Raw genomic sequence first — 72,089 nt, 5'->3', positions numbered from 1 at the left:
TGAAAATATTCAAGACACCGGTTATAAAAGATGACACAACCAAAACTTGTTTAAGAAAGTCAAATTACCTCTCAGTCTCTCTAACAAACTTTAACTTATTTTAGTTGATTTTTAAATAACAAACCAGAAAAACAATTATTAACGTGTTCAAATATCGACTCTCTTCTCGGTCTCCTCGACACACTATCCTAATGGAGACGAATACTACGCAACCAAGGATAGAGGAACAATTTAACTTAACCCAAATTAAACCAACTAATTGCACATAAACACTCAAACTTGACAAGACAAAAACCCGCTCTCGCGCGGTCTTAATTCTAACAAGTAAAAGCAATGAGACAATATTACTTCTTATCACCTCTCGGTCTCAAAGAAGGTGTATTTTAACTGATTTTAGATGATATATTACCCACTTATCCCTACGGTTGTACTTCCCGCAAATAAACCCAAAACACCAAGTAAAGAGCTTAACAAGCAATCAATTAATCAAAACCGATTCAATTAACTAATGCAAGAGGATTATAAGCAATAACAAATAAAACACAGCCATCACACACAATCTAATTCATGGTTTAGTTAAACTTTACATCAATAATTTAAGTCTTGAACATTAACAATCCATTAAAAAAGTTAAAACCATTCAACAATCATCTATCCTAGGTAGAACAAACAAGTTTAGCCTAACATAGATTTTGGACAGCCACAAACAATCAAAGTAAACATCATAAACATCAATATAAACATGATAAAACTCATTCAAGATCCAAACTCAATAAATAACAAGTCAATCTATCAATCAATTGCAAAACAATGTAAAACAAAAGACCATATCAATCAAAGTTAGGGTTCTTGAACAATAATTAAAGTTTAAAGTTGTTTTACTAAGTAATATGGCTGATATTTGTGAATGTCTGAAGCCCCTAGCTGCTGCCCAAAGGTTCCTTTTTCCTTCTCCAGCCGCCAAAGACCAGCAGCCGCCTTGCTTTCTTCCTTTTTTTCTTCTTTTTCCTCCGGCGGCTGAGTTCCGATCGGAATGCTGTCAAAGGGTTAGGGTTTTGTGTTCTTGGCTGTATTTCGGGATTAGGGGCTAATGAATGGCTGATTAATGATTATTTTAACTTAATATAATATTATATTAGGCTCCTAACTTGTGGGCTTGGACCGGGCCTTGATTAAACTTTGAAACTTTGACACTTAAACCCTCCAAGTTCTCTTTTTCTTGCCTTTTTTTCCACATCTTTCCATAACCTACACAAAACATTTCAACTTTGTAAAACTTTGCACTTAACCCCCTAAACTTACATAAATTTGATATTAAATCATTAAAACATCAAAAAATTGAAAGGAAATATAAGTGTGTTATTCAACACATCAAACATCCCCACACATAAATCTTTTTCGTCCCTGAAAAAGTCTAATGCAGTTGGATCAGAATCGGAAAATCAAAGTTAAATCAAACATATAAGTTATATTTTAAAGCTCAGAAAAACGCAAAAACCGCGATCATCGATATTGTTGTCCACCTAAACCCATGCCTTAATCTTTATCGAGACAAATAAGATCCGACAATAATATTACTTAGTGGTTTACACAATTAAGACCCGCTTATTTTCTGCTTTTACCAGACCAGACCACCCCAACTTGACTTAAACCTCAAAGTTAGCATAATTAAAACTTTGTTGCTCAATATTTATGAATAGTCAAGACGATCAAGGGTATTGTTTATCCACCTAAGCTTAAGCATCAAAGTCTACCAAGCAGCCATTAGATATGATTAAGGTTCAATTATTTATAGCCAGTGCTCCCCACAACATGACATACCCCCGTTATCAAGCATTACCCCAAATCCATAACCATAGGTGAGTGTGCGAAATTTTATCTGTAGGGCTTACATGTAGCGTGTCCCTTGTGGTCCGTTTCTTAATGGTAATGAGACGCGAGCAAGGGGACCCCACATGACTAACAGCGTGGATGATCAAGTCTGTAGTATATTTGTACTTTCGTACTGTTTGTGATCATGTTTATAGACTTAAAAGGGTTTGCTCTTTGGCTTTATTTTAAATATTCACAACCCCACTTAGGAATTGTGAATACCCAGCTAAATAGATTGCATACAGACCCATGGTCTCCGGACCCGAAGCATACCATCAATCCAGGATTTAAGGTTATAAAACCATACGCCGATGAGGTGTAAAACACTAAGCTAGCATTTTAAGATTTATATCACAGGCTACACGGCATACTCTAACGTTAAACCTACCCAAGCATCATATGATAACGTATTCAGATTTTTAAAACTCATGATATTTCCACTTTTTCATACCAAAATTTGAGGCTTGAGTATGGCCCGACCTTTCATTGTTTATTTTCCACGGACAAAACGGTTTACCCACAAAAGATTTCCATTTAACCATTTTATCAAATTTGCCCTTTCATTTTCAAGGCTGAGCCTACCGACACATCCCAAGTTAAGTGCGTTTTTTTTATTTATCTCATATTATTAGTAGTTTGAAAAACCGATTTCCGAATAAAATCATCATCTCCCACTTTAATGCAACAGATGCTAAAAACAAAGGACATTTTTTTTAAACAACGTACGAAAACGAAAAACAAGTGAAAACTTTTTATTATATTTTTTTTAAATTTATTTTTTTTTCTACAACTAAGTAAAATAAATTCCCATCCCCACACTTAGAACGAAATCGTCCTTGATGAGAACAAGGAAAAGAAATAAAATAAAAATAAAACGTAAAGCATAAAATTAAAAACTTTAAAGAACAGAAATTAAAATAGAGAACGGGTTACTCCCCTGGTTTAGATGCAAATTCTTTATCAGCTGTGTATGACTCAAACGAACGACTGTATAGCATTTCATTCGCGGCCGCAACCTCGGGTGAACCAGTTCCAAAACGCCATCAGAGCTACCATGCGCATAATAATACCTGCAAAAACTCAAACTCGCTCACATGTAGCGGCGTACAAAACAGAAAACAAAAACATAAGAAATAAACATATTTTTGTGTTTTTGATTTTTTTTTTATTTTTTTGATTTTTATTAAATATTTATTTTTTTATTATTTTTTTCTATTTTTAAATAACAAAAATTAAAAAAAAAAAACAAAACTCTAAATCTCGGGCTGCCTCCAGAGAGCGCTTAGTTTAACGGGTCCTCAGCCTGACCCCAAATCTCAATTTCAATCAGGTGGCTTCTCTTTTAGCCGTTTCCCACTCGACCAGTTTCGTTTTATTTGTCTACTAGTAGTTGGGAAAAACTTACCAGAAAAATTTAAAGAGATTTTGAAAAACTGAAGCGGGTCGGACCACCATGACTTATACTTACCCGGACCAAACTTTATACGAGTCGTGTAATGAAGGAGGGTGTCATCTTTGCTGTGTGTCAACTTTTTATTTTGTTTCGTATGCCGTATCCTCAATTTCAAGTTCGTTTGATCCAAGTATACATGTTCCCTCTTCTGTGATGTCTCCCTGAAAATTAATTTTCCTATTCCTTCAATGTCACCTCCCGGGTCAAATTGCGTATCATCTACTTCCATAGAGGTATCCTCCACAAGCTCTTCATGACAACCCTCTATATCAAAGATAACCACATTCGCCTTCTTGACCTCCGTCAAAGTAGATGCAATGATAGCCGACAGCTTCCTCTCTTCATCTAAAAACGCATACTCAAGGTGGGCAGGCGAATCCTTAATCTCTAAGGAAGAAGGAGGAATCTCGACCGAAGGTCGGTCCATCGGATCTTCTCGTACGATCTTAGCAGACACGCCAGATTCAGGGGTATGCGACTTGGTGTCGTCATCAAATGACTGATTAGTTACGGCAACCATCTCAATCTATGGAATCTCCCTATCGAGAATCTGGGTGTCGGAGGCAGATCCTCCGCAGATTTCGCTAAGAAACTCCCCAACATGCTCCATAATGGTATCAATGAAGTATAAGGAGTCATCAGCAGCCTTAGGGTGTTTCAGTGACTGTCGAACGTCAAGGGTGACGTTCTCATCCCCAACTCTTAAGATTAATTTACCCTCGCAAACATCGATCAATGCCTGTGCAGTGGCAAGGAATGGTCGGCCCAAGATGAGTGGGACACTATCGTCATCGTTCATGTCCAGGATGACAAAGTCCACCGGGAAGATGAACTTGTCGACACGAACAAGCATGTTCTCGACCACCCCTCGGGGGTATTTCACAGAACGATCTGCAAGCTGGATACTCATACAGGTAGGCCTCGGTTCGCCTAGACCCAACTTGCGATACACGGAATACGGCATGAGATTAATACTGGCACCGAGATCTGCCAGCGCATGGACGACCGTATTATCACTCAAGATGCAGGGAATTGTGAAACTCCCAGGATCGGACATCTTTTTTGGTAACTTTCTCTGCAAGACTGCAGAGCAACCAGCACTCAGAGGAATGGAAGAGACTTCGGCTAACTTCTCTTTGTTCGAAAGAATATCCTTAAGGAACTTTGCATATTTGGGCATTTGCGTGAGTGCCTCAAGGAATGGGACATTTAGATGAAGTTGCTTCAGAAGATCAAGAAATTTGGAGTTCTGCTCCTCGTCTCTATCCTTACGGACTCTCCCGGGATACGGGAGTCTAGGTTTGTAGACTCTCGGTGGCGTGCTGGGTAGTGGCTGGTTCTCGGCCTGTGCTGTACTTCCTGGGCTGTGCCTCTGATGCACCCTGGCCGGTGGAGACTCCAACTGAATCTCCTCGTCTACCTGCTCCTCTACATCTACTGCAGGTTCGTTAACGACTCCTCTCGCTGCGTGCCCATGCACCGCTCCTTGTCGTCACAGCCTTAGCGAACGCCTTCGGATTTTGTTCAGTGTTACTTGGAAGTGTACCTGGTGACCTTTCATTTAGACGACTTGCTATCTCTCCCATCTGACGCTCAAGATTTTGAATTGACGCTCCTTGATTTCTCATGAATGACTCGTGCTCCCGGAATTTCTCTTGAGTTTCTTTGTGACGGGAGTCCCCCCGAGTCATATACTGCGACAACATCTGTGTCTGCTGTGCCATCATCTCCTCTAACGTGGGCTTCTTCTCCCCACTACTCGTTCCCTCACCGGAATCCTGGAATAGGCTCTGACGTTGCTGGAAGCCGGACTGATTTCCGTTCCTCCAGTTGGATTTTTGGTTACCTCTCCACCCCGAATTATAAGAATTTAAAGAATGTTGATTTCGGTTTGGATTACTGACGAAGTCGACTGCCTCCTCCTGGAAACCTACGGGGCATTGAACGGTATCGTGTCCCCCTCTACAGATCTCGCATAACTTACTTTTCACCTGCAAGTCATTCATGATCTTTGCTAACGCTTCAACTTGTGCCGCAAGTGCGGTGCTCGTTTCGACCGAATGCATGCCGCGTGATAGGGAATCGACGGTTTTGGTGCTCTTAACTGGTGGTCGCTGGTATCCACTCATGGCTAAACCGTTAAACAAGGCAATACACTCATCCGTATCTTTCTACGTTAGTAGGTTACCTCCTGCAGCTGTGTCGAGCATACTCTGAGTTGCGTACGTCACTCCGTTGTAGAACTTCTCGACAACCGCCCAGTCTTGTAGGCCGTGGTTTGGACATAACGCGAGTAGATTTTTGAACCTTTCCCACGCCTCGTAGAAGCTCTCGGTGTCCTCCATCTGGAAAGAATGAATTTGGTTACGCATACGAGCGGCCTTAGCCGGAGGATCGTATTTCTCAAGAAATTGGGTCTGCATGGCAGCCCAAGTAGCAATGGACCCTTGTGGGAGGGACTCAAGCCACAGACTCGCATGATCAACGAGTGAGAACGGAAAGATTCGGAGTTTTATGGCGTCTTCGGATACGCCGGCAAGATGAAACGTGTCACAGATACGTGCAATACGAGTGAGATGAGAATGCGGGTTCTCGTGGAGCAACCCGTGAAACTGAGCAGAATGAGCAATCGTGTTCAAAACGTTAGATGGAATCTGCCAAGTCGTTTGAACTCCTATAGCTGGTGGAGCAATGCTGGATCTCGCGCCAGCATCGACCGGACGGGCCCGGTCTACAACTGTCCTCCTCGGTAGTGGATTCGCGTCGCCCATAATCCTATCCCTAATGACGGGTTCAGAAAAAGTAGGAGAAAAGAACGTATTACCGACGGATGTAAATGAACTGGAAGACGGTTTTGTACGACAAGTGGTAAATAAAAGAAATTATAATTAGCTAAACTATTTTAAACTAACAAACAAAACAAATAAGAAAGACAAGTAGTAAACAAGGCAAGGCTTAACTCGAGTCGTTCTTAATACGTCTCTAACCGTGTCCCCGGCAATTGCGCCAAAAACTTGATGTGTGAAAATGTATAATATGAATAAAGAACGAATCACAATTAAGATTTAAATTTATAAAAACGAAAATTCTATAGAAACCACACAAAACCGGCAAGTGTACCGATCATAAATAGTATAGCATCAAGGAAGTCTGGATGTCGAACTCAAAGACACGTGAAAACGTTTATAATTAAGAAAACTCTAACCAAGACTTACCAAAATAATATTTATTTAAATTTTAAGATTTTATTTAACTACTTAAATTAATTTAACTAAACGAAAACGTTTGACAAAACACTTTTAGAAAACTTTGATTTAAATTCAATATGTAAAAACATCTACCTAGGAATGAATCATGTTGACAAAAATAACAAGACAATGGATTGAAAATATTCAAGACACCGGTTATAAAAGATGACATAACCAAAACTTGTTTAAGAAAGTCAAATTACCTCTCAGTCTCTCTATCAAACTTTAACTTATTTTAGTTGATTTTTAAATAACAAACTGGAAAAACAATTATTAACGTGTTCAAATATCGACTCTCCTCTCGGTCTCCTCGACACACTATCCTAATGGAGACGAATACTACGCAACCAAGGATAGAGGAACAATTTAACTTAACCCAAATTAAACCAACTAATTGCACATAAACACTCAAACTTGACAAGACAAAAACCCGCTCTCGCGCGGTCTTAATTCTAACAAGTAAAAGCAATGAGACAATATTACTTCTTATCACCTCTCGGTCTCAAAGAAGGTGTATTTTAACTTATTTTAGATAATATATTACCCACTTATCCCTACGGTTGTACTTCCCGCAAATAAACCCAAAACACCAAGTAAAGAGCTTAACAAGCAATCAATTAATCAAAACCGATTCAATTAACTAATGCAAGAGGATTATAAGCAATAACAAATAAAACACAGCCATCACACACAATCTAATTCATGGTTTAGTTAATCTTTACATCAATAATTTAAGTCTTGAACATTAACAATCCATTAAACAAGTTAAAACCATTCAACAATCATCTATCCTAGGTAGAAAAAACAAGTTTAGCCTAACATAGATTTTGGACAGCCACAAACAATCAAAGTAAACATCATAAACATCAATATAAACATGATAAAACTCATTCAAAATCCAAACTCAATCAATAACAAGTCAATCTATCAATCAATTGCAAAACAATGTAAAACAAAAGACCAAAACAATCAAAGTTAGGGTTCTTGAACAATAATTAAAGTTTAAAGATGTTTTACTAAGTAATATGGCTGATATTTGTGAATGTTTGAAGCCCCTAGCTGCTGCCCAAAGGTTCCTTCTTCCTTCTCCAGCCGCCAAAGACCAGTAGCCGCCTTGCTTTCTTCCTTTTTTTCTTCTTTTTCCGCCGGCGACTGAGTTCCGATCGGAATGTTGTCAAAGGGTTAGGGTTTTGTGTTCTTGGCTGTATTTCGGGATTAGGGGCTAATGAATGGCTGATTAATGATTATTTTAACTTAATGTAATATTATATTAGGCTCCTAACTTGTGGGCTTGGACCGAGCCTTGATTAAACTTTGAAACTTTGACACTTAAACCCTCCAAGTTCTCTTTTTCTTGCCTTTTTTTCCACATCTTTCCATAACCTACACAAACATTTCAACTTTGTAAAAATTTGCACTTAACCCCCTAAACTTACATAAATTTGATGTTAAATCATTAAAACATCATAAAATTGAAAGGAAATATAAATGTGTTATTCAACACATCATTAATCAAACACTACAGGTCGAAGTCAACTCGGGGTGACTTGGGGAAAGCCAAATACGCTTTGAGAATAGATAGGAGGCATCACAATCTCTCATGTGATGTCCATCTAAATTTTGAGCTTAATTGAACTTAATCCGTATCACAGAAGCGATGAAAACCATACTAAGTTTTATACCTGCCTAAAACCTGTCTCTTTATGTCATAATACCGCTGAACATGGATCCGTGTGATAGTAACTTAATTAGTATGATTCCTGTTCGGATCTTTTTTAAAACATGCAGGTTCTCGTCAACACTGAAATTTGATCCCGTTTTATTCTATCTTTCAAGTTTTGTTCTTTGTTTGGTACTGTGTTTAGACTTTTACACTTTTGGTTACTTGGTTCTTTGATCGTTATGTTTAAATATTTTTTGGAGAATTTTATACAGCGAAGTTGACCTTTGGTCAACTTTATGTGTTTCTATTTATAAGTCATAATACGCGAACTTAACTTAACGGCGAAGTTATCAAAAGAGGCGATGTTGACCATAAGTTGACTGAGCGAAGTTGTTTTTGGGCAAAGTTAACTCAAACTTTTCTTCTGGGGTTCTCTCTAAGAGTATATAAAGTAAATGGGTGGTCAAATTTTGGTCAAAACATTGTTCATACCCTTTTCCTCTAACCCTCGGCGAACTTATCCACTTGAATCAAACTTCATTATAATCTGCCTTCGTCTTGGTTAACAGGTTCACAATATCATAGTGTCTCATAATTCTTACTTTATGTGTGGCAAACTGATCCACAATGATCGGTTTGAACTTGTTTTGTATCAAACCCTCTTGTCACTATGTCGGTTCGATTTAACGGCAATTTATCATTATAATAAGTGATTCGGCACTCTAATCGCATTCCTCTTATCTTATTGATACTATCTGATCGGCCACCTTTTGCAATTACTGGATTAACTTGAAGCGATGTTTATATGGCGAAGTTAGGGTTTGGGGCGAAGTTGGCCTAACTTCGCAAGTGCCTTAACATCGCTAAAGCCATAACTTCGCCTATACCATACAGGGCGAAGTTATAGCTGTTAATGAAAGTTGCTTAAATGTTCTGATCTGTCACTATTTATATTATCCTCAAGCGAAGTTGGACTTCATGCGAACTTCATACAAAGTTACAACATAACTTCGCTCCTGGTAAACGGTGAAGTTATGACCTGTTGACGCGAAAATCTGACTTGACTCATTTGTTTTGCAGATATGGCTTATGTGGCATGAGCTGGTGGAGCTGCTGGTGATGAAGGGGGAGATAATAACAGACAGTTTTTTCCGGGACACAACATGTATATCACTTTGGACCCGGATGCTCGTGGAATAGACGACTATCGTGAGATCATTTCATTTCTTGTTCGCTCATGTATTTTCCATGCCATCACTACAACTCTTCCCATTTAACTACCAAATATTGAAGACTTTTGGAGAACCGTTGAATATGACTGTAGGGTTGATCATCCGGTTATGCGTGCTACAGTTAACAATCAAGTGGTACAGTTCTCGGCCGATCAAATAAGTGTAGCTTTACAGTTTGGGATTGAAACTACTGACGATCCTACTGAATTTTCGGCCAATTTCCGTAATGGTGCATTTGTTCGTATGGGGTACTCGGGTCCTTTAGAAGATTCTCAGAGAGGAAAGGGGTTTCTGTTAGATCAGTGGAGGTTTCTGATGCATGTGATGATAGTGTGCATGTCTGGTCGCAAAGCTGGTACAGATGGAATGGGGGCGACAATGCGATCGGCTATGACTGCTTTAACCTACAACAAGCCTTATAGTTTTAGCCAGATGATTTTTATGAGATTGATCGCCAGAGACGTGCTGTTGCACGGGAAAGATTTTTGATGTATCCGAGATTTCTAGATGATTCTGAATCATGTAGCTCCTAATCTGCCACAACGTCGTCCTATTTCGTATGTGGAAAGTGTGTCTAAGAGAATCTTTGCGCAATGTAAGTCATCAAGTGCTCGTAGCAAACCTGACCTTCGTCCGAGGCACAATGCCTTGTTTGGTTTTTTAGTGAACCCGGCATATGTTGCTCCTCCGAAAGATGAGTTTGTGGATTCTCCACCACAACAGATGGTGTCAGAAGTGGTTTAACCACCTCCTATGGTTCAACCACCTCCTGTGGTTCAACCACCACCCGTGGTACAGCAAGCACCGCCTGCTAATCCTGTTGCAGCTCCAGAAGAACAAGTTGATCTTGAAGATGCCTTTGGAGGGTAAGGGTTCTTTGACATGGAACAGATTCATCCAGCTGCTGAAGTTCAAGTCTCAGCAGCTGAGACGTCTGGTGTTCATGTTTCCATGGTCGCTACGTTTGTGGCGGACTCAGAGAGAACTGACTCTGATTCCTCCACTGACGATATAGTCGAAGCGCAGCAAATTCTTGAAATACAAGAAAGGATTCATGGCAAGCGAAAGAAAGATTCAGATGATAGTGAATCTGATTATGAGGAGGGTTTATATCGGATGGTACGAAGATCAAAGAAGGCAAGGGTTGGTGAAAGTTCAAGAGTTGGTGAAAGTTCGAGAGTTGTTCGTTTTTCTCCACCATCCTTGTCCGGTATGACTATGTTACCTGCTACTTCAACTGTCACACTGCCGATAACCTCAAGTGTTCCTTTGGTAACCACGTCATCATCTTTTGGTGTTCCTCCAACAACGTTTCAGTTTACAGCTCTAGAGATTGTTTCATTACCGCCTCCAACACTTACTGCTTCAGAGGTGATTGCTAGGTTTGTTGAATCCACTGTGGTAGCAACTGATGGGTTACCTGTCACAATACCACCCACGGTTACTTTTCACCCTACCTCAGACATTCCAGCCACTTTGGGAATTCCACCGCCGTATGCTCAAGATATTTCCCATATGCGGTTTGATTTTGATGCCACTTTGTCTGACTCCGAGAGAATTGCGTCTCTTGAAGGGGTAGTTGCTGAACAATCACGTATCAAGCTCATCCAGACACAAGCTATTCAGCGACTGGTGGCAGAAAATCAGATACAATCCTCACTCCTCGTTGAACACGGTAAACTTTTTGATGCTCTTAAACAGTTCTTAGCATCTTAGGGGGAGACGAGCTGCAAGGGTGATGAATTGAGAACTAAGAAGAGGCAAGACAAAGACGATGATCCTAATGCATCGAAAGAGGCAGGTGGTGAGTTGCCAAGAACTGAACAAACTCTTGGGACTTCCACATCTCAGGGGGGAGTCTGTTGGTCCGTCAGGCGATACAGGTGGTGAGAATGCGGTGGTTGTAGATGATGAGGAAGTGTTGGGAAATGATGATGATGAGTTAATTGATGATGTGTTAATGGTTTATGAGATTGAAAAGATTGGGGAACAGATAGAGATTGATAGTGAGTTAGAAGAAGGGGAGATTGTTGATGATGGTGTAGAGCATGATATTCCAAATGTTGATAAGGTGAACTTGAGTCAAGATGCAAATGTGCCAGATGAGTCTGAGTGGGAAGAACAGCCGAGATGGAAAGAAGGTTGTGCTCAGTGGTTCTTCAAGACAAAGAATCCCGCGGTACCAACAATGTTCAAGAAGAGTTACAATATCAAGGGCTATGCTGAGTCAAAGAAAGGTATCATTTGTTGGTTGTATGACGAAAAGTTGAAGTTGTTTGTGATAAAGCGTTATGATGGGATTCAGTACTTTAAGAAGGCTTTGAGATTGCTTAACACTTTGCCTAAGTGTGAGGTGAAAGATTTGACTCGCTTGAGATTGATTAATAGGAGTGATGACAATATGGCTAGAATAATTGGAAAGATAGTATGGAAGGAAGCTATCAAGGAGAAAAAGTTTGAACTTCTAAAGCCTCAGAAAGGAAAGTTGGTTGAAGATAAGGAACGGGGAATGCGGGCTGACGGAAAACCCTGGATGGTGATGAAGTATAAGCCGATTCGTTATTTGAAAGAGGTGTCGATAAAGATGATGTCCAAGGATGTGTTAAAAGATCTCAAGTGGTGGTATGTTGACTGCCAGACTGCTGATGCTGTTGTGGAAGATGAGGACGAACAGGAGATTCTGAGAGTGTATGATCCCATGCACTTGGTTAATTTTTCTCAAGCTGATTTGTAGGTACTCCATGATAAGAAGTTTTTTTACATTCCTGCGTGGAAAGAGGAAGCTAAGAAGTACCAGAGGGTGGTCTCTGTCTGCGTAAGACAAGGTGTTCATGCTTGAAGACGAGTGGTACGAGATTTTTGGATTACCAGACACGAGAAAGAAGATAGAGATATGAAGCTACTGCCAAGGGGGAGTCTGTTGGTGCATGATGTCAGTAGTTCAGTATCTTGTGTTTGTTTATGTCTGTAATCGTTTAGTTTGTTTGTTTTGTGTTAAATAGTGTTTGTTATATGTTCGCCATGTGTTGGGCGAACTTGAAGGACAGCGACGTTATGACAACTTCGCCTAGTGTGTTAGGCGAAGTTGTCGAGTATTATAAACCCATAACTTCGGCTGTGTTGAAAAACGTTTTAACGATTGTTTGTGTGATTCTTTGTATCACGTGTTGGTCTTTGCAATATATCAAGTATTATCTTATGTTCTTGTGTGTTTGCTTAGATTCAACGTACTAACTTTATTGACACTCGTATCGTATACGTGGGGATCCTGCACCCTCGTGTTACGAGATACTCCTGTGTAGATCCGGCTGGGAACCTACACAATACCAAGGCCTTCAACTGCTACATCGGTGGTTCCTCCTACACCGACTATGCTGCCTCCACAACCTATAGACTTTTCATTTTTGAGGCTTAACCGACCTCAAGGTCATGTTTAGCCTTTCCCAACCTCATTTCTCGCCATGACGCATGATCAACAGATGAGTATGGTTCCGAGTCTACTTCATTTATATGAAAATCAAATGTCTGATGACCGTATGACTCAAGAACGAATGATGGATAATCAACGAAGGCTGATGGAATATATATCTTATTGTCAGAAGGAAACAAAGGATCTTCGTGAGATTTTTAAGTCTCAGGGGGTGAAGATCAAAGAGCGGGAGGATCTCATCTTGTAGTTAACATGCAAGGATGATGCACTTAAAAAGATCAAGAATGATGAAGAAGATCCGGATGAGTCTGGTGCAGGTGGTGAGCCTAAACAAACTCACCGTTCATCCTCAGGTGCAGGTTCAAGTGTTGTTGATGACTCTGGCAAGCAGATTAATGTGTATCATGACCATACAGCTGCCAAACCAATTGAGATGATTGAAGCTAATACTTTCATCTTTGTGGATGGATCGGGGTTGGTTGGTTAGAAGCGTTGTGAATCGGGATGAGATTGAAGAGGGGCAATTTGTGGAAAGGTCTCTAACACGAGAGCAGATTTCATTACTGCTTGGATTAAATGATGATGAATTGACCATGTTAGAAGCAGAGCCTGATGTTGAGGTCGATAACGATGAAGAGATCTTAAATGATCCGACCATTCAGATGAATACGGAATTTATTTATGAAGATGAGGAGGTTGAGGTTGAAGATGTTATAGCTGAGGAATACCCTGATCTGTTTCAACACACCAATGTTGATCAGGGTGCTCCTATGTTAACCGAGGAAACATTTAAAGCAGCTGAGGATAAATTGGATAAGTTATCAAAGGGTAAAAGTGTGGTTGATACGAGATTCAATTCGATTGAAAACCCGACCGATGCTGATATTGAAATGTGGTTTGGCTATCGAAGTAAGAAAGCTCTTAAAATTATTGAGGCTTATCGGTATGTGGATCAGGAACAGAAGGATGAAGTTGTTGCTCGTGCCAAAGCCAATCAGGTAACGTCATTCAAGAACATGTCAAAGGTTCAAGGTGATATTATCTCTTGGTCATTTGATTCTGACTTGAAAGTATGTATCGTTAAATGGGAGAAAGGAATCCAATATTATGAGAGGATCACTAATGTTCTCTCATTAACGCGATGGGATGTTCGGACCCTCGCGTGTCGACCATTTATTAACCGTGGGGGTGATCGGATAGCAGATTGGTTCCATCAACATCTGTTATTCGAGGTCAACCATGGATTTAAGTTTCTTAAGCCACAGGTCCCTACTCGTAAGTGTATTAATGAGATTGATCCAAGGACGGGCTGGAGAAAACTGGTTCTTAAAGTAAAGCCGCCAAAGACCATGAAGCGTGTGCCAGTGAAGACGTTGAATCAACATATGTCTTTATCATTCAACCGCTGGTACTACGACAATCGAACTGGCGAGGCCGTCATTGTCCTGGAAAAGGGTTAAAGGTGTGCCATTGAAGACGTTGAATCAACATATGTCTTTATCATTCAACCGCTGGTACTACGACAATCGAACTGGCGAGGCCTTCATTGTCCTGGAAAAGGGTTAAAGAGTCATCGATCCGATGTGGCTCGTGAACTTGACAGAGACTGACAACGACGTTCTTTTGAAGAACAAGATTTTGTTTGAGCTCAGTGAAGACTATGACCGTGCAATGCAGTTTCAACGCGTTGTTCGGGTATGTCATGAGCATGGAATTCACAGTTGCAGAGATTGGCAAACAAAGCTCTTCAAATAAGTTAAAGACAAAGAGCTCAAGACGAGGAGGTGTCTGTTAGTACATGGTTTTGCGTATCGATTCTTTGCATTTATCGTTTATGTATTTATCGTTTTAATTAATGTATTAATTATTGAAGACATTAATGTAGTTCGTTAAAGTATTGACTAGTTCGTTAAGGATGTTTAACGAACTAGGTTTAAGTTATGTTCTCTCCTGATTCGTTAAGGATGTTTAACGAATCAGGGGATGTTTCGTTAAGTTTATTTCATTTATTGTAATGTAACGAAGTGGAGGCTAGTTCGTTACTGAATGTGTAACGAACTAGACCATCTTCTATAATAGTGGTGTTATTCCACTGTTAAATTAAGTTTTGAGTCTAGATTATCGAACCTCTACCCAATTCGTTTCTCTCAAGCTTCAATCTAATATTATACATACACATACATACAATTAATAAAACATATAACATATAATCAAGTGTAATCATGAACTAGATCCGTAATCGTATTAATTATATATATCAGATCTGAGATATGAGGTTAGTATAAGGTAATCTCACGATAGGTCGAGACTATTGATCAAGCATAAGTCATTCATAAAAAATCACAAAAAATCACAGGTCATTCATAAAAACATAAAAGAGAAATCATTTAAACTTGCCAGACAAACATAGGTTCAAACTGTAAATAAAACACCCCTTAACAATACTACATAAGACAACTGTGACGAGCCACTTATTCTCCTGCAGCCTTCTCAGTGACTAATAAGCCATCCTTTTACGCGTCTCCCCTTCTTCCCTCCACTGCCACGGCTTTTCCACAATCTCTACCTATGTGACTTGACTTACCACAATTGTAATATTTCTGGTCGTCGGTGCATTCACGAGAGATGTGTTCCTTCTTCCCGCATCGGTGGCACTGGTTTGGATCAGCCTTGCATTATCCCAAGTGCATTTTCCCACACACTTTGCATGTTTCCGTGCTTGCAACCTTTTGTGTCTTCTTCCCCGCATACTCCACGACATCTGCTGACCGTTTGGTTCCCTTTCCTCCTTCCTTATCTTCCACTTCCACATCATCCGCCGCCAGATCATCATAAACCATATCTACTAACTCAACTGTAGACTCAAAGGTAGCAGGTTTGTTAGCCCTGACCAACGTGCGGACCTTCTGGGGAAGTCGGCTGATGTAGCACTTGATCCGTTTCGCCTCAGTGTTCACCATGTCAGGCACCAGTCTAGACATGCAGCTGAATTCAGTGGTGTACTTTCGGTATGTCATCTTACCTACCTTCAGATTCAGAAACTTCATCTCGGCCCTCTCAACCTCGGCATCAGCACAGAACCTTTTCATCACTAACTCCTTCAGGTCATTCCATCTCATTGCCTTAATCTCTTCTCGAGTCTTCCTTTGTTCCACAGTTTCCCTCCAGTACATAGCCTCATCTTCAAATGACTGAGTGGCATAACCCACTGCTTGGTCGGGATGACACTCGCTAATTCGGATAATCTTATCCATTGTGGTTATCCATTGGAGAGTAGCGACTGCGTATCCCAAACCATTTAGCATCGGTGGATCGCAACCTTTGAATGACTTGTAGTTGCACCCACCTCGGCCCCTCCTCCTATCGTCAACCTTCACTGACTTAACCACACTCGAGGCCTCCATCTCCCCTCCATCATCTTTCCTACCATTTCCTCCTGCCCTTTCAGCAATTCTTTCACGCGCTCCAGCAGACCCCTCCGGAGTCATGTTCTTCACCGCAGCTGCTACAGCTTGAACAATAGCTTCTTGTATTACACGATCTAGTTAAACCCCTTCGTTGTTGCTCAGGTTTCTTCCAGCTGCGCTTCCTTCATCACCGGTGTTCGAAGCTGCTTCAACTGAAGGTTTTCGGACACGACGAGGCCTGCCACGACGTCCTATGCGGCCTCCTGCTCCAGCAACTGCCCTAGATCCAGCCATCGCAATCTAAAAAGGAAAACACAAACGTTATCACACAAGGAATTATTTAGCACATGGTTTGTAAGGTAAGTAGTTAATGACATTGATCAAGTGTAATTAACTATTTGCATTACTCCTCAGGTTCTACATACTTCCCTTTATGATTTCACTTGTGCTAGTTTCTACTTTTAAACAGTTAATCAATCAAACAATCAATTAATCCTATCCCTAACATACACATATCCTTCCTTTAACAATTAAGCTAACATTATCATTCATTAACTAAATACTTTACCATTACTGAGCTTGCTTGAGTGACACATGGCTATCTTGAACTAGTATCTTCTTTCTTTTCATACTTAAATCTCATTCTCTGTTCGAGTCTAAGCATGTAGGATGCTTAAATCTCTCGAACTTTGCTCTAATACCAACTTGTAAGGCCCCGATCTTGGTGCCCTACTTTAGCGTCGGATTTACTCATAAACACAGTTCTTACAATCATAGTTAAATAAAACTTTCGCGGAATAAATAAAACTTCGATCATTCTTTACAAAACATTACAACTTGTATTTAGATCACAGCATAAAACATCGTGTTATAACATCATTTCTTCTATCATTAGATGCCAGCCATTCAATCCATGCCATGTGCCGTCCTCGTGCTAGATCTTTAGACCTGTTTACATGCGTGCAAACTAAAAGTCAGCTACGCTGAGTGAGTTCTAGTTAATCAAGCAACTTACCATACAACCATTACATGAAATCACATACGTGTCCGAAGACACATAGTCCACTGTCTGACCCGTTCACCTTACCGCTTAACCACTTAGTTGTCCCCTACGTCTTAGCCACTTGTTTTACGGAAGCACATAGAGGCTTTCCCTCCCATGAACTCACGTTATGCCACTTATTAACGAAGGCACGTATAGGCTTACCCTACCACGCACTCACGTCATGCCACTTTAATAACGAAGGCACGTATAGGCTTACCCTACCACGTACTATCGTCATTCCACTAACACCCTTACTAGATCCTTGCCACTTCTATCACACTCTACCTCTGCTTGTCTACAGCACACTTTCTATCATTACATCATTTACATAATTACCAAGTTACATAATAATATTTACACACACTACTAGCCACTTATTAATCAATCCCATTGGCGGTACGTGCAATATCCGAAGATCGTTCACGCACCGACAAACATTCATAACATAATACTTACTATCACATCAATCATTATAGCATACACTTACCACTTAAGGTAAGTGTATTCACACTTCACATCGAGTATGCACACAGCCCCGAAAACATGACAAGGAAATGGGACTATAACTCACCTGGATCCTGTTGCGTTCGCCGTTAACGGTTAATCCCTTCTTTAACTGAGCTTGACTAACTGTTAAATATATATTTGTTAATTAACCGTGTAATTTATTAAGTTGGTATTTATTTAACCTAAGCAGTTTCTTCTAGGTTGGGCTTGTTTGTTTAGTTTATGGTGATGGGCAGGTTTTTGTTTTAATTTTAGAATTTTAGATATGGGCTTAGCACGTAGGCCATGTCAACCCACTGTCCAATATGGCATATGGGCCCAACTGGGTTCGGGACCACTGAAACAGAAATTGGCCAGCCGAGAACTCCTGGCAGAGAACTCTCACGTTTGATAGAGAACTCGGGTTTGAACGAGAACCCTTGCGTTTGACCGAGAACTTCATGACAGAGATCTCCAATACCGAGAACTCATGCATGATGCTTTCAGCTCATATTTTTCTATCCTTATCGATCCTTTTCTCAGCTCTGGTGACTACTAAGGGTCCATATCCCTGATTTTAACCACCCTCTCCTACAATTCTTAACTGTTTTACACCCGTCATTATTTCATCGTCTAGATCTAACCCGTTTTGGGTATAATGTTTAAGCCTTTATAGATTTACAATGTTATAGGCTAGATCTAGGTTTTATTTATGAACCCTATATAGCCATGAGTTCTTTAACTCCATTTTAAACATCAAGTTTGTAACTTTATGGTTCCTTTAGACCCGATCCACTCTAGGGTTAAGTTTCATGGCCATCCGTTCATAAAAACGTAACCTTTGAGAGCAAAGAACATACCTTTATGTGTTTGCAAGACCACGGCTAGCTTGATATGCAATATTAATATTTTATCTTGTTTGGTTATCCAAGATTTATAAGAATCTAAGCTCGGTTTTCGTTCCTTTATCTTCTTCTTACTCACGGCCGACTATGAGGGTTTCTGTGTGTTTTGATGGTGTAGGCTATGGTGTATAATTGATGGAAATGGAAAGGATTAGGTTTTAACGGGTATTTATACTCCTTTAAGCCCATGGACTTAAAGCCCATCTTTCCTTTTTGGTCCATTATTAATCCCCTCTAATTAGCCTACTTATCTTTCCATCTTTATTATTTTATTAATTATCTACTAACTCAAGTAAACCCTTCTGTCATAACAAATAAATATATTAAATATTGTTATTCGAAATTTTGGGATGTTACAAGTCTACTCCCCTTAAAAGAGGTTTCGTCCCCGAAACCTACTTAGTTACCCTGACAGGTTTACCTCCTGCTCTAGCCTCTTCATAACGCGTCTTAACTTTCTCACTTACCGCTTTACCTCATGTCATGACAATCATCGAGTTGATCATGGGTATCAGCTTTATTTGGTATCTCCCCATGAAATTCTCGACAATAGGTTTCAAAACACAAGAAATGCCACTTTATTTTAATCATTACCGTCTACTTTTGGCCCGATAGGGCGGGACTATTGATCAAGCATAATTTATTCATACATAATCACAAGAAATCACAGGTCATTCATAAAAACATAAAAGAGAAATCATTCGGACTTGCCAAAAAAACATAGGTTCAAACTGTAACATAAAACACCCCTTAACAATACTACATAAAACAACTGAGACGAGCCACTTATTCTCCTGCAGCCTTCTCAGTGTCTGATAAGCCATCCTTTTACGCGTCTCCCCTTCTTCCCTCCACTGCCACGGGTTCTCCACAATCTCTAGCTATGTGACCTGACTTACCACACTTGTAACATTTCTGATCCTCGGTGAATTCACGAGAGATGTGTCCCTTCTTCCCGCATCGGTGGCACTGGTTTGGACCATCCTTGCATTCTCCCAAGTGCATTTTCCCGCATACTTTGAATGTTTCCTTTCCTGCAACGTTTTGTGTCTTCTTCCCCGCATACTCCACGACATCTGCAGACCGTTTGGTTCCCTTTCCTCCTTCCTTATCTTCAACTTCCACATCATCCACCGCCAGATCATCATAAACCATCTCTACTAACTCAACTGCAGACTTAAAGGTAGCCGTCTTGTTAGCCCTGACCAACGTGCGGCCTTCTGGGGAAGTCCCCTAATGTATCACTTGATCCATTTTGCCTCAGTATTCACCATGTCAGGCACCAGCCTAGACATGCGGTTGAATTAATTGGTGTACTCGCGGTGTGTAATCTTTCCCGCCTTCAGATTCAGAAACTTCATCTCGGCCCTCTCAACCTTGGCATCAGCACAGAACCTTTTCATCACTAACTCATTCAGGACATTCCATCTCATTGCCTTTGTCTCTTCTCGAGTCTTCCTTTGTTCCACAGTTTCCCTCCAGTACATAGCCTCATCTTCAAATGACTGAGTGGCATAACCCATTGGTTGGTCGGGACGACACTCGCTAATTCGGATAATCTTGTTCATTGTGGTTATCCATTGAAGAGTAGCGATTCCGTCTCCCAAACAAGTTAGCTTTGGCGGATCGCAACCTTTGAATGACTTGTAGTTGCACCCACCTCGGCCCCTCCTCCTATCATCAACCTTCACTGACTGAACCACACTCGAGGCCTCCCTCTCCCCTCCATCATCTTTCCTACCATTTCCTCCCGCCCTTTCAGCAGTTCTTTCACGGGCTCCAACAGACCCCTCCGGAGTCATGTTCTTAACAATAGCTGCTGCAACTTGAACAATAGCTTCTTGAACTACACAATTAAGTTGATCCCCTTCGTTGTTGCTCGGGTTTCTTCCAACTGCGCTTCCTTCATCACCGGTGTTCGAAGTTTCTTCTACTGAAGGTTGTCGGACACGACGAGGCCTGCCACGACGTCCAGTGCAGCCTCCTGCTCCAGAAACTGCCCTAGATCCAGCCATCGGATTCTAAAAAGGAAAACACAAACGTCTTCACTCGAGGAATTATTAAGCACATTGTTCGTAAGGTAAGTAGTTAATGACATTGAACAAGTGTAATTAACTATTTGCATTACTCCTCAGTTTCTACATACTTCCATTTATGATTTCACTTGTGCTAGTTTCTACTTTTAAACAGTTAATCAATCAAACAATCAATTAATCCTATCCCTAACATACACATATCCTTCCTTTAACAATTAAGCTAACATTATCATTCATTAACTATATACTTTACCATTACTGAGCTTGCTTGAGTGACATATGGCTATCTTGAACTGGCATCTTATTTCTTTTCTTACTTAAATCTCATTCTGTGTTCGAGTCTAAGCATGTAGGATGCTTAAATCTCTTGAACTTTGCTCTAATACCAACTTGTAAGGCCCCGATCCCGGTGCCCTATTTTAGCGTCGGATTTACTCATAAACACAGTTATAACAACCATAGTTAATTAAAACTTTCTCGGAATAAATAAAACTTTGATCATTCTTTACAAAACATTACAACTTGTATTTAGATCATAACATAAAACATCGTATTATAACATCATTTCCTTTATCATTTGATGCTAGCCATTCAATCCATGACATGTGTCGTCCCCGTGCTAGCACTTTAGACCTATTTACATGCGTTCATACTGAAAGTCAGCTACGCTGAGTGAGTTCTAGTTAATCAAGCAACTTACCATACAACCATTACATGAAATCACATACGTGTCCAAAGACACATAGTCCACTGTCTGACCTGTTCACCTTACCACTTAACCACTTAACTGTCCCCTACGTCTTAGCCACTTGTTTTACGGAAGCACATAGAGGCTTGCCCTCCAACGCACTCACTTATGCCACTTAATAACGAAGGCACGTATAGGCTTACCCTACCACGCACTCACGTCATTCCACATTAATAACGAAGGCACCTATAGGCTTACCCTACCACATACTATCGTCATGCCACTAACACCCTTACTAGATCCTTGCCACTTCTATCACACTCTACCTCTGCTTGTCTACAACACACTTTCTATCATTACATCATTTACATAATAACCAAGTAACATAATAATATTTACACACACTACTAGACACTTATTAATCAATCCCATGGCGGTACGTGCAAAATATCCGAAGATCATTCACGCACCGACAAACATTCATTGATAACATAATACTTACTATCACATCAATCATTATAGCATACACTTACCACTTAAAGTAAGTGTATTCACACTTCACATCGAGTATGAACACAGTCCCGAAAACATGACAAGGAAATGGGGCTAGAAACTCACCTGGGTCCTGTTGCTTTCGTCGTTAACGGTTAATCCCTTCTTTAACTGAGCTTTTCTAACTGTTAAATATATATTTGTTAATTAATCGTGTAATTTATTAAGTCGGTATTTTAGTTAACCAACGCAGTTTCTTCTAGGTTAAGGTTGTTTGTTTAGTTCATGGTGATGGGCTGGTTTTGATTTAATTTTAGAATTTTAGATATTGGCTTAGCACCTAGGCCATGTCAACCCACTGTCCAATATGGCATCTGGACCCAACTGGGTTCGGGCCCACTCAAACAGAAACTGGCGAGCCGAGAACTCCTGGAAAAGAACTCTCACGTTTGACCGAGAACTCGGGTTTGAACGAGAACCCTGGCGTATGACCGAGAACTTGACCGAGAACCTCATGACAGAGATCTCCAATACCGAGAACTCGTGCATAATGCTTTCAGCTCATATTTTTCTATCCTTATCGATCCTTTCTCAGCTCTGGTTACTACTAAGGGTCCATATCCTTGATTTTAACCACCCTTCCTACCATTCTTAACTGTTTTACACCTGTCATTATTTCATAGTCTAGATCTAACCCGTTTTGGGTATAAAGTTTAGGCCTTTATAGATTTACAACGTTATAGGCTAGATCTAGGGTTTATTTATGAACCCTATATAGCCATGAGTTCGTTAAGTCCATTTTAAACATCAAGTTTGTAACTTTATGGTTCCTTTAGACCCCATCCACTCTAGGGTTAAGTTTCATAGCCATCTGTTCATAAAAACGTAACCTTTGAGAGCAAAGAACATACCTTTATGTGTTTGCTAGACCACGGATAGTTTGATATGCAATATTAATCTTTTATCTTGTTTGGTTATCCAAGATTTATAAGAATATAAGCTCGGTTTTCAATCTTTGATCTTCTTCTTACTCACGGCCGACTAGGAGGGTTTCTGTGTGTTTTGATGGTGTAGGCTATGGTGTATAATGGATGGAAATGGAAAGGATTAGGGTTTAAGGGGTGTTTATACTCCCTTAAGCCCATGGAAGTAAAGCCCGTCTTTCCTTTCTGGTCCATTATTAATCCCCTCTAATTAGCCTACTAATATTTCCCTCTTTATTATTTTATTAATTATCTACTAACTCAAGTAAACCCTTCTGTCATAACAGATAAATATATTAAATATTGTTATTCGAAATTTTGGGATGTTACAGTATTGCTATATGTAATTAATGTACAGTTAGCCAAGCATAGTTATAGAGAGGAATAACAATTAACGGAGAATGTAACAGAATCCAGGTGAGTTTCTAGCCCCATTCCTTGTTATGTTTTCGGGGCTGTGTGCATACTCGATGTGATTAGTTAATACACTTATCTTAATTAGTAAGTGTATGCCATATATGTTTATTTGAAAGATATGAATGACTGTTTGTTGGTACGTGAACAATCTTCGGATATTGCATGTACTGCCAGGTTATAATCATGGATGTGAATTGATATATATAATGTATTGATGATTTATGTACGATATGAACGAATATAAAGGGATGGCAAGATACAAAAGAAAGGGACCGAGCCCTAATAATACTCAAGTCAGAAAGGCACCGAGCCCTAATAATACTCGAGGCAGAAAGGGACCGAGCCCTAATAATACTTGAGACAGAAAAGGACCGAGCCCTAATAATACTCGAGGGAGATAGGGGTCGAGCCCTATTAATACTCGAGTCAGTAGGGCGTAGTGATCTTTAAAATGTATGAGAATGTAAAGTATGAATATATGTAAAGAATGTAAAGAAAGAATAAAAGAAAGAATGAAATAAAGAAAGAATGTATATACTCATGTATGTACGAAAGAAAGATAAGCAGGTTAAGTATATACTATGTATCTACGGATACGTATGTATAAGTATGTGAAAGTATTGTATGTTACATGATTAACTAGAACTCACTCAGCGTAGCTAACTTTTAGTATGCACGCAGGTGAGTAGGATGAGAAAGCTAGCTTGATGAGGACACATGATGGAAGAATAAGAAGCTGGCATCCGAAGACCTGTGACGTTTTTATTTAAACGATGTTTATGTTTGAAAAACAAAGATGTTAATCGAGACAAGTTTTTGCAATAATTTGAAATGTTTATTGAAGTTTTAATATTCCGCGAAAGTTTTATTTAAGTCTAATATTTAGAACTGTGTTTATGATTAAATCCAACGACCAACGTAGGGCACCGGGATTGAGGCCGCCTTACATCTTGGTAGGGTAGGTTTTTCGGTAGGTTTGGTGTTTTGGTGATAGGAGTAAGGTTTGTATTAGTTGTGGTTTGTTTGTGATTTTCGGAAATATATTACCTTTCTTATTATGCAGCGTTTCATCTTATCTCGAATATAATTCTCAGGAGAAGTTCTAATCCGCAAGAAGTACCTGACACACTCAGAGTATCCAATATATGAGTATTTTACTGAATATCTGCATGAAGGCTTAATTCTCACAAACGGAAGGATTGGGTGAAAACACCATATTTTGCATAAAGTTAGTTTTCAATATTACAAACCATATTTCTAGTTTTATCACATTTTGAAATAGATTAATCTTTCTCAAATGTTTCTTGTTATTTCTTAGTTTCTCGTTTGTCAAAAATATTCAAAAAGCATGTCGTTTTTATTGCTGCAAAAATAGGATATTCAAAATTTTGCTCAAAAAATTCACTTTTTAGACTTGGTTTTGCCAAGTGTAAACCCCCTCCCCACACTTAAATCTCACATTGTCTTCAATATGAAAAGACTTAAAGATAAATGGAAATGAGGCAAAAAGGGAATTTAACTTCCCTACGAGCCAAGACGTGCCACTGAAAGCTGTTTGGAAGTTCTAGTACTAAAATAAATCCTACCTATATAAGCTCTACAAACACAACCACAAACATATTGCACAAAATACAAAGACATAAAAATAAGTATGGGTATATATTTGCCCATACCGCCCTATAAACAGAGCACCATACATTAAAGTTAAATTGTCTTTAACATCCATACAAAGAAAATGGAAATAAAGATTGTTTAACACAACAGACCATCAAAAACAAGCATCATAGTACAACTACACACAATCTTAAACCTAAATATACTACAAAGATCCTACTAGTAGGCTTGCTTGGGAAGGAATGAGGATTCCTAAGATAATTCTAAGTTGTCCGTGTCCTAAGTTAAAGTTGAGCAGTTTACGAACCTCACCATGCGGGGTTCGTCAGAGATTATCTCAATCGTTCCCATCATAGAGCAGAAGTCAAGGTCTAGAGGTAATGGAGTTGGTCCTCGTGTACCTTGACTTTGTACTCCGTACGTCCTACACAATCTAACATCAATCCACCACAAAACTAGGGGACACTAACCTTAGATTGAGCATTCTTTGAAAGCATGGAGCAGAACTAGTAGGTTATATAACAATGTCTACCTGTTTGTATGCAATAAAGAGCCCATAGATCACATAGATTGACTAGTGCTCCATTGGTTCCCGTAGTCTTAAAAGGCGATGCATGTATCTTACCAGTAGATCAACCAATTCAGTTCTTTTAGATATGCCAAGATTATAATTTTCTCTAATATTTTCGTTAATAGTTCCCATGCATCTCTCCGCATCTGCCCTATAAAAGTGTGTAGTCTTCCTACTTCATCAGAGAAGGTGTAAGTTGATATGTACCATCTGATCTTTTTTCGTCTTCTGTATATATTCCAATATTGACCCCACATTCTGTGAGGTCGGAGTTTCACCAAACTCCCCCTAATTGAAATCTTAAAGTGTTTGCTTTATAGAAGTTGGTTAGGGTGTGGATTCATTTTAAGGTGGAATGAAACCAAGAATTCCATTGTTATCTATATTACTGTAACATTCGTTAATTTTCAAACCCGACCCGTTTTAAATTTTCTGTTTTGTTTTTATTTACATATATATATTGTAATTTTATTAATTAATCTCAATTTTCGTTTCATATATTTTATGTGATCATTTCTATGCAATCATACTTTTCACCACCCTTGTAGTATTGCATGCTCATTTAAAACATGCATAATCAAGATTATTTATTCATGAACCTTTTCCATGCAAATCAATAGAATAGATCTTGGATTATTATTATTACCATCTTTTTCATATGTTGTCTTCTTAACTAATACAAATAAACCAATGAATGTTTTAATTATATAAAATTTATTAAAAGAGTTAAACACTTTGAAAACCTTTTTAAACCATTTTAATTTTTGTTTTTATTTATATTAAATATGATTAATTTTCATAAATTCTATAAGACATTACAACTCTATGATTTCACTATAAAAGGAAGACTAATCCTCCATTATATTCACATCTCAGTAAATTATTTTCTTAAGCTTGAGAACACTAACAAGTAAGTTATATGATTCCATGCGTTTTATAACTTTTGTTTTCATTTTACCTTAAATGTGCTTCATAAGTTGTTCTTCATGATCATGGTACTTTTATCATAAAAATCTTATATTTGGGTTTTAAGCATTATAATGATCATGAATATCCAAGATAAACATTTTTATTTTCTAAATATTATATAAAACCTAGTTATTTTGCAAGAACAAATGTCAATATTATCTAAATGTTATGATCCGTTGATCATCATAAACTTATAACTTTTTTATTTTAAATATGATGATATATACAAAATGGATCTATTTAAAGATTTCTTATAATAGAAACTAATATACTTGTTTTCTCTAAATAATTAATTGAGTAAATTAATTATTGTTTATTTTTATTTTATTTCAACATATACTAATATATATAATTTCTTTAAACTAAATCATGCAAAACATATAAGTAAGTTAAAAAAACATTTGATTATAAATTGTTGTTAATCTTGTTATTTAAGCCTATATTAATAAGTTAAATTATTCATTTACAAATCATTTTTCAATTAATAAACATCAAATGGTTTATATAAACTTTGATTCATTTTTGTTAAACTCATTTTAATCAAAAATCTCTAAGTCCCGATTTGTCGTAGCTTCCTTTCCATTTAGACTCGTTGTTAAAATCTAGCATATGTATTTACTTGTTTAGGATAATGTAAGGCCCTGTTCTAGCATATATATTAATAAGTTATAATTATTCATTTACAAATCATTTTTCAATTAATAAACATCAAATGGTTTATATAAACTTTGATTCATTTTTGTTAAACTCATTTTAATCAAAAATCTGTCGTAGCTTCCTTTCCATTTAGACTCGTTGTTAAAATCTAGCATATGTATTTACTTGTTTAGGATAATGTAAGGCCCTGTTCCCGGTGTCTCACTTTGAACGTTGGATTTACTCATAAATACAGTTCTAAATATCATAGTTAATTAAAACTTGCGTGGAATTAAAACTTCAACCATATATATTACAAAACATTCAAATCTTGTCTTAAATAAACATCTTTGTCTGTTAAGGTAAAACATAAGTCTTAAAGCATCATAACATTTTTCCTCGAGATGCCAGTGTCTTCAATTCCATGCCATGTGTCCACGTCAAGCGAACTGCCTCATTCTACTCACCTGCGTGCATACTAAAAGTCAGCTACGCTGAGTGAGTTCTAGTTAATCATACAATACGTTTACTACCTTACTTATATGTATCCGAAGACACGTATTACTCATTCCTACATATACACATACATACTTTCATTCATACTTTATACTTTCATTTTACGTACTTACTTAACTTTATACTTCTTTCTTTCATATCCATACCTTACGTTTTAAAGAGTTGCCTTACTTTCCTCGAGTATTATTAGGGCCCGGTTCCCTCTTGCCTCGAATATTATTAGGGTTCGGTTCCCTCTTGCCTCGAATATTATTAGGTTTCGGTTCCCTCTTGCCTCGAGTATTATTAGGGCCGGGTCCCTCTTGCCTCGAATATTATTAGCATCTGGTTCCCTTTTCTACTTTACAACCATACCTTACATTTCCTTGTCTTTATAATTGTAAGCATCATTCATACATTCAATATTTACATTTGCATACATACTACTCATTATTCCACTTGACAGTACATGCAATATCCGAAGATCGTTCACGTACCGACAGGCATTCATTCATATCATAATTATATTTATCACCACAATCATTATAGCATACACTTACCATTTAAGGTAAGTGTATTAACATTCATATTAAGTATGCACACAGCCCCAAAAACATAACAAGGAATGGGGCTAGAAACTGACATGTGTCATGTTACGTTCACCATTAACGGTTATACCTTTCTTTAACTGGGCTCGGCTAACTGTACATCAATTATAAGTATCAATATTTGCCCTAATCATATTATTTTGGTTTTAGCAGAAACGGTTAAGTCTGATATATTCTTACCGAGTGTCCCCTTTCCATTAGAATACCTTTGTATTGGAATACCCTTGTATTCGAATACTTTTGTATTCGAATACCTTTGTAGTATTCGAATACTTTTGTATGAAAAGGACATTGTATGTGAATGACAATGTATTCAAACGACATTGCATGCGAAGGACATTGTATGCGAATGACAATGTATCCGAAGAGCATTGTATGCGAAGGACATTGTATCCGAGTGAAAATGTATTCGAAGGGCATTGTATGCGAACAGTGGGTGTATTCGAATACAATTGTATACGAATAGAACTTGTAATTCTTCTTTTCTGTCTTTCTTCCTTTCTCTCTTTCCTTTCTTTCATTCGAATGCACTCCATTCGAACACTTGTTTCATTCGAATACACCCACTGTTGGGGTAGTAATACCCGTTTTGTCATTATCACTCCATACATTGACACTCAACCTCATATTTTAGTGTTAAATAGCCTCCTAAATGTTTTCCTTTCCTTTTTAGACCAAGATCAAGCTTTCTTAGCAATAAAGTTTATACCTTTGTTGATTTCAAACCCGTTTTAGCTAGATCTAGGGTTTTTAAGTGAACCGTGTATACTCACGAGTTCATTTAGTCCACTTTATTCATCAAGTTTACATTTTTCTCATATAATAAGGTCCAATTTACTATCCTACTAAGTTTCATGCAAAACCGACTTCGTTTACCCGTTATTTTCACAAACCGAACACTACTCGTTTTACCCGAAACGAACTAAATAACCCGTTTACTATCAAGTTAATTACTTTATCAATAATCATGGTCCGTTCTTTCATCATACCAATTTTCATGTAAGTCCGTACAGTAAACAGTTTTAACAAAAACATACCTTTGATGTTTATGATCAAAATCACTCGAATAGACCAAAACCATATCAAACGAACTCGGAATTGAGTGATTTAAGCGGCCACAGAACCATCTCGCCCCGCTCTACAAACCCATATGCTCCCCTTTGCTGGAAACTACCGCTACAATCACCACAACAGCTGAACAGTCGTCGGAAATTTTCAATTTTGATATGCTACGATTTTGCTGATAAAAACCAGACTTCCCGAGCTCTGATCTAAGATCTAATCGGTGGGAATCTTTATTTATATTCCATGAATACTCAGTTACATTTTTAGACCGATCCGATGGTTAGATCTCCAGTAATCGTCGTGTCTTTGTGTGCTATTTTCTCAAAAATGGGAATTAAAGAAGTGCGTGTTTTTGACGATGTAGGCTATGGTGTAAAGATGAATGAAAATGGAAAGGATTAGGGTTTAAGGGGTATTTATACTCCTTAAGCCCATGGACCTTAGGCCCATATTTCATTTTTGTTCCATAATTAATTTCATCTAATTAGCCTATTTATCCTTTCATCTCTATTATTTTATTGTTTCTCTGCTAACTCAAGTAAACTTTTCCACCATTAATAAATAATATATTAAATATTATTCTTAGAAATTTCGGGATGTTACAAGTCTACCCACCTTATAATAGATTTCGTCCTCGAAACCTGCTTAGTCCTTGTAAAAACAATACTTCCTGTATTCACATCCTTTCTTTAGCATCCTGACTTACCGGTTTATCCTTTGTCTTACCTTCTACGAGTGATGTCAATTAGTTATAGCTTTCCTTAGGTAGCTTGTCCATGAAATCCTCGATGATACGCTTGCTTATCCAGACTTTTCAAGTGCATATCACTTCCATAAGCATGCTCTTCTTTCTTGTCATTTAAATAGAAACATTGCACTTATTATCATTACACTTTCACTGAATGGCCATTCCGTCCAATTAAAACCTTTTAGCAAATATACTGCTTTGCAATGCGTTCAAAACATATTAATTCCAAAAAGTAAACCTTTCCGGTTTCTCCTTAAGGATTACACTTAAAATTCCTTTGTCTATTCCTTGAGATAGAACACTTCTGGCAATTTTTCTTTGAGCACATCCATTGCATAACTTATCGGGGAACTCCTTAAGTTAACACAACACTTAAGTCTTCTTTCATTCTCAGCTTTGGATCAACACATCATGAAGTCTATGATAATACATCTTCCTTTTCTTGACTTTGCAAGTCTCACCTTGTCCTATGAATCCATTGTTGTTTGTTGTTGTATATCAGGCTACCTGATATATCATAACTATTTATCTTAATCGGCTTCCTTTTCGGGCATGCCTTGACCTTCATATGGATATAATACCATTCTATCTTTACCATTCTAGAGGACTTCCTGTTAGTGATCACATGATTATCAATTACACACTAATCATTCATGTTAAGACTTAATTCGAGTAACATAAGTCTAAGCCATCTCTACACCTTCCCTGCATGTCTTTCCAGCTTTTGTCCTTGGTTCCTTGTATCCTCCTATTGCGTTACTGTAGATTTCATCTTCGCAATACTTGCGGTTGTTCTTTTCCATGTAGGCGAAATATCATGTCTTTCCACAGCTGTCACATACCATGAACTCATCTTCGTTTGACTTCTATATAATGGTTTAACTTTCATTAGTATCTACCTTCATTATAATCACCTTCTTTCCTTTCAAAACCTTGATGTAAACTGAGCATCTAGACTTATGAGCATCATCTAGGAATTCGTCTCGAAGATCTCCATGACGTGGAATCCTCAGGTGACCAAATTCTGATTTTCACATCATAAGTATTATCTTCCAAATCTTGGTGTAATCAGAAAATTCATGCATCTTGCTCTTATCCTTTATAACTTCTATTGTGCCTCACAGATCTCGCTCATGAAATCCGAAGTGCTAACTAATTTATATGACTTAATCGTCGTGATAACCTCTCCACCTTTACGACTTAGTGCGTCAGCGACCACATTAGCCTTACCAGGGAAATACTTGATTTCACAGTCATAATCCTTTATCAGCATTAGCCATTATCTTGCCTCATATTCCATTCAATCTGTTTGAAGAGATATCCAAACTATTATGACATGTATAATGGTACACCTTGAAAACTTAACATGCAGTTTCTCTTTCTTCAGCATCTTCAACACTTCTTTCAAGTGTTGGGCATTGTCGGATTTATCCCTTGAACAAATCAAAACTATTGTCAATAAGACCATGATAGATTTGTCTAGCATCGGACTGCATACCCTATTCATCATAACCATATATGTTGCTGGAGCATTCCTCAATCCAACGATATCATGAGAAACTCTTTGTGTTCATCTCGTGTTGGAAACGTTGTCTTAGGGATGCATGCATCTTTTAGTTTCAATTGATGATAGCTTGTTCTGAGGTCTATTTGCGATGACCAACTAGCACCTTGCATTTGATCCAACAAATCATCAATTTGTAGCAATGAATATCTATTCTTCACCGTAAGCTTGTTCAACTCGCAGTAATCTATACACATTCTCATACTTCCATCCTTCTCCTTCACAAGCATCATCGGTACAACCTTAGGGAAATACCCAGCATTAAAACACCTTTGTCGAGGAGTTCTTGCAGTTGGGACATTAACCATTTCATCTCAGACGACACTAGATAGTAATGTGCTTTCGTGATGGGTTGTGTTCCTGGTATTAACTATATCTTGAATTCTTTATCTCGTCCCAGTGGTAGCCCCGGAGGGTCATCTAGGAACACTTCTGGATAGTCACACACTATAGGAACATCTTTCACTTCTTTCGTCTCGGCCGTAGCTTTGAAAACTTACGCCAGGTAGGCACCACACCCTCGCCTTCACAAACCCTTTGGCTTTTATCATCGAAATGACAATAAGCCCTGAACTGCCTTAAATATCATAAACCGTCACTGTACTGTCATCCAAAGACTTCAACCTTATCAACTTACTCTTACATGCTATATGAGCCTCGACTCAAACAACAATTCCATTCTCTAACGACATCGAACTCTCTTAAGTTCAAACAATAAGAGTAACAAGGAACTCACGTCTCTCTAGTTCTACCTTACAATTTTTAATCATTCCCATACTTTAAAGAAAGTATCCTAAGTGGTCTCTTCCATATAGTCTCAGGTACACAACTACCTTCTTCTTAGTGTCTCCTTTCATATTCGCTACACTATGTAGTCCAGTCCTTTCGTTCCTTTTCAATCAGGATGCCTCGACATTCACCCGTCCTTCTCGATCATCTTTGCTTATATCATCATTCTATTTGTTACTCACGATCCCAGCAAGTTCCCATATGGAGTTAACTATTGTAGGCATACTACATGTATTGACTCATTCTAGTTGGCTTATCTCCGCATCTCTCATGTTGCTTCCACTTGGATTTTCCAGTTTGGGTTGCCTTTGATGCTTCGGTGACAATTTAGCAACCACCCTTAATGTATTTGACTACAGGCTCCAAGCGTGATCCTTCTTCATTAATTTCTACAGTCGGATTCATCTTGCTTTCGTATATCGTTCTTTCACACCTTCTTCAAAAAGGGTGTCTGGTTGGCACGTTTCTTACCACAGTGTCCAGTATGACCTCCTCGTTCGCCCTTTTTGTAGCAGTCATTTATCTTATCTCTAAGGAAACACAAATGTTATCACTCTAGGAATTATTTAGCACATGATTCGTAAGGTAAGTAGTTACTGACATTGGCCAAGTGTAATTAACTCTTTACATTACTCCTCAGGTCCTACATACTTCCATTCAATATTTCACTTGTGCTAGTTTCTACTTCTCACACAATCATGTAAACATACATATAACCTACATTCTTATCCCTAGAAATTAAGCTAGCATACACACATTCTTTCCCTAGCAATTAAGCTAGTATAAATACATTCTTTCTTTAGCAATATAGCTAGCATCATAAATTCTTTCACTTTCATTTAACATGCATAAACATATATTTTCAAAATCTTTACATGAACTTAATCACGCAACTTACCTTCACCGAGCTTGCACGAGTGACACAAGGCTTTCTTGAACTGACATCTTCTTTCTTTTTATCTTAAGTCCCAACTTAAGCTCTAATACCAACTTGTAAGGCCCCGTTCCCGGTGCATCACTTTGGACGTTGGATTTACTCATAAACACAGTTCTAAATATCAGAGTTAATTAAAACTTGCGCGGAATTAAAACTTCAACCATATATATTACAAAACATTCAAATCTTGTCTTAAATAAACATCTTTGTCTGTTAAGGTAAAACATAAGTCTTTAAAACATCATAACATTTTTCCTCGAGATGCCAGTGTCTTCAATTCCATTCCATGTGTCCACGTCAAGCTAACTGCCTCATTCTACTCACATGCGTGCATACTAAAAGTCAGCTACGCTGAGTGAGTTCTAGTTAATCATACAGTATGTTTACTACCTTACTTATTTGTATCCGAAGACACCTATTACTTCATTCTTACATATACACATGCATACTCTCGTTCATACTTTATACTTTCATTTTATATACTTACTTACCATTATAATTTCTTTCGTTCATATTCATACCTTAAGTTTTAAAGCGCATTACGTCCTACTTTCCGCGAGTATTATTAGGGCCCGGTTCCCTCTTGCCTCGAATATTATTAGGGTTCGGTTCCCTCTTTCCTCGAATATTATTAGGGTTCGGTTCCCTCTTGCCTCGAGTATTATTAGGTCCCGATTCCCTCTTACCTCGAGTATTATTAGGGCCCGATTCCCTCTTGCCTCGAATATTATTAGGGTCTGGTTCCCTTTTCTACCATACAACCATACCTTACCTTTCCTTGTCTTTATAATTGTAAGCATCATTCATATATTCAATATTTACATTAGCATACATACATTATTCATAAATACTTTACTTTACATACTCATCCCATACTTACTACTCATTATTTCATTTGACAGTACGTGCAATATCCGAAGATTCTTCACGTACCGACAGGCATTCATTCATATCATAATTATAGTTATCACCACAATCATTATAGCATACAATTACCATTTAAGGTAAGTGTATTAACATTCACATTGAGTATGCACACAGCCCCGAAAACATAACAAGGAATGGGGCTAGAAACTCACTTGTGTCCTGTTACGTTCACCGTTAACGTTTATACCTTTCTTTAACAGGGCTCGGCTAACTGTAAATCAATAATAAGTATCAATATTTGCCCTAATGATATTATTTAAGCTTCAGTAGAAAGGGTTAAGTCTGGTCTATACTAATCGAGTGTTCCCTTTCCATTCGAATACCTTTGTATTCGAATGCCCTAGTATTCGAATACTTTTGTATTCGAATACCTTTGTATTCGAATACTTTTGTATGCAAAGGACGTTGTATGTGAATGACAATGTATTCGAATGGCATTGTATGCGATGGACATTGTATGCGAATGACAATGTATTCGAAGAGAATTGTATGCGAAGGATATTGTATGTGAATGAAAATGTATTCGAAGGGCATTGTATGCAAAGGACATTGTAATTGAATATAATTGTATTTGAATAGAACTTGTAATTCTTCTTTTCTGTCTTTCTTCCTTTCTTTCTTTCCTTACTTTCATTCGAATGCACACCATTCGAACACTTATTTCATTCGAATACACCTACTGTTGGGGTAGTAATACCCCTTTTGTCATTATCACTTCATACATTGACACTCATCCTCATAATTTAGTGTTATATAGCCTCCTAAACATTTTCCTTTCCATTCTAGACCAAGATCTAGCTTTCTTAGCTTTCCTTTATTGATTTCAAACCCGTTTTTAGCTAGATCTAGGGTTTCTAAGTGAACCGTATATAATGACGAGCTCATTTAGTCCACTTTATTCATCAAGTTTACATTTTTATCACATAATAAGGTCCAATTTACTATCCTACTAAGTTTCATGCAAAACCTACTTCGTTTACCCGTTCTTTTCACAAACCGAACACTACTCGTTTTACCCGAAATGATCCAAATAATCCGTTTACTATCAAGTTAATTACTTTATCAATAATCATGGACCATTCTATCATCCTACCAATTTTCATGTAAATCCGTACAAGAAAAGTAAATATTTTTAACAAAAACGTACCTTTAATGTTTATGATCAAAATCACTCGAATATACTAAAACCATATCAAACGAACTCGGAATTGAGTGATTCAAGCAGCCACAGAACCGTCAGCTCTCCTTCACCGGAAACCGCCGCTACAGCCACTAGAACAGCTGAACAGTCTCCGGAAATCTTCATTTTTGAGCTGCTACGGTTTGCTGATGAAAACCGGACTTCCCTACCTCTGATCGAAGATTTAATCGGTTTTAATATTAATTTATATGCCATTAACACTCAGTTAAAATTTGAGACTGATCCGATGGTTAGATCTCCGGTAATCGTCGTGTCTTTGTGTGCTATTTTCTCAAAAACGGGAATTGGAGAAGTGTGTGTTGTTGATGGTGTAGGCTATGGTGTAAAGATGGATAAAAATGGAAAGGATTAGGGTTTAAGGGGTATGTATACTTCCTTAAGCCCGTGGACCTTAGGCTCATCTTTTCTTTTTGGTCCATAATTAATTCTATCTAATTAGTCTACTTATTCTTCCATCTTTATTATTTTATTATTTCTCTACTAACTCAAGTAAACTTTTCCATCATAAATAAATAATATATTAAATATTATTCTTAGAAATTTCGGGATGTTACAGATAATCCATCGTGATTGTGCGTCTCATTTGTTGGACTCGTTCAAACTATCATTTCTCATTTTCAAGGTGAGTTTCTCACACCCCCCTTTTTACTCTTTTATTACTTTTGGTGGTAGCGTATGTATCTTATAAACTCAACTATTTACGATTTCATTTACAAACTACACTTTATTACATGGACTTGTGGGTTCACTTGATTACTTGCTCGAACTTACTTGCACGTGGTAGCCTCAATAAGTATGATCATACGCCCCCACCCCCCCACCCCCCATGCACTCAGGACCATTTTGTTATGAGTGAAAATGGGCATCATTATCCGAGTACTTTTGTTGTTACAAACTTAAAATGACCTTACTTGCGTGATTATTAAACTTGTTTCATGGAATTATATGGTTCTTACGTATTTATATTAAACTTGTATGAACTCACCAACTATTCGTTTAGTTGACTTTATTTTATATATATGTTACATGTATAATTCATTTGAGGATGAGACTTAGAGAAGACACTAGTACTTAGGTTATATAAATAAATGGACATGTTGTTAATTGTTGTTTTTCTTGTATTTCTTTATCTTCGAACTTGTGTATTTGATGCTTAAATTAATTAATGATAATATTGTCACTTAATAGTGCTAAATGTGTTTTGAGAAATATGTACGTCACACTCAGGCGTCTCTGCTTAAGCAAGGGTGTTACATATTGGCATCAGATCCGTGACTATAAGATAAGACATTAGACGAAGTGTTCTAGTTGGTTATAGCTTATTTTAATTATATGTTTAGGGTTGCATGATTAGAAATTATGTGGGGTCTATTTGATTGTTCAATGCACATGCTTATTATTTTATTATTGTTAATTCATTTACGCCTCATATACACAAGCATACACACAAAGTCCAAGGCTTATGCCTAAAGCAAAGATTTTTAATTATTTTCAACAATCGATTTTTTTCGATTTCTCGATATTTCTTTTTTTTAAAGATGGTTCTATGTGGTGGGTATGCAGTAACTGGAAGGAGATCGTGCTTATTTTCTGAACTCTTGACACCCAGGTTATTAAAAGCTAAGGATAAGCGATGCGTATAAATTCCAATCAGATGCGGGACCCGGTTACTTACCTGGAGAGTTCGGAAAGGGCATGAAACTTATTAAGCCAAAACATACCAACCCTAACGCCACATGAATCACAACTTTAAATGTTTCAACGTGACCATGTCCTCTTTGTGAAAAGGAATATAGTTGCACTTCTAAGGATGTCACACAAGTCATGGTGGTTCATGCGATGTGTGACTCCGATCCTTAATGTTTTACGATGTGTTTTAACAGAAATTCTGTCAAGTTGTGATGATACACAAACACCCATCTTTCGGTTCGATTTGATTAAGCATTTTGATTTTTGTGTTGTAATACGAGAACAATCGAGTTTCAATTCATTTTCTTTATTTAAATATTCATTTATTATTATGGTTTAGAATTTAATTATTCGAAAAGTCACGCTGATACATGAACAGTCGAGTTTCAATTCGATTATGTTATTCTTATATTCATTTACCATTATGGTTTAGAATTGAAAATTCGAAAGAGTCATGGTGGTACATGAACACTCAATTTTTCAATTCGATTTCATTACTTATATTAAGTTTAATATATTTTCCATATGGTTATTCAATAATTTGTGAGATTATGCGAATACTTATGATGGCCCATGAACATTCCAATATCGATTTCAAATTTTATTTCATGCGAATTTATTTCTTTACTCATTAAAAAAAAGATTTATATAGATTGATTCTGATATTTATTTTGGTTGTTATTATGAATTTCATATTTATGTCCCATTTCACGCAAATCATTCATGTCTCGCAGCATGTCTTCTTGTTTTCCTCGACGTCGCCCACAAAACTCAACCCGCAAAGTGACAACCCAGATTATCACACTATTGACCGCCGTGATCCCGACTATGATAACCCAAAAATCCATCAACAGTAAATTCAAAACAATGCATGACCCAATACGAAACCAACACAACTCCTGGACACTCAAACTTACCCCACAAAAAAAGCCTTGCACGTGCCCTTTGTGTAACATGAGTAAATCCCACCACCTTATTGTGGTAGTTTTAGCCAACACCTCTTTCCAAGAACTTATACATACTCAACACCACCCATTTATTCCCATGACATGTTACCCAACCATATTCCTTACCATGTGCACATGCTTCAAACCTGCTACCATTGAAGTGACCCAAACACACCCACTAAGCTTCGGAAGGCCTAACTTGTTTCCGCCATGCCAAACCTAAAACTGCATTCTCTGACCACTAACTCACTCGTAACCTTGCACCTATACATGCAAATCCTCATTTATCTTAATTAACTACCATTTAATCAAGTTGATTTTATTCAAGAAGACTTTAAGTCAAATCATTCTATCATTACTATTAATTACTAGAAAAAGCGCGTGCGCGTTGCTGCGGGGTTGTCAAGTTGTTTCCTCGTATTGATTTGCAGTGTTTGGTGTGATGTGTAATGGGTTATAAAACGACTTATGATTTCTGCATGTTTTATCAAATTGATTATTGTTACCGTCCTATTTTGAACCATTTCACCAAGCAGACTTCTAAGTCCAAAGTTCATCTTTCCCTAATTTATTACTACCACTTAAGATTCTTTAGTTATGACAACAAGACTTGTGTTGTTTGTTATATATCATGGGACTATTTTTTTTATTTCTTGTATTTGAATAATGAGATAAACATAAACATAAACATAAACATAAACATGTAATATTTTTACATAACAAGGTTTCTTATGCATTTTTTTATAACTTCTAAATTTATCTTTTATGCATTTTTTATAAAGACCTAATACGCTTAAACCATGAAAACAAACCATTAGTAACGGTTTGGTTATAATTGTCAACGGTTTGGTTTCGGTTTTCGATTATTAAAGTCTGATACTGTTGATTTGGTTCACGGTTTGACCATGTGATGTATTGTAACATTTGGTATATGTTTGAATTAGAAGGTTATAGGAGGTTTGTTAACCATGGAATGTTATAGTAGAGTAACAAAAATAATATGTTATCCGGATTTTAGGGGTAAATGTAATGACAAGACAGATGATTTCATTGTGACGACGGTTAACGGGCTTTGTTTTCTATATGAATACACATTCCATAGATGTAAACGGGTGATTACATAGTAGATTTTGTTCATTCGATATTAGGTTAAGAAAATGCTTCAACAGGTTACCATTAAGAAATATAAGGACTTATTATACCTCCAATTATTACAATTGTAATGGTAAAGTAGATGCTAAATATTAATAATTCCATAAGCATCTCAAAAGAGGATCACTTGGTGTCATAAGCTTTGCAGCCCTGGACGACGTCGAGATTGCCTGCCCACCATGCCATGAACCATAAACCACCATGCGTTATCCTAGTCGTTGTCGTTAGTTAGGTAGGCCGGTATGACGGTTAACGATGTGGATGGTGAGTCAATACATGCAATATTATTGCCTTCGTTAGTTATGTTGCTGGTGGGTGTGGGTGTTGCTGAGAACCAAGAATGTTATTTTTGTTAATTAAAACAAACCGCATAATATGTAATTAAATCATATGAGTAATCTTTTGTTGGAGCAGAATACGTGTTTGTGTTTCTTTGGGGAGGGGGGTATGAGTTTTCCTTTTTTTCATAGTGCTTTGTTGGTGGGGTATTTGGTTTTTCATTGATACGTTGTTAAATATGTGAATTAAAATGGCGTGTGTACATACTTAAGATGAGCATGTGTAGTAGAGTTTTGTAGTTGCCATTTTTTTAGGGCTTGGTTTCTTCATCTGTTCCCTGGTCCCAAACCGGCTACATCCTTTCTTGAAATGTTGTGATATAGTTTTAGTCACATGATATATAGAAGTTGTAATCAAAGAGCATATTGCATTTGTGTGTTGTGCATGTTTTCTTCCTAAAATGCAACATAGGCGATGTTAGTTTCCGACAAAAGTATTGTATGTATTACCTGGATTAGAGTTACCAATGAGTAAAATGTTGTAAAAATAATGATAGACGAAATGTTGACAAAAGAGCAATAATATGACATGTAACATGAAATGAGGCAATTGGTGTGTGAAAATTGGTTTTGGTTATGAGGAGTGGAACCATATATGGGGTGTTGGTGAAAATAAAGATGTCATTAAATGGATGCATCAATAGGTGTTAATTGGTGTGTTGATGGAGTGTGAGTTTCATTAATTATTATTGACGCATTAATAGGGTAAAATTGGATATTTCCCTCATTAATTATAATTTAAGTAGTTAATTAAGAAAAATGTGTTTGACATGCATGATTAAATGACAATGGTTGTATAGTAGAGGAGCTCACACCTCGCAACGGGGTTGTATGAGGGCGTTAGCGATAACGTGTTTGTTGTCTAGCATATTTATAGAACCAGCTGGATCAGTGAACCCAAATTAAGAACCGGATAAGTTTTAAATATTTATTATTATTTGTATACAGATAAATACTTATGAACCGTTAACTTAGATAATACCATAAAATATATTTATAGTAAAACTAATTTAAACTAAAAGTTTGTAGGAATGATATTTACCCAAATGCATTTTAAATAAAGAAATTGCATTAAAGATACAATAATTAGATCTACACAAGGATCATTGGTTGGCTTAAGCGAAACCTTTTTTACTAACATGTTTTGCAACTTCAAAATAATCATTAGAAATGTATCTTAGAGAAAGCTTCACAAATAAAAAGGTATATGGCACTCTAACACCCAGCATCACATTTAAATGAAATATCCTTAAAACGAATCTAATGGTAAAACCTGGTCAGTTCTGTAAGCATCCAATGATGGAAGTAGAAGGCTAAGTGATGGAATGTTCATGGTGAAGGGCTATTGATAAAGATTGAATTGATAACCATTAAATCAAAAATAAGAGAGTGTTTGGTATGTAGGAGTAAGAGTCAGAATGGAATGGACCACTACAAAGAAATGAAAAACAATGTTTGGTAGGCAAGGGGAATGGAATCACCTAATTACCTTGTTCATTTCATTTATTTCTAAACACCCCAAATTCATTTCATATATAAGCACTCTTAAACTCATTTAGCTACATGTATTTTCCATATCATCAAGTCATATATAACCAAATTAAATTTATGAAGTTTATCTTTTGATTAAATCCCCACCTCTAAACGGGTGATATATAACTATTGCTACATACTATCCGGATGTACGTATAAACTGCATTTAAACAAAACAATTCATCCCAATATTGACTGGTATACACACTGGATTGTAAACTTTTACTTTTGAAAGGAAAACAAAACTACCAAATTTTCTAGAAATTTAACTGCTCCATTTGAGCCAATGGACAGACAACAGGAGAACGCGTATACCACCTGACAAATAGTGACTTGAGATGAATGTCCCAAGAGGTATTATTAAACATTTTTGATATCTTTTATAATATATATATATAGGGGATGGTTCAAGAGAGAAATGATATTATTACAAGAAATGTAAGAAATGAATATGGACCACTAGTTTTGTTTTAAGTTTTAAATGCTTAAAGCTAAATAAAAAACTATTAATTATTCTCTTTCTTTAATTAATATAACTAATAAACCCTAATACTTATTTATTTAATAAATATAACTAAATAAATTATTATAATTAGAAAATATTAAGAATCCATTTATTTTTATAACTTACTTTTTGTCTCTTGAACGTCATGCTTGCGGTGCGCGCATATAATGTATATATGTGTGAACCCTCGGGTGGGCAAAAGTAAAATTGCACTAATTTTGACATTATTTTACTAATCTCATGAAAATAACGTTAAAAGTGGCTGAAGGTTAATCAGGCATCATGTGGTGGCGTTGATAGCCGAAAGACAAGGGCACAAGCACCAATCAGCCGATGTCCCGATGATTGAGTGCTATGTGTCTTATGTCCAAGGCTTGATGCAAAACTACTATCGAGCCAGGGGTCTCACCGGAAGAAGCCTCTCTATCCCTATGGGATAGAGGTAAGGCTGTCTACATCTTACCCTCCTCATACCCTACCATAGCATTGCTATTGGTGGGATATACTAAGTACGATGATGATGACTTTTTGTCTCTTGAATTTTTATCCTACACACGTATAATTTATTCATACATTAAAATTTCTTTCTATCCAAAACTAATTTCTTCCAACTCAATATATTAATATCCATCAACACATACTTACATTATGATGAATAATACCAAAAAATAATTTTACATGTGTTTGCATTAGATATCCACAAAAAACATACAACCTACACAAAAACGTATAATCTACACTTGTTCTAAGAATAAGACAGCATATAACCTACACACCAAAAACATTTAACTTACACACAAAATTCATCATCAATAAAATACACACGCACACGAAAACATATAACCTACACACAAAAAACACCCACACACGAAAATTTTAACTTTGTGTAGATTATCTACACTTGTTCAAAACAGGTGTAGGTTATATAACTTTGTGTAACTTGTATATTTATCGAACTTAAATACGTTGATATATGCTAATATATTGAGTGGAAATTATATTTTTAATATAAAGAAATAGTATTATATGAATAAATTGTATTTATGTTGAATAAAATGAAGAATGTGTAAATAAAAAATAAAACTAAATTAGTGTTTTTATTTTTTTAATTATTATAGTTAAATTAGTTAGATATATTAATTAGAGATATTTATTATGATTATATTAGTTGTATTAATTGGAGAGAGAGAAAGTGCATTTATTGTTGCATTAACATCTTTTTTATTTATTTTAAAATATTTAAAACCTAAAATAAAACCAGTGGCTCATATTCATTTCTCTCATTTCTTGCAATAATTTGATTTCTTTCTTTGGGGGGGTTCATGTACATTTTGATCTTAACATGAGTATGTAGGAAATAATGCCAATTTATTTAAAAATGCGAACGTAAGAAACAATACCAATCTACATAAACAATGACTTATAATATCAAAGAAAAGAACCTAAAAACTACATCAAAAGAATCAAAATCAAGAACAAAATAATAACAGCATATACCAACAAATACTTATAACAGCAAAAGAAAACATCTAATAATAACAACAAAATATAAATAAACAAATACGTATAACGTCTCATAATCGAAAATTAGAAAATACGAACAAAAAATAACAGCAAACACCTATAAAAATAAACATAATCATAACAATAAATTGGTTCTCACCGTTTTCATGTTAAAAATAAAATATATTTGATATTGTTTTTTCTTTCTTGAACTTAAACCTATATATATATATATATATATATATATATATATCCAGAACTTAAACCTATATATATATATATATATATATCCAGTGTAGCTTGTATGTGAATATTTAACTATAGTTCGTATGTTCATATAGAAAATAGAGATTTAGCCGTTTAGCATTCTCAATGTTGACTTGTAAAAATCTTTACATTTAATTGTGCCAGTAATGGTGGGTTAAGCTTAACATCTTTACAGTTAGGTGTATTCTGTTATATTATGAATATATTTCCTCTATATTAAAAATTACATATAAAATTATGAATGGAAATGCTTTCTGCTAAAAACCGGCTAACCGGAACAGACTGTTGAATATGATATAAACACATTTTAAGCTTTCGTAATATCCAATTCAAATGTGGATTAATAAGCTTCGTTTCCTATTGTAAATTTGTTTGGGTTCATTGTTTAGTAGGGAGTTATATTGCTTTTTAATTTAACTTGCATATATAAATATACATATGTTTTTTTAATTATTTTTGGGGTGACGTATTCTATGTATCTTAGTACTTAGCATATATAATCATAGGTAGAAACAAAGTAAGGTGGAAGGTTAAAAAAAACTATTATGTATACAAACTTAAACCTCTATATATGGTAACTAATCATTGTATCGGGATATAAGCACCCATCGAGGAGTGTTTTGAGTGGTCCCGTGGGGTGTGTTCTAATTAAATATCTACACTTTTAAAAGTTCATGAAAAGTCATTTTTATAATTCTTAAAGGGACGGAGATTAATACGAACAAAACACATATCGTTAGTTTCAAGCGCCTTTTCATGCATTTGGAATGATTGGTAAAAATTTTCTATTCGGCTCATCTGACTAAAACGGTTTATTCTTACCATTTGGCTAAAAAATATATATTTGGTTCGTTTGGCCGAAACATTTAAATCGAGCTGTTTGGCTAAAAAGTTAAATTTAAGATACGGAAAATGCCAGCGCATACAACATTAGAGTTGCACAATTAATATAACTAATTAATATAATTTGTTTAATTACAAAAGGTTTAGACAATGAAATAAGGTCTCACTTGACTGTCAATGTAGCACAGTACATCCCACCATAATCTGGTTGTTTTAAACTTCTCCTGGAATGATGTCAATTTTCCAATTAGTACACAATTTACCAACTACAAAAATAAGAGCTAACCTGGTCACTTCGTTTCTGGTTCAAACTCACACAATAGAATGGTGAATTTCATTTTCAAATATATATAACAACTACATCAGATATGCATATATTATCATGGTGTATGGAGAGCATGATAAGTAGAGAAAATGAAGGTTCTTATTCATTGGTATGTATGTATATCTAATACAAGCGCAAGAAGCCACTATATATAGGCTAATAGAGTTAATACAAACATAATGAAATATGAGAGTAAAGAATGTGGATAGTCACCATAATAACATATTTAAACCATAATTTTTTTTGAACGGCCAACTAAGTAACGCCGGGTACCTCGTACGCGGCCCTCATTGGCTAAAGGTAGCCCGAGCAGGCCACTAGTCCGGACGGACGGAGCCCCTAACGGTCCACCTGTTGAGGGATTCACCGGATAAAACCTGACCCCCGCGCCCGCCAAACGGCACGACAGCGAGGAGCCGGTAAAAACGGGTGAGATCAAGACTCGAACCCTGGCAAGCCAGGGTCATCCCTCATATCTCCTATATAAGTTGGTGGTAGTGAGGTTTGATCCCCCTACCTCTCACTTGTAAAGTGAGTGCTCTACCATTGAGCCACAACCAACTTATATATTTAAACCATAATTAACATTATGTAATGAAAATTAAAAAGGTTTTAAAGAATGTAGTTGACAACCTTTTGAATGGTTAAAGGATAGATGAGTAATTTAATAATATATGAAGCTTCATGAAGCTGTACCGAAAGCTTTAAAAACGGGTGAAGACATTGTTAAATTACCTTTCTCGCCCAATTATGCAATCTTGTCATGTAATTATGAAATTATTTTGTTGCCCATCACTCTATTATTATTATTATTATTATTATTATCACCACCACCGCCACCACCACCACCACTACTACTACTATATTTATTATTATTATAATTATTATTAATATTATTATTATTTTCCAATGGAATATTAAAATTAAAGGAAATACAATATTTTACTTCAAACAAGTCTTAATCCGTTTGAGACTATTTTTTTTTTCAAGAATAATTTTATATGGTGACCATTTATTCTCTAGGACGCTACCTAAAAGGAAACATTTTACATTAAAAATCTCATAAAGTTTCACAAACTTAATCACTAGCTACGAAATTTTTTTATTATAAAGATTATTATTATAAAAGAATCATGTTTTTGCTATCGATTTTCAAAAACTTAAATGAATCTCAAAAATCATTTTTCCTCTCCCCCTCCATAAACGCGAACGAGTTTCAGTTAAGTATTAATGGCACCGCCTCACCATAGCCTTCATACCTCAAACCCACTTTCGAGAAAAACCCTCGCAAGTTTCGTTTTGTTTTTCATTTCTTTCTTTCTTCTTCACGTACATATTTTTCTATATAATATTCTATTTGGACATAGTCAAAATAATTTTTATGTATCTAATTCTTATGATGGTTATTGATGAAGTTTATGGCAGAGTTGGCTATTTGTTGACTGTTGGGCTATTTTCATTTGTCACTCATAGTTACACTATTGAATCGGTTTACTTTTGCTATCTCAATCTTTCGGTTTATGACCGATTTCCGATAAACGTAATAGTTTAGTGGAAATTTGGGGCTATCAACATGTATATGTTTTTGGCTATCTAGTTGAGTTTATGCTTACTTTTACACGAATCGTTTTGCGTATTTGTTTGGTTTTCTTTCCGCTTAATGTTTATTCGAATCACTTTGTTATTCTTGATCTCAATATTTCATCAATTTGAGGCCAATGTATTACTTTGATCTTGAAGTTTAAATTATTTACATTGCTAATCTCAATGATTGCCATTATTCACATTTTATTGGAAAATTTCATTGTTAAATGTTTATTATTAACTTCAAGAACTTAACCTATTTCGATATATTGATATTAAAGTTTCGTTCACCTATTTTATTCTCGAATCCAATGCGTTATCGATTTACATGTTTATAATTGTTACATTTATTTACCATGTTATCCTCGACCCCATTATTTCAGTTATTTATTTCGGAGTTCATGATTTTAATGTTTTCATCCCCTGTTCTTATTATTGACTTCGAGAACTTAACCTATTTTGATATATTGATATTAAAGTTTCATTTACATATTTTATTCTCGAATCCAATGCATTATCGATTTACGTGTTTATATTTTTTTAGTTCAATGTTATATTTATTTACCATGTTATTCTCGACCCCATTATTTCAATTATTTATTTCGGTGTTCATGATTTTAATGTTTTCATCCCCTATTCTTATTATTTTAAGATACTCTAGAATCTCGCTTATTTTCGTTTAAAACTTTAATAAACATCGTTTATTTTGTTTAAACTTCAATGGTTTCATTTAATTACTTTGGCCAAATACTTTTGTGTTATCCTTGACCTCAAGGGTTTGCTTATATGTTTTTTGTTAGTTTTGATCCTTATAGTTCATTGTACTTGAAAATCATCATTTTTCACTTTTAACCGCACCTTTTCAAACCCTACGCGATTCCGGGAGTTTTTCCTGCCATTATTGCACCGATCTCTTGTTTCAATCATCAAAGTATGTCAATTTACTCGTTTCATTCTCGTTATAGGGTTAGATTAAGACCCACCTCACTTTCATTTCGGGTATAATCCGAACCTTAGATTCAAGTTCCATTAAAATTGGGTTAGATTAGGACTAATTAACTTGTCTAAACATAGTTTACATGATTTGAAAAGATTAATTGGTTTGAAAAAGTGAATGTAAACTAATTTAAACATGATTTCAAGTCCAATTTGGTTAACTTTCGGTTTGGGTCGGATTCAACCCTAGTGACTGACCCATGTCCGAAACATTTTGATAATTTTGATGAATCGGGTTAATACGCACGTTCGAGACTTCTTAGCTCTGACTTTGTGCAAAACATGGGTCATGTTTCACCAAGAAAGGTTGTGGTAAACCAGAAAGTCAACCAAATTTCGCCCAAACTCATCACGGTTCGTACCTTGCTTCTGGAACCAATATGGATTTTAAAATCCACCTCTCTTACTCGTTTTCACTATGCAGGAAGGCCTGGTACAACGAAAATCACCCCTATTTGAGATATCTGGATATGACTGCAAAGGAAAAAATTGAAGTCGCCCGTTTACAAGTAATTAAGCCAAGGATAGAGAAACCAATGCTCTACGGTTGTACTAATACAATCAAGGAAGTCGGAGAATTTGAACGTATGGTGTGGATGGTCGAAGGACCATGGATGAGGGTGTTCTCGGATATTGAAAGGTTAGCCACGGAACTGACAATGGAGTTTCTAGCTTCATTTCAGTTCAAAATAAACCGACCACCCGCTGATCTCTGGGAAGAAACACAATGAGGTTTAAACTGTGAGGAGTATGGCACGATTTAGACTTAACTAACTTTGGAATCAACATTGGTATCTACACAGAGGAAGAAATTAATAGCACTGTGTGGTTAGGATCCCACCATACCTTCCTGAATGAAATAGAACAACCAAGTACGTATGTTGGGCTAATGAGAAAACATGATTGGAGGAACTAACACCTCACCAAGGAGATAACTACAATCCAAGCATTTCAAAAATCACCGAACTAAAAGATCATCTGATGAGATATATCCACCGCCTTTTAGGTCACACCATCACAAAACCCGGCACCAGTGGAGAACTTGTGAACCTTCGAGATTTATGGGCACTTTATTGTATCAAGAAAGAGAGTCATTGTAACATCACTTACCTTCTCTGTTCCTTACTTTCTAAGAATGAATGGGATGGGGTAGGGGTGCCTCTATTTGGGGGTGGATGGATTGTTATGCTTTATGAATAATATCATGTACACACACGAGGGACACCAAGGCCGACGCCTTTACCATTAGACCTTCAGTACTGCTCAAGAGTGGGAATGGTCGAGGTAGTCTCCCATGATCTATACGAGGTGCATTTTGTGATTGCTCGACCCTAACCATGGATCCAGATAGCTCATAAAGGGTCCCATTACCACATGAGTGTCTACCCATAGGACCGTTGAATACTTGGAGCTGTAGTTTAATTGTGTGTTTGTGTTAGTCATGTAGGTTGTTGTTGAACAATTTTATTCTCGTTGCTTTGGGTGGATGTTTTAAGACATTATTACTTTTATTATTATGTAGGATACCCGCTTGTAGGGCGGTATGAGTAACTATATACCTATACTTATCTTGGGTCTTTATATATATATATATATATTGTGTATTATGTGTGTGGTTGTGGTTGTAGATTTTATGCAGTTAGGATTAGTTTAGTACCAGAACTTCCAAACAGCCGATAGGAAGACCACAGATGACAAAAATTTTGTCTTGGCTCGTAGAGAAGTTTAATTCCTCTTTCGCCTCGATTTCATTCATTTTAAATCTTTTCACATTGAGGACAACGTGAAATTTAAGTGTGGGGAGGGGACTTACACTTGGCCAAACCAAGTCGAAAAAGAGAAATTTTTGAACAAATTATTCAAAATTCTATTTTTGCAGCAACAAAACCTTAATCATTTTTAAATATTTTTGACAAACCAGAAACTAAGAAACAACGAGAAACATTTGAGCAAAAGTTACCTCCACTTTAAAATACAATAAAAATATGGTTTGTAATATTGAGATTAACTTTATGCAAAATATGGCACTTTCACCCAATCCTTCCTTTTGTGAGAATTAAGCATTAATGCAGATATTTAGGAAAATACTCATATATTTGATACTTTTGACTGAGTCAAGTACTTTTTATGGAATAGAACTTGTCTTGAGAATTTTATTCGAGATCAGACGAAATGCCGCATATTTTCAAAAATCACAAAAACTCCCACATAAACCCTACACATATCACCAAACCTACCCAAAAAACCTACCCTACCAAATTAAACCTTTCGCCAGTAGTATTCAGCATTGCTCTTTTACCAGCAGACCCTAAAGAACTGGAATTCATTCTTTCGATTTCAATTTACTTTGCTGCCTACAATTCGCAAAACCTAGGTTGCCTCCAGAACTTAGGGGGGTATTTTTTCTCTTTAGCAATGAGGTGAGGAAAAAGTGACACCAAGAGGAACAAAGGCCACCATTTTTTAGGATTTCCAAAGCACAATGAAAAGATGAGCAAAAGGATATGAAAGATGTTTAATTTGTGGAAAATGGTCCCATGAAGGAAGACGTAGAGTATGTCAAACCCAATCCCAATACGAATATATCGAACTAATGAGGGTGGGGGTTATTAGGCTCAAAGCGAATGGTCCATTAGAGTTGGGAGTTATGTTCAACATAGGATTGAGGAGGAGTTGATCCACATCTTGGATAATACTGGTTTTGATGTCCTGACCTTCAAAGAAACATTAGGATTGTTAAAACAAACAAAAACAAATTGTTGCTTCTCCACACTTTGGGATGAAGAATGGAGCAAAGACAAGAAAACGAAGAAAAATTTTAAAAGAAGCTCGATTAGCCGTACCCTCTCAAATACCTTTTCAAAAATACCTGACAAAACATATCACCCACATACCAAAACCTTTGGAAATATAATGTCTTTTGACACATGCAATGCTTCACAAGGAGGGTGGAGAATTGATCTCTCGCCAAACATATTTTTTGTAAGTCGTATCTTGGCTAAGAGTGTTTATACATACAACTTATGTGTATGTCTAGATATAAAGTCGATTGTGTATGAACATTGCGAGCACATGACATTTTGTATAAGATGAAGCTCATAAAAGCAAACCATAGTTTTACAAATCATATACTCGCACATTTTTCTCTAATGGATTACCGAGACTTTCTGAAATTTCCTAGGATGTTTAGCTTCGGTTGACGTGCTGTTTTGAAGAGTTTGTACAAAGCTAGCTTGAGGATAAGCAAGGTTCAAGTGTGGGTAGATTTGATGTATGAGAAATTATACATCTTTTCAGTGCCAAAATATCTCCAAACAAGCGTAATTTCGTCAACTATATTAGTTTAAATAACCATTAATGTTTATAATTTCTATCTATAGGTAAATATAGTCCTAAGGAATAAAACAAGCTAAAATACGAAAAGAAAAACGGAGAAATAACAATGAAAACCAACAAGACACACCCCATGGTGAATCAAGACATGGCCATGCCTAGAGCATACGAAGTTAAGACAAAAATCAGGAATCAAGACATTGCCATGTTAACAAAGACACATCCCATGTTATCAAAGGCAATAAGAAAAGACAAAATAGAAGGTTTTGAAGCAAAACACGATTATACCTTCCCAAAACACGACCATGCCTTCAGAACAAAAGAAAATGACAAAACAGGAAGAGTTTGGACTGTTGTGGAACTCAACACGGTCGTGCCTTGCTTAGCACAGTTGTGTTATCCTTGAGTTGTACGATATGACAAGAGCAATTAATGCAACATGACAAAAATGACGACACGGTCGTGCCTTGAGGGATTGATCAGCCTATAAATTGAATGTTCTTCTCCGTCATTTAATAGACTTGAACACCCCTTGGAGGAGCACTCAATACTCTCCAACCTCTTCCTTTCACTACCATTAATAAGGGAATCAATCTCATCCATCCAACCCTTGAAGATTAAGGAGATTAAGCTTTTAGGAGAAGTCATCACCATTAAATATTAGTCATCCAAATTGGTTAAATTGTTTCAATTTGATCATGTTTGTATCTATTACTATGATAAATATCACTATGTCTATTAGTAGCTAAACTTCCATAGTATCATCTTGGTTTAAATAGAATCTTAATTATAGTTGGATAATGTCAGTAAAACATGTGATTGTTTTTTATAACTAATGGTTGTGTTGCTATTATCACTTGTTGAGGAATACTAAAATACTCTTAAAAGAAACCCCAAGTTCTAAGCTTGATGATAAACCGAGGAATTTCTAGTCTTGCAAAGCCTTGGCGAACCTTAAAATTGACGCCAAGAACCCGAACTTGATGATAATTCGAGAAATCACCATTCTGGTGAGGACTTGGTTGACAAATTAAGAATCCTTAAAATCAACTCCGAGCTTGATGATAAGTCGGGGAACTGCCACTCTTGTGAGGGTTTGTGGAATAACTTAAGAAGCTTTTAAAGACCCGTCAAGATTCTGAGCTTGATGATAGGTCGAGAAATCGCCATTCTTGTAAGGGATTGGTTGAGGAAAAAACATGAATATTAATATTGAAATGACCAAATGGAATATTAATATTGAAATGGACCAAATGGAATATTAATAGTGATTGACCATTTTAGAATGAGAATTATCAACAGTGTTGTGGAAACGGATTGTTGGTGTTCATCCAATAAGATCGGTTAATTACTTGTTAAGTGAGTGTGAAACATAACTAATTTAAAGCAACTTTTGAGTGGTTATTACATGAGATCTATAGTTGTTCAAGAGTTGTGTGGGTTAAGACTTGGTAATTCAAGGTTAATCCTTTAATATTCATCTTAATTGGTATTTTAGGCATAATACAAGGGTTATTTTACTAAAGTATCAAGGACAATTCACTTGGTAATTTAAGGGATTGTCTCATCTTTAAAGTGACTTAACTAATCTTTATTTGAAACCACTTGCTTATATAAAATGATGTTTAGTATAAGGGGTCAAGAGTTATATATTTCTTTAATTATCATGTAACAACATGACTAACTATATTATTCTCACATTTAATCACCATAGCAAGCTCAAATCACATGTTTACTAATCAACTATTAAAACTAGTTAAGAGAAGTTTTAACCAAGATGATACCCTTTTATCTTTGATTTTCTTTCCACCTTAAAATATAAAAACCAAAAAATATTGTCTTTTATTTTATTTTTCCTAGAACTTATTTACTAAAAACCAAAACCTAAACCAAAACAAAAATGATTTTTGCTTCTGGTTGAATAAATACAACGATTTAGTAGTAAAACTCTATAAGTGTGTCAGTGGATCGATAATTGGTTCTTACCTATACTTTACTACATATACGATAGGTACACTTGCCTATTTGTGTGTGGTTTAGTTAAGATAATAGTCATTTTTATAAATTTAAAACTCAACATTGTGTGAACAAACCTTTGAAAAAATTAACATTTTTTTCTACTACACCCATCACGCATCAATACCCGAGGGGATAACTAGGTTCATATAAATAATTTTCGAGTCAACGTGTCATATAGCTGGCGTATTTTCCGCACATTTCAGGAAAACAAGTTAAAGCATCAGTAGCAAGGAACTAGAGTTACTTATGAAGTTAGACGTTCGCTACATGAAGATGGCTCAGTTTTATATCATTAAAATATTTTATAATCGAGTTAAGTGTCATTTTAGAACATGTGGTTTGTTCAATTGCGCGACTTTAATACCATTTTTGAATTTATTGCAAATGGCTACCTCACTTTTCTAAAACTTGTCATTTTTATACTTTTTCTAACCCCGTCTATTTTGTCTGTTAAGTCAAGGGTAAATTAGTAATTTCGTTTATTTTTTTTACTTTCTCTTTTGAGCTAAGTATCATTTTCTACCATATGGTTTGTTCAATTACGCAACTTTGGTACATTTTTTGAATTTATTGTAACTAGATATTTTGATTAGTTTTGAATACATATGACAACCAAAAGAGACATTACATATTATATATTATAATTAAAAGGAAACGAAAATACATGATAGAAGATGAAAAACAACCATAAAACATATAACATATTTTTTAGCCTTTTGTTCTTGATTGTCAATTTACTTCTAGTAACTCAAGATCCGAGTTCATCTTAGCCATTTATCTTGCATTTTCTTCATGTGCATTATTTTTTGTGTCCAAAAGTTTGGGTATGATAACAATAGCTCTTTGACACATCAGAGGATCAAGCCAAATAGAAATCCTACAACTTTGCACCTCTCAACATAACATCAATTGAACTTTCAGATGAACGGACCACGACGAACCACATGGGTAAAACACGATATCGTTGTAACATTTCGGATTTTTCGTATTTGTATTCGTATTTGTTTACCCGATTCGGGAACGTAATTTGGATATTTCATATTAATAAAACTTATATTATTATTATTTATGTGTGTTTAACTTAGTTTATATTTTCATAACTTTCAATTATGTCAAATAGCCCTTAAAAACTCTTAAAATCACTCAAAATGGCTAAAATGCATTTTGGAACTTCAGGGACTAAAACTATCAAAAATCAAAGTTTGGTAAAAGTTCTCCTAGCGCCGCGCGAACCAACATCCCTGTGTTCCTTAGCGCCGCACGAACCAACATCTGAACAACCAGTTTTGTTTAAGATCCCCGTTTAATGCTAAATCATTCCTTAATCCATCCTAAATCACGAAAATTGAGCTCCAAGAAAAGTAATATGATGTCGATAGTGTCTAGGTTCATTCCCACCGTTTTCATTGAGATTATGTTGACCAAAGACCCGATTTCGTAATCATTGCAATATTCGTTTACCTTAACGAATCGTTTTCTTGTCCAACAAGTTGAAGCTCTGCCTATTTAAACGAACCACACCTCCAAGCCATAGAATGTTACTGAAATCATACCCCCCCCCCCATTGTTTTCCCTTAGTCGCCACCACCTGGTTCTAGCGTTTTCGTCTTCAAGAAAAAGCTACCGTTTGACTTTGATGTTTCCCGAGCTTTGACTCAACATTTCTTATCTTTCTAAACGTCTCTCGGGTAAGTTGTCTTTTGTAAATTCGTCCATAATTATTCACTAAACAATAGCCCTCAATCAATTTCTGACATCGAGGGGATTAAACATATCAATTGGACTCCGACCCGTTTAAGGGTAATTTGGTCAACACATTTGACTAATCAATTTCTATCACTTCTAGTCGGAACCAGCTTTCGGTCCAGAAGACGTTTTTCCTATGCTCATTCATCGCAAACCGGTTGTATAATCTCAACTCTTAGTGAGTTATTCCTTTAAGATTTTCAAGACTTATACGTTTACGTTAAAAGATGTTTTAGAAATTTCATTGTTCCATTTAAATCCACTACAAATTTTGAAATGTTTTATACATTGGTGATTTTCTAGTTTTATAGTTAAAACTTCTTAGAACCTTTGTTACCTCACGAATCATGTCTTTCAATTGTTTTGTAACCCACATAATGGAACGAGTTACGTGGACAATCCGATGATCTAAGTAATTACGGCTCGACACGTAATTTCCCAAGTGCTCGCATGGAAATCATAATACAAACATCGTGTTCAATAATCTGGAACCGAAGATTGTTCTGGAGTAACGGTACAAATGATAAGATGATAAGGACATGGTGTATACGCCGTTGGTACATCCTATATATAAGTGCCCTTATCGGATTTTCATTTGGAGCGTTGTATTAACTATTCAAAGTTCCGTATTATGATTAGTTTTAAATTATATTTAAAATTTTTCTTTTCTCAAAATTTAATAGTTTTGTTTTAGTATTCTTTAATTTCGGGACGAAAATGCCAAAAGTATGGGATACTGTAACAACTTGGATTTTTTCCATTTAATATTTTGTGTCCATTACCCAACCCGTTTATATATCCGTAAAATTTTATCAATAAAATACCGCATTTATCGAGTTATTATTTTATTTTATTATTATTGTTTAATATATTTAATTAATATTCATAATAACTTTGAACTAAATACATTTTCAACCCTAAACCATAATTTAACCCCATTTCGTAACGCTATCCATAGTACAAGGACCTTTTAGCAAATCCGATAATTATATTTTATTGAACCCATTAAACCGTTTCCCAAACCCGTTTGCCCGATCCAGTTCACAAACCGTAACCCGTTTAAGTTTCTTGAACCACAATTCCCATCTTAATAGTGAAATTGATCTATCCGAATCTTTGTACTGTCTATTTCGGCCTCACCGGCGATGGGAATTAGGAAACCAAGATCAATTGATACGTATCTACATATTATACCTAACCGTCCTTAGTTTTTTAAATGTTATACTTATTTTATTCACCATAAAGCAATTAAACTTGCCTACACCATCATACAAGCATCGCAGTCAAAACCCATATATTCAATTTCATTAATATAAACTGATGTTATTAGTTCTTGATGCTTTCTAGTCGCCGGGTTATCAAACAATTACACGTCTTTGCTTAATCGTATTAGGTAATTTAATACATATCTTGGTTCGTATCTTTGTCTGTATCATTAACCCTATGAACAATCGGCCAAACATCAAGTGTATTGGCCGATTGTGATTGTTAGGGTTCATAGTATGAACTGGTTATAAATTTGTCTGGCTATATAATTTTCCTTCTTGTGTTTAAACTAACGAACACCCAAAGCAGTTGGCCAGGGTGTGTGTGTGTGTTAAGGCTTGGGTGGCTGGAGGTTGCATGTTCGAGCCCCTCCAGACCCGTTTGGGCCATTATTTTTGGAAAACCTATTTATGTATTATGTTCTCTCTTTTAACTAATTAAATTATTTTATAAACAATATAAATACAATAACTAATTAATATTTTGTCAAAACCAACATGTTAATTAGTTGTTTTTCCGAACCTTTGTTAAAACCCTATGTGTATGTATGTATGTATGTATGTATGTATGTATGTATGTATGGGTGTATATAATAATAATTAAATTGTTACAGGTTTTTAATAGTAAAATATTTAAAAAGGTTTTTAATTTAAAATACATGATTAAAATATGTCTAGTTACTTATCATGTTAAAATAATTGTTGGTCGAGTATTTTCCAAACAAATGTATTTGTTATATATATATATATATAAATATTTATATATTATTTATTACACCTTTAATACTTATTAAGTAAAAGTATTTATATATTAATACTAATATAATTTTAATAACCGTTATAAAATAAACTTTAAGGAAATTATATTTTAAACACATAAATATCCGTTTATATCTCAAATTTGTATTAGTCCATTTATTAATTCGTAGTATTCTCCGATTATTATTATTACATAGGTTTTTTCATTGTTTATTTTATTACCATTCTTAACGCATTCATTCATTCTCTTAATTGATAAGGTGAGTAATCACTCCCCTTCTTTTTACTTGTTTTCCAAACTTTTGGGGGCATATGCGTACTTACATTATTTACTTATTATTAGTATTCACACTAGCAACCATTAACCTTATGTATTATCAATTATGTGTCTAACTTATTATTTGTTTAAATTGTTTTTTTTTTGAACGCATTCAGAGAGGTCCAATATATTCATAATATGGTATGATCATACGACCGTCGTAGTAGCCAAAGCCCACTCGCATGGCGATGGTTTTACGGACACTCATTTATTTGCTCATTTGGCTTGATTGTATATCTCATAAGGACAGTTTACTTATTTTTCTCATATTATATTATATTAAACTAACCGGTGCTTACTCACTCAATATTGTGCTGACAAATCTATTTGTTTATTTTATACGCATATGCAGGTTTTAGATTGAATTGATTTCAAGATTGCTGAAGAACTTAGGGATCATCTATGCTAGAAGAATTAATCAAGACTTATCTTAATTTTAGACGTGTATTCATATTGTTGCTTTTATTTCAAGATTTAGTATTTGAATTATTTGGAATATTTAATTGAATTTAATATAAATTGTCACTCTTAATTATTTCATGATAGTACCTTGAGAGCTGTGAACAATCAGTTTAGGCCCTGACATTTTTGCCTTAGGTTGGGGTGTGACACATTTGCAAGTTGGATTGTCTATCAATGTGAAGAACACTTAGTGATGACCTCTAGGATTAAATATATACAAGATGGTTTAGATATGTTTGCAGTATTTTATGAATTGATGTACTAATTAGTAAATTGTTTATTTAAAATATTTAATTAAATATTGTCACCTTAAAATTGCATGATAGTACCTTATGATCTGTGAAGTGAACAATTAGTTCACGCCCTGACATTTCTGTTGGGTCTATATTTGGTGGTTTGTACTTAGTTATATGTTTATTGGGTTTAGTATTGGGCTAGGGTTAAGGTTGTTATGTAAACCGAGAACACTAAGGTGTTCTCGGTAGGCTTTGGGCTTTACTTGGGCATGGTTGTTAGTTTCCATATAAATAGATCTTATTGTATAGGGTTTGAAGGTGGTTCACGAGAGCAGAAAGTGAGCAGAACTGGAGAGGTTGTTAATTCTGATTATTATCAAGCATTGTAAGTGCTTAAGCACCCTACGTATTCAATAATATACGTGTGTTTTGAAGCAACTTTGTGTTCGTTTACTTGTTATTTCTAGTGTTCTTGAATCACCGAGCATTGGTATTCCGCACCAATACTCGTTTGGTTGATATCATATTGTAGTGATCCAGATTCGGGACTTACAATTGGTATCAGAGCCTTTGATGAATTCAGGCTCGTTCTTGTGATATCAACGGATTCAAGATTTCGGTAGTTGGGTGATTTTTCCAGCGAGAGTTAGATCGGAGAAGAAGGATAGTTACTGGTTTGGTCAAGATCCACTTTGTTTGGAAATAATTTGAATCCTATAAAAGCAGGGATTAGATTGTTACCAAAATTACTTGGTCAAACCTGTTTCTAGGTGTTCTCGGCTGATATTCAGGGTTTTCGGCCAAACATTGTTCTCTGGACTAGTGTTCTCGGCCAAAACAAGATTTTTCAGCAAACATTAAGTGTTCTCGGCCAGATTCAAGGGTTTTCGGTCAAATCTCGGAGTTTTCGGACAACCTTGTTTTCGGCCAAACCTTGTTCTCGGTCAACTGAGTTTTCGGCCAGAAGTGTTCTCGGTCAAGATTTAGGTTTTCGGTGATAGCTTTGAGTTTTCGGCCAGCAGGTTCTCAGTCAACGCGTGTTCTCGGTAAAAATTCTTAGTTCCCGGTCAACTGCTTGAGTTCTCGGTCAACTGTTTGAGATCTCGGTCAACATCCAGAGTTTTCGGTCAAAGGAGTTCTCGGCCAAAGAGTATTTTGGCGGGAAAAATTTTCTTGAACGAAATTTTTCCAGAATACTCCTTATTAGTAAAAATCCATCCTTGAAAATTTTGGCGATAGCAAATATTTTCGGGTAATTTTCGGTGAATTTTTGGCGGGAAAAATCAAAAAATTTGTCTTGAACGAAATTTTTTCTGGACGCCTCTTTTGAGCGGGACATCTTTCTTGAGAATTTTGACGATCATATTTTTCGAAAAATTTTGGCCGGAAAATCAGTTTAATCTGATTAATTACTCAATGGATTCTTCACAACTCATTTTTCAACCATGCTCTTTAAATTGTGGTGAGAAAAAAGAAATGTATAAGCTTCATAATGACAGTCTAAGTAGAGATATGGAAAGAATAAAATCAGAGAATTTTAAACTTAAGAAAAATGAAAAGGGTTTTCTAGACAAAATAGAAGCTCAAAACAAGGATATTAAAAAACTTAAGTCTGATCTTAGTATAAAAGGCTGTCATTATTTAGATGCCCAACAAGAAATTGCTGAGTTAACTGCTAAAGTGGAAGCTTCCAAGTTAGAAATCTTAAATCTAACTAGTAAGTTTGAAAATGCTAAACTTGATTTTAAAAAATTCGAGGTTTCCAGTAAAGTAGTTAACTCAATGATTGAAAACCAATTGTGGTGGAAGGAAAATGAAGGTGAGGGAATAGGATACAGTCAAGTTCCCCCACCTTACAACCACAGTTATGTCCCTACCCCTGTCACCAAAGAACAAGAGGAAAAGATAAAAGACATGAAGTATGGTAAACAGGTTAAATCTGAAACTGTTGGATCAGGATCCCTAGAGGAAATCAAGCATGTTTTTAAATGTGTGAACAATTTTGATGCTTCTACTTCATGTGCAGATATAGTAAATAATGTTGCTTCTGATAGAGTAAATGATGTTGCTTCTGATAGTAAAGGGGTTCGGGCTAGTGAAAATGAATCTCATTCTAACGTGTCATCAAACTCAGATGACACCACAACTCAAAATTGTACTAATAATAATACACCGAGTTGTGGCAACAAAGGGAAGGCACGTAAGAAATCAACACAACAAGGACAGTCTCGTCCTCATAGATCCTCTGGATCTCCATGTGTTGATAAATCAATAGGTGCCATTTATAAGAAGAGGCAAACATGTTACCACTGTGGCACGCCAGGACATATAGCCAGAAATTGTGTTCATCGTCTATATGTTCCCTATTACAAGCAAAATCAGAATGTTGTGCCAAGGGGCAAGAAGAATGGAAAAACCTTTCCTAAGAATGAATTCCAACATGAGGCAAGTGCTTCCGTTGACATTAGATGAAGGATGAAGGCGTGTTTCGTTTGCGGGAACGGCGGGCATTTGGCAAAGGAGTGTCACTATCGTGCTGTTAATAGACAAGCCTCTCAGGTGGAAGGTAACAAGTTTCAACCGTATCCAGTGGTTAAACAAAATGCTTATTTTAGAAAACCACGAGTATCTGTACAACGGGTCACAGATACTCAAGGATTCAAAGCTAATATGACAGGTTTGCACTCAAATGATTTAGAAACTGTTAAAAGAAAAATAAATTTTCAGAAATCAAAGAGTGTTGAGAGTTCTAAGAGTTTGAATTCGAATTGCTCCACTCCAAAGTCTGTTCTTTCAAATTTCACTAAACCAAGACAGACTTGGAAACTTAAAACTCAGCAAACAGAATCTGTAATGACAAATGATTCTGTTAAAAAGGGAAAGATATGAGTTGGCAAGAGGTCACATATGTTGATGCTCAAGGGAACCCCAAGACATTTATGACTTGGGTTCCTATGTCCAACTGATCCCGCTATGCGTGTAGGAACAACCACAAATTCATTGCTTATTAAATGGGTTGTTCCAGGCACATGTCAGGGCAAATATCCATTGTGTTTTTTAAAAAAAATCTTAAACCATTTTGGATTATTTGTTGCCTGGACGGGATTTTTGGGTGATAGAACGTTTTTAATCTGCTCTTTAAGTGTGTAGGAACAAATCAGGGAATACATTGCATATTAAAAGGTTTGCTTCAGACATTCAACTCGCAAGGATGCAGAATCTCAAAACAAGATTATTCCTAGGGGAGATTCTCACAAATGAAAAATGATGTCTTGAAGATAAAAGGTAACCGTATCACTTTGGTATGAAAGATTGATCAGTCAAAAAGATTTTAAATTTTTAAATTTTTATAAAAAAATTCAAAAATATGTTCACTTATAGTTTTAAAAGTATAGTGTATTTAGTTTCTCAAAAATGAGAAAATGAGTTGAACGTACATGAGAAATGATAGTACATCAGTTGGCTGACTATCACACTTGTTTTTTTATTAAATACTTCGTTTCGACGATTGAGTCTTTTTGAGGTTAAATTTGTACATAAAAGTTTTTGCACAAATTTAGGGGGAGAAATTTAAAAAATTCAAAAAGAGTGTGTGTGCGTCTAATAATAAAAAAATCTATGTCTTTCAAACTTCACTCTCGCTTAAAATTATGTCGGTTGCTCAAGTTTGAAGAACATATACTTGTATATGTTTGGTCCGGTGATCTACTTGTAGATTCGCAGGATAGCCATTTGTCTAAAGACTGAAAGCATCCGGGGTGATTGTGATGTGTTTTTGTGTTTTGAATTCTTTCACTTAAAATTATGTCGGTAATTCCAAGTTGGAGGGACACGTATTTTCATATGTGTTTTGGTCCTGTTAACCACTAGTGGTCATACGGGATAGCCATTTACCTGAAAACTGAAGAGTGACCGGGGTGACTGAGTCCTTAACATGTGTGTCTTTTGTAATTTTATGGGAAGTGATATCATTATTCAGTTAACAGCTTTTTAGAAGCTTCAAAACATTTCCAAATGAAAATTGATCCAACTTTGGAAAGTGATAGAAAAATTGTTTCTGCGTGCCTAACGGGTGAAGTTATTAAGCTTAAAAGGCTCTAGAACAGTCATTGATGTGTATGGTAGCTTTCCATGATGCGTAAAAGTTGAAGTGATATAAACTAAATATGCTAAACTTACTGTGGAGAGTCATTTTGAATACATGTGCATGTCTCCATATACATCTCTCCGAATGATACGCAGAAAAGCAATTACCCAGTCATACACGAGTCCGTTGGTATTTGGTCCCCAAAATGATGTATCTTATTGAGAATGACAAAGAAAAAATGTGAACAAAATTACTGTAAATATATAATCAACCAAAAGTTGATAAATGTTCACAAGCTTTTAAGAAAAACACAAACATGAGGGTTAATAAAAGAACTGCAGGGGTTGAGGCAATAATATAAGTCCTTTAACATCCCGAATGAAAGGCCTGTTAATTAAACTATAAGTCCAACGTTCAACCTCAAATATGTTTGCAAATTTAAAAAGAAAAATCAAATAAATAAGTTATGTCATTAAAAGTTTTTAAACCAAATCCAGGGGGTTGGAGTCAAATTGGGGTGATCTGGTGATGTGTGAAAATGTATAATACAAATAAAGAACGAATCACAATTAAGCTTTAAATTTATAAAAACGAAAATCCTATAGAAACCACACAAAACCGGCAAGTGTACCGATCATAAATAGTATAGCATCAAGGAAGTCCGGATGTCGAACTCAAAGACACGTGAAAACCTTTATGATTAAGAAAACTCTAACCACGACTTACCAAAATAATATTTAAATGATTTTTAATATTTAAGATTTATTAAACTACTTAACTTAATTAAAAGAAAACTGTTAACAAAACTCTTTAAGAAAACTTTGATTTAAATTCAATATGTAAAAACGTCTACCTAGGAATGAATCATGTTGTAAGAAATAACAAGACAACGGATTGGAAATATTCAAGACACCGGTTATAAAAGATGACACAACCAAAACTTGTTTAAGAAAGTCAAATTACCTCTCAGTCTCTCTAACAAACTTTAACTTATTTTAGTTGATTTTAAAGAACAAACCAGACAAACAATTATTAACGTGTTCTAATGACGACTCACCTCTCGGTCTCCTCGACACACTATCCTAATGGAGACGAATACTACACAACCAAGGATAGAGGAACAATTCAACTTAACCCAAATTAAACCAACTAATTGCACATAAACACTCAAACTTGACAAGACAAAAACCCGCTCTCGCGCGGTCTTAATTCTAACAAGTATAAGCAATGAGACAATATTACTTCTTATCACCTCTCGGTCTCAAAGAAGGTGTATTTTAACTGATTTTAGATTATATATTACCCACTTATCCCTACGGTTGCGCATCCCGCAAATAAACCCAAAACACCAAGTAAAGAGCTTAACAAGCAATCAATTAATCAAAACCGATTCAATTAACTAATGCAAGAGGATTATAAGCAATAACAAATAAAACACAACCATCACACACAATCTAATTCATGGTTTAGTTAAACTTTACATCAATAATATAAGTCTTGAACATTAACATTCCATTAAACAAGTTAAAACCACTCAACAATCATCTATCCTAGGTAGAACAAACAAGTTTAGCTACTCATCACTTTTGGACAGCCATGCATACTTAATAAAAACATCACAAACATCATCATAAACATTATAAAACTCATTCAAGATCCAAACTCAATCAATTATAACTCAAACTATCAAACAATTGCAAAACAATTCAAATCAAAAGACCAAATCAAGATAGTTAGGGTTCTTGAAAGATAAATAAAGTTTAAGGATGTATACTAAGCAATATGGCTGAGATTTGTGAGTGTTTTGAAGCCCCTAGCTGCTGCCCAAGGGTTCCTCTTTGATTTCCAGCCGCCAACAGCCCCTATAGCCGCCTCTTTTTCTCTTTTTTTCTTCTTTTTCTTGCTGGCGGCAGCCTGTCCGATCGGACTGTTGGTATATGGGGTTAGGGTTTAGTGATTTCGGGTATTGGCTTAACGAATGGCTGAATCCAAGTGTTATTATCATAATATAATATAATATAAGGCTTTTAAGATGTGGGCTTGGACCGAGCCTTGATTAAACTTTTAAACTTTGACAATTAAACCCTCCAAGTTCTCTTTTTCTTGCCTTTTTTCCACATCTTTCCATAACCTACACAAAACATTTCAACTTTGTAAAACTTTGCACTTAACCCCCTAAACTTACCTAAATTTGATATTAAATCATTAAAACATCATAAAATTGTAAGGAAATATAAGTGTGTTATTCAACACATCAAACATCCCCACACTTAAGACTTTTTCGTCCCTGAAAAAGATTTTACTGCAGTTGGATCAGAATCGGAAAATCAAAGTCAAATCAAACATATAGGTTATATTTTAAAGCTCAGAAAAACGCAAAAACCGCGATCATCGATATTGTTGTCCACCTAAACCCATGCCTTAATCTTTACCGGGACAAATAAGATCCGACAATACTATTTCTTAGTGGTTTACACAATTAAGACCCGCTTATTTTCTGCTTTTACCGGACCAGACCACCCCAACTTGACTTAAACCTCAAAATTAGCAGAATTAAAACTTTATTGCTCCATATTTATGAATAGTTAAGACGATCAAGGGTATTGTTTATCCACCTAAGCTTAAGCATCAAAGTCTACCAAGCAGCCATTAGATATGATTAAGGTTCAATTATTTATAGCCAGTGCATCCCACAACATGACATACCCCCGTTATCAAGCAATACCCCAAATCCATAACCATAGGTGTAACATCTGCCCCGATCCGACCCGACCCAGGTACCCGTTTCTCTGATCCGATCTCTTTCTTTTATGATTTAATATTTATACTTATATTTTACTTTTAATAATAATAATATATTTTCCTTCCCGCCTCTCTCTCTCTCTTTTTCTTTCCGCCGTCCCTCTCCTTCTCTCTTTCCGCCCTCTTTTCCCTCTTGTCGCCGTCCCGCCCTTACGCCTTGTTTCCCTCTTTCTTCTAACTCTTTGCTTGTCCTTTGTTCCTTCCCGCCTAAGGTTGTCTGCGCTGCTCCACGCGCCAGACTCCTTACAAGGAATCCTGCGTGAAGACCACCTGTTTCAGCGATACGCGAGACGAACTCTTCTCGCAGCGCGCTAAGAATTGTAATTCTTCTCGCAGCGCGCTAAGAACGGTAGTTCTTCCCGCGACGCGCTAAGGATTTGTAGTTCTTCTCGCAGCGCGCTAAGGATCGTAGTTCATCCCTCGACGCGCGAAGAATTATAGTTCTTCCCGCGGCGCGCTAGGAATCTTAGTTCCTCCCGCGGCGCGCTAAGAAATGTGATTCTTCCCGCGGCGCGCTTAGAAATGAAGTTCTTTCCGCGACGCGTTAAGGTTGTTTCTGTCTGCCTTCGCGCTCGCGCTCTCTTGACCTTCTGTGTCTGCCTTCTCGCGCTAAACCCTTTGAGTTTTCTTTTGTTTAATCTAGCCGTTTGCTTTTGTGTTGTCCTATCTTCTGAGCTGTTGACCTAATCTGCTTTATGTCTGAAAAGCCACTTTTGGCGCAGCAGGCGCACCAACCCCATTGGTTGGCAGAAAAAGTGACTGACATTATCTTTTGAGATCTGCTTTTGCCATGCTTGACCTGTACCTTTATCTGATCCGCCCATGCTTTTTACTGTTAACCTGTCAACTTTATCTTGCCCCCCTGCAGCTGCCATATCTTTTGATATCTTTTGCTTTTGGAATCTTTTACTTTTTGGATATCTTTTCCCCTTTTCTAGGGATTGTGTCTCCTAGGGTTTCCCTATAAATAATAATCTTATTTTCCTAACACTACACACACAAAACACTTATTATCTCTCTTCCTTTGCTCTCTGCCGATTGTCCTTCTGCCGCCTCCTCTCTTGCCTCCGTTTTCTCCTCTCCTCTGCCCTGATTTTCGGTAATATATATATAATAATTTACTTATGCTAACTTATAATCAAGACTTAAATCAATTCATTAAAACAATAATCTTATTTATAGGTTAACTTGTGCTTGTTTAAAGTTGGTTCTTGCTTTATCTTACACCGCATCGTTTATCAAGTGAGTAATCTCGTACCTAATCCCTTTTTGCTTTTAATGTTTTGGGATGTTCATGTGTTCATACAAACTTAGTCTTAAACTTGTTTATGAACTTTAGTCGCGCAGTATCCCATGTGTTGAGGACGTAGACTTGGCTGTTTATTTGTATGTGTGGATCATTAACCGTCTTGTCGGTCTATTCCGCAGTTCTCATGGTACCATTAGATGAACACGGGAGAACTATCGTTTATGATTTTCTCTTTTGTTTACACATGCACAGTTTGTCTTGTTTGTGAGCTCAATTGTGAGCACTGGCAGTCTTATGAATCTTAGAGTTGGTCCCGATCAGATTACACCCTTGTTGAAAACCAGACATACACATGTTGCGCGCAGATTTAATGTTATCTATGTATTGTATTAAACTTGATTTCTCACCAACACGCAAGTGTTTGACGTTTATTTTAACACATGTTCAGGTTTGCAGTAGCTGTTTTGGAGCTTGTGGACACGTAGGAAGTTTTCTTTATTTTGGACCTAGATTAAAATGTATCAAGACAAGTTATTGTTGTTCGAATATTTTGCCTTATAATATATTGATTTATGTTGATTTATGTTATCTTGTGTTTACCCTGCGCGTGCGCGAATGAATGTATTTATTAAATATTGACACCCAATAGTGTCACGAGTAATGAAACAATATGTGGCGCCCCGATGTATAATCCGCCTTTGGTCGGGGTGTTACAGATTGGTATCAGAGCTCCGTGACTTTAGGATTGGTGGTTAGACGTAACGGCCTAGAATACCTAAGAGTCCCTTCTCGCGCATGAGAGAAATCTCATGTTTGCGCGCTTATTGTTAATTACTCGTTATTTATGAATATGCTCGCGCTTGCGCAGTATATGATTTTATGTTTTATTTCGCGATATTTCGATTTTTGTTGAATTTCGATTTTACTGATTTTACTTACATATTCGTTTGTAGGATTTGAAAATCCGAAAAGTCATGGTGATACATGAATAGCTGATTTTCAATTTCCATTTACGATTATGTTCTGAGGTTGGAGACTTGAAAAGTCATGGTGATACATGAATTGTCAACCTCCAATACTCATTTTCTTGTATGTTTTATATTGAAGATTGAAAAGTCATGGTGATACATGAATCGTCAATCTCCAATACTCGTTTGCTCGTATATTTTAAATTGGGAATTCGGAAAGTCATGGTGATACATGAATTGTCGATTCTTGATTCGAATTTGTTACCTTTATTAAGTCTGCATTTTGGGTCATTTATTTTACTTTAACTTTTGACAGTAACTGACTCCGCGAAACCAAGCTTTTCGAGGTTATACTTTGTGCTAAAACCAAGATATTAACTAAAATTAAAAATTTTATAGAATGCCTCCGCTATCTCGCCGATTTCAGAGAAGAGAAGCCTCGCGCATGCGTAGACAGCAACGTTCCCAGGAAATGGCCGCCGCAATAGCCCAAGCTTTGAGCCAAAACAATACCAACACCTCTGGTTACAACATTAAGTCCTTTAACGCGGGTAACCCTCCAAAGTTCACAGGTCTTGAAGGAGCCACCGTGATGCTCCAGTGGCTTGAGAAAATAGAAAACACTTTCCTCCACACCCAATGCCCCTCAGACAGACGAACCCTATATGCTTCCAGTGTCCTGGAATCCAGAGCGCTTACATGGTGGAATGGAGTAGCTCATGCGCGTGGCGCAGAGGCTGCTTCCAGCATGCTCTGGGAGGAATTCAAGGAAATTCTTACGCGAGAATTCTGCCCTCCCAACGAAGTTAAGCGCCTGGAGGAAGAATTCTGGAACTTGAAGCAATACAGCGGTGAAGCGCGCGAGTACGCGACGCGCTTCCATGAACTAAGCCTGCTTGTCCCTCACCTTGTTACCCCTTCCCGCCGAGCCATAGAGAAATTCCTTGGGGGTCTCCCCATGGAAATTCAAGATTCTGTATGGGCTAGAAACCCAGTTACCCTCTCTGACGCCATCGAGTTGGTCGCTGTGCTCAGCGACAACCATGTCAGAGCAGGAACCCTGTTCCTGCGGGGATCTGAGAAGACCAAACTCACCAAGACTGCCCCTGAACCCGCAGAAACCAAACCAGAACCCTCAAACCGTAACAACCTCAAGCGCAGGCGCAAAGCCTATGCGCTTACCAACCCGCCCATTGTCCAGCAACCCATTTATCAACCTCCAGTTTATGCGCCTAACCCACTGTCAACCTACCCAACACCTCCTGTAGTCCACAACTATGCCTTAACCAATCCCGCACTCCCTGCCCCGCCACCTAAGAAACCTTACACAGGAAATCACCCCTTTTGCCCAACCTGTAGATTTCACCACCCAACCCAAACCCCGTGTCGACTTTGTAACCGATGTGGCCGTACTGGTCACACTGCTGAAAACTGTAGAGTCCCTCTCGCCAACCCAATTGCGCCAACACCACCAGTCTACCCGCAGAACCCACAACCAACCTACCAAAACCCACGACCCAGATCGTGCTTTAACTGCGGTGATCCCAGTCATTTCCGGAACGCGTGCCCGAGACTACAAGTGCAAATCACACAGGCGAATCCGGTGAACCAGATTTCGAACCAAGTGACGCGTGGACGAGCTTTTAACATAACCGCGCACCAAGCGCAAGCGAATAATGACGTAGTTAATGGTACATTTTTGCTTAACGGATTTTATGCTTCTGTACTTTTTGATACTGGCGCCGATCGAAGTTTTATTTCTCGCGCGTTTGAGCAGAAGCTTGCGCGACCGCGCAACGATTTAAAAGAAAATTTTTCAGTTGAATTGGCTAACGGTGAAACTGTTTTAATTAACTCAGTGATTAAAGATTGCACGCTTAACCTTAACGAAAACGATTTTCTGATCGACCTCATCCCCATGCCTCTTGGAAGTTTCGATGTTATTATTGGTATGGACTGGCTCTCGAATAATCGCGCCGAAGTTATTTGTGCCAAGAAGATGATTCGCATACCTCGAGAAAATGGTGATCTTCATATTTACGGCGAAAAACCCTCCAGTGGTCTTAAGCTTATGTCTTGCGCCGAAGCCCGTAGGCTCATGCGGAAAAGGTGTATTGCATTCTTAGCCCATGTGGTTAAACCTGCTGAAGAGAAGAAGCTTCGTGATATCCCTGTTGTGCGTGATTTTCCTGAAGTTTTTCCTGATGATCTTCCTGGTATCCCTCCCGCTCGTGAAGTCGAGTTCCGTATTGATCTTGTCCCTGGTGCTTCCCCCGTAGCTAAATCTCCTTACCGTCTTGCGCCCGCTGAGATGCAAGAATTGGCAAGCCAACTTCAAGAGTTGACAGCTAAAGGATTCATTCGCCCTAGCTCTTCGCCCTGGGGTGCTCCGGTGTTGTTCGTTAAAAAGAAAGATGGATCGTTTCGCATGTGTATTGATTACCGCGAGTTGAACAAACTCACCATTAAAAACCGGTATCCCTTACCGCGTATTGACGACCTCTTTGATCAACTCCAAGGTGCCTCTTGTTTCTCGAAGATTGATCTCCGCTCTGGCTATCACCAGTTGCGCATCCGCGATGAAGATGTTCCGAAGACTGCTTTTCGAACTCGTTATGGCCATTTTGAATTCTTGGTCATGTCCTTCGGTTTAACCAACGCACCCGCCGTTTTCATGGATCTAATGAATCGGGTGTGTAGGCCTTTCTTGGATAAATTCGTGATTGTGTTTATCGATGATGTTCTGGTGTATTCTAAGACCAAGGCCGAGCTTGAGCAACATCTTCGGTTGGTGTTGCAAAAGCTTAGAGCTGAGCAACTCTATGCTAAGCTTTCCAAGTGTGAATTCTGGTCGGATGAAGTACAGTTTCTTGGCCATGTTGTGAACAAGATGGGTATTCATGTCGACCCATCCAAAATTGAAGCAATCAAGAACTGGATTACGCCATCCTCTCCTTCCGAGATCCGTTCCTTTTTGGGCTTAGCTGGTTACTACCGGCGATTTATTTCGAACTTCTCGAAGATCGCTTTGCCTTTAACAGCACTAACGCACAAAGGTAAACCGTATATTTGGGGCTCGAAGCAAGAAGAAGCCTTTCTATCGCTCAAGCGTTTGTTGTGTGAAGCTCCTGTTCTTGCGCTACCTGAGGGTAATGATGATTTTGTCGTGTATTGCGATGCATCCAACCAAGGTCTCGGTTGTGTTCTTATGCAACGAGGCAAGGTTATCGCTTACGCATCAAGGCAACTCAAGGTTCATGAAAAGAATTATACAACTCACGACCTCGAACTGGGTGCAGTTGTTTTTGCCTTGAAGATCTGGAGACACTACCTCTATGGTACTAAGTGTATCCTCTACACTGACCATAAAAGCCTTCAGCATATCTTTGATCAAAAGGAACTTAACATGAGGCAACGCCGATGGAACGAACTCATCAGCGATTACGATTGTGAGATCCGGTATCATCCTGGTAAGGCTAATGTGGTAGCCGATGCGCTCAGCCGAAAACCCTGCCAGCTTAACTGTATCTTGCCGCGCACGCAGCTTCACTTCGCGCCGATCCAAAGCAACCTTGAATCGCGTATTCGTGACGCGCAGCGCGCATCCATCAGTAATGGTAACCTTCGCGCCGAGTTAGCGTGTGGCGCGGAAGCGCATTTTGTGCCTAATCTGAGTGGAATTCTCTGCTATCTCAATCGCATCTGGATTCCCTTTGATGAGAATCTTCGCGCTGATATCCTGAGAGAAGCGCACAAATCTCGGTATTCTATTCATCCTGGCGCTGATAAGATGTACAAGGATTTGCGCATAACTTATTGGTGGCCCGGTATGAAAAAGGATATTGCTGTGTTCGTAGCTAGATGCCTGACTTGTTCTAAGGTAAAAGCTGAACATCAACGCCCATCTGGTTTGCTCGAACAACCTGAAATTCCTACGTGGAAATGGGAATGTGTAGCGATGGATTTTATTACCAAGTTACCTTTGACAGCAAGCAAACATGATAGCATTTGGGTAATAGTGGATCGTTTGACTAAGTCTGCTCACTTTCTGCCCATTCGTGAAAACTACCGTGTTGAGCAACTCGCGCAGCTTTATGTCAAGGAAATTGTCTGCCGCCATGGTACTCCTTTGAGCATCATATCCGATCGCGATGGCCGTTTTATATCTCGCTTTTGGAAATCTCTCCAATCTGCGCTAGGAACTCGCTTGGACATGAGTACGGCATATCATCCCCAGACTGACGGTCAGTCTGAGCGAACTATTCAAACTCTTGAGGATATGCTCCGATCTTGTGTTCTTGATTTTGGAGGTAATTGGGATTCACACCTGCCTTTGATCGAGTTCTCTTATAATAACAGCTATCATTCCAGTATCGGTATGGCCCCATTTGAAGCACTTTACGGTCGTAAGTGCCGCTCCCCGATTTGTTGGAGCGAAGTGGGTGAAGCTCAAATCACAGGACCCGAACTTGTTCAAGAGACAACCGATAAAATCGCCAAGATCCGTGATCATCTGCTGACTGCCAGAAGCCGACAGAAGAGTTACGCAGATCGTAGGCGGAAGCCTCTCGAATTTCAAGTTGGTAATCTTGTTCTCCTCAAAGTGTCGCCCTGGAAGGGTGTTGTCCGCTTTGGGAAGAAAGGTAAGCTTGCTCCTCGATATGTTGGACCATTTAAGATTCTCGCGCGTGTAGGAAAAGTTGCCTACAGACTTGACCTGCCGCCCGCGCTCAGTAATGTGCATCCAACGTTCCATGTATCCAATCTCAAGAAGTGTTTAGCTGACGAGAACCTTCACATTCCACTTGATGAAGTTCAAGTTGATGAAACTATGCATTTCGTTGAGAAGCCTGTTGAGATTATGGATCGCGAGGTAAAGCAAACCAAGCGCAGTCGTATCCCTATCGTGAAAGTTCGTTGGGAGTCCAAGCGCGGAGCCGAGTTTACATGGGAAAGGGAAGATCAAATGAAGATCAAGTACCCGCACCTGTTCTCTGCGCAACCTACTTCGAGATAAATTTCGAGACGAAATTTCTTAAAGTAGGGGAGACTGTAACATCTGCCCCGATCCGACCCGACCCAGGTACCCGTTTCTCTGATCCGATCTCTTTCTTTTATGATTTAATATTTATACTTATATTTTACTTTTAATAATAATAATATATTTTCCTTCCCGCCTCTCTCTCTCTCTTTTTCTTTCCGCCGTCCCTCTCCTTCTCTCTTTCCGCCCTCTTTTCCCTCTTGTCGCCGTCCCGCCCTTACGCCTTGTTTCCCTCTTTCTTCTAACTCTTTGCTTGTCCTTTGTTCCTTCCCGCCTAAGGTTGTCTGCGCTGCTCCACGCGCCAGACTCCTTACAAGGAATCCTGCGTGAAGACCACCTGTTTCAGCGATACGCGAGACGAACTCTTCTCGCAGCGCGCTAAGAATTGTAATTCTTCTCGCAGCGCGCTAAGAACGGTAGTTCTTCCCGCGACGCGCTAAGGATTTGTAGTTCTTCTCGCAGCGCGCTAAGGATCGTAGTTCATCCCTCGACGCGCGAAGAATTATAGTTCTTCCCGCGGCGCGCTAGGAATCTTAGTTCCTCCCGCGGCGCGCTAAGAAATGTGATTCTTCCCGCGGCGCGCTTAGAAATGAAGTTCTTTCCGCGACGCGTTAAGGTTGTTTCTGTCTGCCTTCGCGCT

The sequence above is a fragment of the Bidens hawaiensis genome, unplaced genomic scaffold (genome assembly GCF_021521415.1).
Source record: "Bidens hawaiensis isolate Kalapana, Puna unplaced genomic scaffold, B.hawaiensis_p1.1 tig00008141_1, whole genome shotgun sequence".
NCBI classification, from domain to species: Eukaryota; Viridiplantae; Streptophyta; class Magnoliopsida; order Asterales; family Asteraceae; genus Bidens; species Bidens hawaiensis.
The sequence above is the reverse complement of the archived record's forward strand: the minus strand, read 5'-3'. Positions refer to the sequence as shown.